This window comes from Coptis chinensis, chromosome 7, assembly GCF_015680905.1.
Source record: "Coptis chinensis isolate HL-2020 chromosome 7, ASM1568090v1, whole genome shotgun sequence".
In the NCBI taxonomy this organism is placed as follows: domain Eukaryota; kingdom Viridiplantae; phylum Streptophyta; class Magnoliopsida; order Ranunculales; family Ranunculaceae; genus Coptis; species Coptis chinensis.
Genome location: NC_141462.1, coordinates 51,457,320 through 51,529,408, shown reverse-complemented (window position 1 = coordinate 51,529,408; position 72,089 = coordinate 51,457,320). Strand labels below are relative to the sequence as shown.

Genomic DNA, 72,089 nt, shown 5'->3' with positions numbered 1-72,089 from the left:
AGGATAGGGTAGTCGATGAGAATGACTTCGGAGAATGAGAATGACTTCGGAGAATGAGGATGACATGGCATGTTTTGATGTCGATGCCTTGGAGAGGTGTACGTCGATGCACGCATGCATGGCTGGATCTATCGTGGCAGGCGTTCCCTCAATACTATTTGCGAAGACCTCCGGACTCGACAGGCTACTATGTATCATAACTTTGAGATTCGTACCTAGCGCGAGGATGAGCAGTGGGAACAGATGAGGGCTGAGCTGGAATCTCAACGCCAATTCCGCGCCGATATGCTTGCACGTTTCCCACCCCACGGGAGTTCTTCTGAAGATACAGCTGTGAGGCACGAGCGTCGTCGCCGGAAGACACAGGGAAATGACCCATCGGGAGCTCAGGAGCCACCTCTTGAGTGTGTACCCTCCGCTACCAGTAGCGACGTGTTTAAGGATTGTATAGATTGATATTTGATGTTGTTATTTATTATTGTTGTTATTTATTTTTAATGTAAGTTTTAAATTTCGTAGATTTGAATTTTGTAGTGAAATGTACTTTGAATGAAAAAATTGATATAATGTGGTTATTTTCATTGTACGTGGTTGTTTCATATTGATCCCACCTTCCCAAATTGTTTGGGGGTGGTATTATTTATTCCAGCATGATTTTTATATGACCCTCATTTTTAGAAGTTATTTCAGAGTTAGGGTGAGAATATTGCCGATATCTATGAATAAATATTGGGTAGGATGAAATCTCGATAAGTTAGGTAGTTTTATCCTAAATTCAACCTAAAAGATACTACGGTTGTTTTTAGAATCAAGAATATGAGTTGTTTCCGTTTTTGGGTTTGAAAATTTTAGTATTTCCGGAAATTGCCGTAAAAGCTTTTTGGCAACTTCCCGATTGGTTTTAGCAACTTAAAACCTATAAAAACTTCATTCATTCTACACTCACAACCCACACTACACCTAACTTCCATCTCTCACCTTTCACTCCCACGTTTCCCGTTGTTCTTCACCATTTTCACAAATCAGCACCTCGGAGCGCACCTGTGCCCTAGCCATTGTTAGAAATTTTACACTTAGCGCACCTGCCCCCAAGTTGAGCGCGACTCGCGCCCAAAACACTGTAAATCCAAAAACACCCGAGCGCACCTGAGCCCTGACCTCCGTAGACCATAAATTTCCAGTTTTCTGCGGGTTGCTCCCGGATCAGTTGCAGCTGTTCCAGAGGGTTGTTTTGAGATGACATCTCCTACAATAATACCGGAACAGTCTTTCGAAGATTTGTTCCAAAGCACTACTTATGGTGCTTGGTTTCGCGAGGTGATCACATACGTAGGTTGGGAACCGCTTATGGTAAGACCTGATGAACTTTATTCTCCAGCACTTGCATCTTATTTTTATGATAATTGCATTTTCTTTGAGAGACCGGATGGAGAACAAGTGTTCTCCATCAACATTAATGATGAACCAATGGAAATTACCCGGTTCTTGCTAGCATTTGTTCTTGGACTTGATATGCCTGCTGAAATACAAGACCCATGGTGCTATTGGGTAGATAATATGCATGTCTACACTAATTAGTTTTTGCATGAGTCGTATAGGGTAGGCATTTTCCGTATCGAGGACCAAGGGGAATATAACGTCACCTTTGGTAGCCTGTCCATGAACATAGGAACTGTTATGTTTTGGATCATGCTAAACATTTTAGGGGAATGGCGTTTTTCTTCTGTGAATGATGCCACTTGCAGCGTCTTCCTTGCTTTAGCCACGGGACGTATGTGCCATGACCATCCCAGAACCTTGATGTCTAGTTTAGCACGAGCCCATAGCATGAGGCATAAGTACCTTCTTATGCCTGTTCTAATTTCCCGTATTATGCTATGTTTCTTCCCTATTTTTTGTACATGTTTCACGGATTGGATTGCGGTCGACACTGTGAGACCCACCAATAGTATTATTCGATCTTTCCGTGCAATGACTTGGTAAGGGTGGAGGATACAACCTCATCAGGTTGAACCCTACACCCCGTCAGACCAAGTGGCACTTAATAGGTTAGCAATAATAGATGATAAATGGCGGAAAGCCTGGCAAATTATCATGGCATGGCAGGACGCGAAGGAACCTCACTTCTTTATAGAAGAAGAAGATGAGGAGGATGAAGAATAAAAGCGGGAGATAAGGTCAGTTTTTAATTCCAGTTAGTGTCTGCTTATGTCCCAAGCAATTTTATTCTTGTTAACCCCATAATGGGTGGAACTCTTACAAAGTTCAAGGCCGCTTCTTTTCTATATTAGTATGTATAACCCGGTTTTGCGGATGTTCCGCATTTCACGCGCGTTTCCATGGTATTTTTCCTACCCTATCTATTTAAATACTTTGAGGACAAAACATATTTCTTGTTTGGGGGTGGGCATAGAAACACGTGTAATTAAGGCATCTGTTAGGATATAGATATGTATAATATGCACTTGTTTTCTAGTAAAATTTCAAAAAAAAAAATCAAAAATATAAATAAAAAAGGTTATGCTATACACTTAGGAATATCGGTATTGTTCTTTCTCTATGCTCTTAATAATCTAGAAGTCTTATGTAGTGTTGCATTAGAATAGTCTTTAAAAACTTAGGTTAATATGTAGGTAATAATTCTTGCATCTATCTATAAATATATTACATGAGTATCTATGATTGTTAACAGTAAGTTTCTGAACTCTAAGCTAGAGTACTTATTCTACAAATCCTGTGAGAATATAGCCTAAAGCCTTATATGAGCGAAACATTTGAGAAATGACACAAGGGAGAAGTAAAATCCGGATAGAGAAATCACACGTCCACTTGCTTGATCACTAAACCATATCCTAAGCGAGAATTTAGGCCCTCTTTGGATCGATATAGCCAGAAATTCAAACCTATGAATTATTTTCTGCTAGTCGCCCCTCTGAGCCTTTCTTTAGCCTTTCATAAACCACAAATCCTTTACCCTATTACAAAAACAAAACAAAATTTAAAAAAAAAAAAAAAAAAAAAATCAACCTTCCCGATTTAGAATAAGTCTGAGAATAGAATGAGGAAGAAAGAAGAAGAGAAAAACCTGTGTAAACAAAAATTAGTTAGTTGCTTCAGAAAATAAAGAAAAGAAGTTTCCATCCAAAGAAAAGAAAAATAAAAATAAAAATAAAATAAAAACTCCAAAAAATAGAATAAAAGGAGTCAAAAGCCAAATAAAAAGAAAAAAAATATATGGCTAAGGATGGAAACAAAGTGTAGAAGCAAAAGTAAATAACAAGGGTTTCTCTAGTTACATAATATGAAGACTCTATTATCTCAGACTTGTCCTTTTTGAATATCCATTTCCTTCCTCCTTAAACCATCTCCTAATCCCCGCAACACCTAATAAAGACCTCTAGCTCAATTGGGAATAGGTTAGTGTGATAGTAAGTGGCAGATATGTTGATCGACTCCAGCTTCCTTGTGTGTCATTGAGATTGTAAGGTAAAGTGTGCCCATCACAAGACCGGAGTAGCTTAAACTTGAGTGGAAAAAATCGAGTGTTGTATCTTGACTATTATTGTGAGAACCTACTTAAGGACGCTTATTCGAAGTTTTAAAACGAACCTTTTTAATGCATTTCATAGTATTACTCATTGTATATATGTTTATTAAGTAGATGATCGCTTATTATGCATATATTAACTTAGGTTTCACTTGATATTTCAGATCGCGTACTAGTGAGATGTATAGATAATTGGGAGCATGAATAAGGAAACAATAGTTTTATTTCTTAGTCGTTGTAGTATAGATGAAGTTTGTGAGTACCTTCACTGGAAAACTTTCACGAGGCTAGAACTCGTCGACTAGGGAATTCCTAGTGGTTTAAGGCCTTATTGCATATGGTAAATGCAATCGCACTCAGCGAAACGAGAGTAGTTAGAACTCCATTTTTGGTCACTTATTCTAATTTCTCATATTTGCTTGAGGACAAGCAAAATGCTATTTGGGGGTGGTTTGATAAGAGCCCAAAATTGTAGTTTTAACCCCTTAACAATTATACTTTTAGACCAATTATGTGAGTAATAATTAAGAATTAATACTAATTACGTGTTTTTATGCGTTTCAGACTTCAAAGTTAATTATGTGCAGAAATGTGCCACTTTGATGAGATAAAGGAGCAATGGTTGGTTGCTAAGGATTTCTGTGATTAAAGGCCAAGATTCAAGAAGAGAAAGCCTTTGTAAAGCCTACTCAGACCTTGAAAAGTCAAAGTCCACGCGGGCAGAAACAGTGCACAAAGTCATTAGAACTTCCGAAGACCGTATCTTTGGACTCAGACCTTGGAATTGGGCCTACCTTATGTCAAAACGACCGGCTCAGGAAGAGCTTTCCAATGGTCCAAGATTTGGCCCAATTAGAGGAGTAGAAGTGAACTAAAACTCTGTTGAAGCCGAATCCAGCTGAAAAGCCCTTTTTGGACTGAAGAAATTTGGTTTTGGGCCCGATTTTCGGCCCAAAACATGGCTCCAAGCCTATGCACGATTTTGGATCTGATTTCCTCCTTATCAACAAAGAAGACTTAACTCTTAAGATATCTGGGAGCTTAGGATAGAAAGTAGCCATTAGAATAGCTTCTAGATCTAGTTTTAATGGTTTTTAATTAAGTTTAGTTTCATTTCATTTCTTGTTTTAGATTAAACCTTTAAAATATTGTTATTGCTTGATTAGATAAATAAAGTAGTTTATTATTGATCAAATTCGATTTTGTCATTTAAATTTGTTAGATCTAATTTCATTTTTTGTTTGTTATTCATTTCGTAGTTATTGATTTCAGGTTGGATTATTGTCTAGTTAAAATTCATAAAGTTAGAATTTTTATATTATGCCGTATTCAATTTCATATCGAAAATGATTGCATAATGATTCTCGGCTAACCCTCCATTAGAGGGGGTTGAGAAGCCTTGATGAAAGCTTGATTCCGATTATCGTAGAGTCGTCGTAATTTCTATTCCACTCTAGAAACGATTAATTCACTATGAGAATGGGTTTAATCGTTCACATGCTAGTTATGAATTGGTAGAACTGCCATGTGTAATTAGGGATTAGGAAGAACCAATTGTTCTGCGTAGCAGTTCAATTCGGATTACTACGATTCGTCGTTAGTAAGTTAAGTTGAGTTAAGGTGGAATCAATCCCCCCTAATTCCTTATCATAGAATCAACGCAGCATTCCGGAGTTAATTAGTCGTATCTTGTGGGTAGTTGCATCGTAGTTTATAATTCGTAAATATCTCATTAGACTTTAGTTAAGATTGATTAGACTTAGAAAACATTACATGTGAAAGAACTAGGAGTGGAACGAATCATCTACTCCACTATATCTCAATAGGATTGAGAGTAGAAATCTTTGATAAATTAGGCACGAAGTTAGTTCTAGTTTTACTAGCGGAAAGAGTTCTCGCGAGCTTTATTCATTGGTAAAATTAGCATTTTAAATTATATCAGAAGGCATCGTAGAACTTCTACTTGAAATGTGCGTTGTTGCTCCATAAAAGCATCCATGGCTTCCCAACACTCCGTATTGTTCTGGATGAGAGTCTCAATGTTATCCTGGATGTCCTGGTGACTATCACTAAGCAACTAAATATTCTGCTGCAGCTTCACTTGGTTACTAAGAACGGTACCCTGCCTAGTCTGAATAGACTCACATAGGTCATTTAGAGAACATTGGCCTGTACAAATTGTCTCATACTAAGTATGGAGAGTTCACAGGGCACGATGAAGTAACGAGATGAGGGCTACATCCATAGTAGCCCTTTCCAAAGCATTAGTATCAAAACACGTCATGTCGTCCTTATCGTCCTCTTCCGGTGCCGTCTCAAAACACCTAGCTTCTGGAAAATTCCAATCCCTCTTAATACATTCCCGATAGATACGTGCATTTTCATGCAACTTCAAATTAATCTTACCAGTCTTTGGAACACCTCCCCAATACATCATAACCTTTGTAATCAAAGTAGGGAAGGCTGCAATCGATTTACCAACTGCCTTAATCTCATTGAACAAAAATTCAAGGATGCAGAACCCATACCTCCTGTTCTGAAGGGTCCAAAGAACGTGCAGACATCACAAATTGATGTCACTGGCTTTCGTGGTGGCAATAACATTCCTACCAACCCACTAAGCCACAGCCAGCTAGTTTCTTCTCAGAGACGTCTGATGAACATAGTGCGAGTTCGGATTGTAAACTCCCTCCAAGACAATCTCCTTCATCAAAGGACCGATTCCACCAAGCAGAGATTCCTGCATTGTGAGTACAATGGGTCTTTGGTCAATGCCATTAATCTCAGAAAATACTGTTGTAGTCAATTCCCTCCGACTACCATTCACCTTAACAAAAACCCGACCACCATCAATCTCCCTCTTTTTATAAAAATCATACACCAAATCAGTGTGATAAAAATCCCCTGGAGAATACCACAATCCCTGCTACTTCCTAATAACCAATTCGGCACCATAAAAGGGGAAATTTTGGGTTTGAGTAAAAACTTGTTCCGGAATAATCTTTGGTGGTTGAGGAGCCATTGAGTTTTGGATTTTGAATTTGGGGTGAATCTAAGGTAGGGAAGAGTGAATTAAAACTCTATCGAAATTTGGAGTGAGTTTGGGTGGAGGTTAGGTCGCGGGGTTTTTTTTTTTTTTTTTGGTTGGTGTTCTTGGAGGCGGAGAAGGAGAAGAACTCACGAAGGGTTTTTCTCCCTCTCTCTTCTGTTTTTGGAAATCACATGCGAGTCACGTGAGTACGTGGCCCAAGCCCAAAACAAATTCTGAAATTCCCATCTTGTCCTATGCCTCGTAAAATTTAAAACTAAAATTCCCGATTCGTTAACGGTCCGATTTGGCGAATGAGATGTGAAAACGATCAGCAGAGAAAGTACAATCCAATGATCTATAGAAAACTCAAATCTAACCGTGGTTGACATATAAAAAGATGGGAAACGCCTCAAACCGCGTAAATGACATAAGTCATATGATCACAAGAAATCTAAATTCATAGATAGTGTCAACCCGAATCAAAATATGACTAAACGACATAAACAACAAGAATAGAAAGTTTATCGATCAAGAAAGGAAAGACCAAACACCCCGCCCCCAAACAAATTTTTGAAAACATAGTTTAAAAATTTTGTTTTAAAAATGTGGGTCTTTTAAAGTCAGATTCCCGAGACTTGCAAGATTACTGTTTATAGGGTTTTAATATTTTTTTACTTTTTATGAATAAGTTTAATATAAAGGAAAACAATAAAACAATAAAAAAATAAATCACTCCATAGAGAAACCTGACTCAAAAATCGAGACAACATGCAAGAGTGGAAAGCGTGAATTATGTTAAATGTGGACTTAGGATCCGGTACTTACAGCCACACACTCCAAAGGAGGGCCCGGTTATCTTAATGGTGCACTCACCAATATATGGAAATGAAAGGAAGTACACCAAACATCAAAGGTCAGTCCTCATAGACAGGGTCCTGTAAAAAGACCTCCTCCACATTTGGGGAAATTAACTCGTGAAAATGTTTTAATCGTTGGCCATTAAGTTGAAAGTTACTGTCGTCCTTGGGATTTACCAAGGTGATTGCCCCATAAGGGGTGACTTCAGTAACTAGAAAAGGACCAGACCAATGGGTTTTTAATTTTCCTGGGAAAATATGCAAATGGGAGTTGTAAAATGAAACCTTTTGACCAACAACAAACTCTTTACGCAAAATATGTTTATCATGAACATATTTCATGTTAGCTTTATAATCCTTTGCGAGATCATAAGAATCGCTACGAATTTATTCAAGCTCATTTAATTGTAATTTGCGCTTGACACCTGCCTCATCAATATTGAAGTTAAGGCTTTTTATAGCCCACAAAGCACGGTGCTCTAATTCAATGGGCAAGTGACAAGGTTTTCCAAACACAAGTATAAAGGGAGACATTCCTATAGGAGTTTTAAAAGTTGTCCAATATGTCCATAAGGTATCAGTTAGACGATTAGACCAATCTTTCCGATTAGGATTAACTGTCGTTTCTAATATTTTTTTAATTTCCCTATTAGAGACTTCTACTTGGCCACTAATCTGTCGATAATAAGGAGTAGCCAGGATGATAATGATGACATGTGAAGGTAGTCTTTTCTTGGTCGTCAGGATCAATAATGATCGAAAATAGCCAGAGTAGCCATCTAAAAAATAATAATAAGCATGACCAGCTAGACTTTCGAGCATCTGATCTATAAAAGGTAAAGGAAAGTGATCCTTTCGTGTCATGGCATTTAAGCGTCTGTAGTCAATACAGATCTTCCATTTCATAGGAACTCACATGGAAATATATTCACCCGCAGCATTAGGACTCACCCATTCGCTATCGGATATGAGATATATGATACCCGCATCAAGTAACCGTAAGACTTCTTCCCTGACCAGCTCTTTCATGGTATGGTTCAAGCGACGCTGAAGTTCACGTGAAGTCTTCGCATTATCTTCCAAATGTATGCGATGTGTGCATACACTAGGGTCGATCCCTTTAATGTCGTCTACGGACCAACTGATCATGGAACGATGTTCCCTAATTACCTTAATCAAACGTGCCTCTTCATCAGCAGATAACTGAGAAGATATGATCACCAGAAGACTACCATCCGGATCAACCTGGATATATTTCAACTCAGTAAGAAAAGGTTTAAGCACAAGGTGGGAGGAATGGGTAAAAAAGATTCTGAAGGGTCCTTGTTTTGAGTAGTGAAGACTTGTTTAGGTAAGAGGTCTTCAAACTCGGAAGATAGAGCTACAGAGGGATCTAAGATAGGAGTAGACTCGAAAAGGGCGTTGACTTCCTCTAAGAAGGAGTTATCGTCTAAGTCAGAACTACCGAAGGAAAGGAATTAGTGCATCTAATTTTCTGGAAATGTATTGTTGAAATAATCTTGAGCTAAACCTTCAATCATGCTAACTTCTCCATCGATAGTCGTATCGGGTAACTTTTGCATCATTTTGAAAACATTGACCTCAACAGAAAGATGGCCAAAGGACAGTTTATGAGCGCATTGGCAGTTGTCAAGAAAGGACGCCATAAAATGATAGGAACAGAGTCGTTAGCGACTTCTGTGTCTAGGACACATTTTCAACCACACCCTTAGGATACTTAAGAGAACGATCAGCTAATTGCAACATCATTTTAGTTGGCTGCATCTCTTGTAGACCTATTTGTTTATAAAGATAATAAGGGAGTAAGTAGTGCAGTCGTCGTGTGGGTATCCCCTAAGGTGCATTGTACAATAGGATGACCATGGTCCTTGTACTTAATGATTCCATTATGTTCAGATATAGTGGGAAACTGTTCAGTTAAAAAGGCGTCTTTTAGAATGTTCGTTTTCCACCTAGTAGTGCACAACTCTTTTAGAAACTTAGCATGTTATGGTAGTTTTTTAATAGCTTCAAGAAAATGTAGGTTTATCGTTAGATTTTTAAAAACTTTCCTAATCTCGTCAAAATTTGTATCCTTGTGTAACATGGCTAGTCTCTGGAGAAACAGTGGTGTCTCTCTATATTTAGCAGAAGGATCAATAGGAGATTTAACCTTGGCCACTTTCCTTTTGGGTTACAGTTTAACCGATACCTCTACAGGAGTAGGATCTTCAGTTTCTACTTCAGTATCTAGTAAATGTTCAGTTGTAATGACCACTGGTGGGTTAACAACGGGCATAGTTACAGTGTTATCAACCACTTTGCCAGAACGGAGAGTGGTGATGGCATTTAACTCACCTATGTTTATATTTTCATTACTAGAACTACCGGTTACTTCAAAGGCTATGTTTGGCGTTTTAGGATTAGGTATAGCTTGACCTGGAAACACACCTTTCGGTTGGGCTTTCTCTTAGTTAAATGTTGTATGTGGTGATTAATGGATTGTAAAATCTGATGGTTAGCTTGCATGTAGGCTTCAAAATGATCCGGTTATGAAGGTGTAGTGGCCACAAGTGGTGTGACTGGAACTATCTCACTTTGATTATTAATGGGTGGGTTGCGATAGTTGTTATTAACCAGAACGATACCTCTATTATGATTATAATTATTATAATTACCTTGTCCTTGTCCTTGTCCTTGTCTCGGTGGAGCTTGGTTGTAATTGTTCGCTGGCCTAACATTTTGATTATTAAACCCCGGAGGTGTAACTTGTTGATTATTTCTCCAACCGAAGTTGGGGTGTTGTCTCCAAGGTGCATTAGGTTCGCTATTAATGGAGCAAACATTATCCGGCTAAGCAGGTGGTTGTTCATAGAGGAGAGGACAATAGGAGTCAGTATGTTCAAGGCTGTAATAGAAATTACATGGAAGAGAGTTTATGTTCATGACAGGAGTAGGCTTATGTTGAATAGAAATGGCTTCTACCTTTTTTGTGAGAGATTCGATTAGAATTCTATGCTCAGGATCATATTTAACCTCAAACATACTGGCAGCCTTAACTGTGGAAGAAGAATTATTGGAGCGGGGGATGTCATTACCCCTCCCCCCCCCCAATTATTTTGACGCTTAAATTGATCTTCTAAAAACCTATAAGCCTCTGAGGCACCTTTACTAAGGAAACTACCCCCAGTCATTATATCAAAAACATCTTTATGGTGATGTAAAAGCCCTTTGAAAAAGGCACGAACAACCGTGTCTTTCTCAAGGTTATAATGTGGACACTCGATGAGAAGATCAGTGAAACGATTCCATGCCTCTAAAAAGGATTCATGAGGAGTCTGGCGAAAGAAATGAATCTTTTGAAGTATTTCATCTGTCTTCAGTGGTGGGTAAAACTGTTACATGAACAATTGAACGAGTTTGGCCCATGAGTCCACAGAATTAGGCGATTAGGCAGTTAACCAAGACGCTGCCTTATCTGCTAGGGCACTCCACGTCGTCATACAAATGCAGCTTGGACGACTTCATCAAATCATTAGGACCAAATTTGTCTAGAATTTTAAATCTCCCACGATCTGGACACATCTTTAGGAGCTAGTTCATCTACACACATCGAACCGAAAGGAAGTATCTCGACTCCACTACATCGAATGGAAGCCGATATCTTGACACGACCATGTGAAGATAGTCTCATAGTCTCATATTGCAAATTATACTACATGAAGTGTGGTATTCATAACTGCTTTCAACCAGCATATCATCATTCCAAAAATAAAATGAAGTCAAATTAACATACGCCATTTAAAAAGGGAAAGGAAACAAGCCAAGTATTTTATTTCATAAAATAACTCATAAGCTAATACAACTAGTCCATTCTTCAAACAAGCAGCTCTTGCAAATACAAAACAAAACAAGGGCTAACATAACTAAAACAAGACCAACTCTAGCCCTAAATCTAACGAAATCCACATACTTCATTCGAACCTCATGAAAAACCCAAGCATCCATAGTCAAATCCATAGCATCCTCAGTTGTAAGTGCCCAATTAATCTGATCAACATTTGTTAGCTTTTCGAGGGTCTTGCTTCTATTATGCTTTCCAGCAGTATGGTTCATCGGTTAGTAATATTTTAAAGTATTATGTGATGGCTTATAGTATCATATTCCTAAAATATATGAAACTCAAAGTATCATATTATTGAATATGTGGATTATAGTATCATACTATTGAAGTATTATGTAACTTAGAGCATCATATTATTGAATATTTGACAAAGAATATCATATTATTAAAGTATTATGCGATATATTCTTGAAATATATGAAACTAAGAGTATCATATTATAGAATATGTGATTTATAGTATCATACTATTGAAAGTATATGTAACTTAGAGTATTATATTATTGAATATGTGACTAAGAGTATCATATTATTGAAGTATTATGCGATATATTCCTGAAATATATGAAACTAAGAGTATCATATTATGGAATATGTGATTTATAGTACCATACTATTGAAGTATATGTAACTTAAAGTAGCATATAATTAAATATGTGAGAATAAGATGTGAAGTTCTTAAAGGGGTAAGCATAGCTGGTCTCCTGCTAACTGGAACAATGAGTAACTCTACCATCGATTTTCAGATTCTAAACCAACTGAACATCAAAAGAAGAGTGAGGCCATCGAGTAAAATCAGAAAAGTGTCATGGATTCCTCCTGATCTATGGATAAGGCCAACACAGATGGTTCGGCCTTAGGAAATCCTGGCAATGGAGGTGTGGGAATCATCTTCAGAAACAACAAGGCAGAAATTCTGGGTATCTTAGTTCAAGGCCTAGGGGTTACTACAAGTTATGAGGCAGAAAGCTTGGCAGTGGTTTTGGCTGCTGAAACGGCTGTGGAAAAAGGCTTGCACAAACTCTGGATAGAGAGTGACCCAAAGACCGTAGTCCTTGCATTCAAAGGAGGTGAAGTTCCATGGTGGCTGAGAGCAAGATGGTATAGAGCTTCAAAGCTTATCGACTGGAAAATTTCACATACACTCAGAGAAGCAAACTTTGGGGCGGATGCGGTAGCTAAACATGGATCGACTTTGAGTAAAGGAGTGTACTCTTGGAGTCCCAATAGACCCCCTTTCATTAAGTTATTAGAATGCCCTCACTAGACTTACTACAGATTTGATACCTAGAGTCTGTTGTGAATCCATCTTGTCAGAGTTGTATTCTTTATTAATTATTTTTAATAAAATATCCTACTTGCATGCAAAAAAAAAAAGAATATGTGACTAAGAGTATCATATTATTGAAGTATTATGTGATATATTCCTTAAATATATGAAACTAAGAGTATCATATTATGAATATGTGATTTATAGTATCATACTATTGAAGTATATGTAACATAGAGTATCATATTATTGAATATGTGACTAAGATTATCATATTACTGAAGTATATAATCCTGGGTTGTAGAGGACATGGTTTGAGTGCGACAAGCAAGAAACGGGGTTTCCTGATACTTTGCATGAAAGTTTTGCTTCTATAGAAGAAGGACAACGAGCATCGACTCTCTACAATAGTCAACGGTTTTGGAACCAGATGCATTGCATTCCATTTGGCGTACATTCCGACTATTGTGACGAGACAAACTATTCATAGGTCAATGGCAAGCTAATAATAAATTTTTATTTTTGTGTCCGCCTAACAGAAAATGGAAAGTTCCCATAGCGAGTTATGGGCTTAATTGAAGGTCATCGTTACCCCCCCACCCCACACACACACACACAAAGAAGAAAACATGGTCAACTCAATTTGACTTTTCTTTTTTGTGTATTTGTGGTGGTGGTGGTGGTGGTGGTGGTGGTAGGGAGACCCTAATTTCCCATCTAATGAGAGGGGGAATCCTAATTGGCTCATCTAGTAGGGGGTAATACTATTTTCCATACTAGTTAACCCTTGTTAACAAAGTAACAAAACAAGTCAACAAGTAATAGAGTCATCTCACAAAACCAGTCAACAACAACAACATACCGCATTATGGGTTATGGCGTGCAACTAAATTTTTCCTCTCACTAAAATCCGTTCAACTGGAGAACTCTTATCTCCATTTCTTTACTTTCGTAGTTTACTTTGATCTTCCACAATTCTAAGTATGGGGTTAGTTGATTTCTCTTTTGGCTCCTTTTCTTTTTCATATCTAGGTAAAATTTCTCAATTGAATGGTGTGTGATTTGGACAATTTGAATTGTAAATCACACACATTTGCTCTTTTGTTGATTTAAAAAGTGATACGCAGTAGTTAGATAGGTGTATCATGTTGAGCTTTTCTTAAATGTGAAATAAAGTTGACATTGAATTTCTCCAATGTCAAATGAACTTGACATTGAATTTTTCCAAAGTGGTATATGGTTTGAGCACCATAGTTGTTCGGTTCTGACCATTCGACTGTTCAAGCATTTATGTTTTTTTTTCTATTACCACTGTGATTACTTAGTAGAGTATGAAATCGAGTAAATATGCATTAAAAGTGCACTTGTTTCATGTAGCGATCCGATGGTGAATCACATCTCTGACGACGAAGAAGATTGGCTTCACAATGTATGTTTTGATAGTTTTACATATGAGGATAGTGATTTTGTGGATGTGACATCTATGGGAGAGGGTGAAAATATTGAAATTCATGAGAACAGTGATAGAGACAATGACAGGTGTGAAGCTAGTAGACTTTTCGAAGAAGACAAAGTAACATTCTATTCTATGTAGTTCAAGACCACTGAGGAGGCTTTCACAATTTACAATCAATATGCAAAGTTAGTTGGTTTTAGTGTTCGTAAAGATACTTATAGAATACGTACAAATGGTGTTCGTGTTAAGCGGAGATTTCTATGCTCAGTTGCTGGTAAACGAAATCTAAAGAGTGTCACACCCAGAAAATGCGACATCGAATCCAGAGAGTCGAAGCCCATCAGTAGGTTTAAATGTAAAGCCCGCTTTGAAGTTGGTTATGATTTTGAATCAAATTTGTAGGTTATGAAGGATTTTATTAGGGAACACACACATCCACTTGTATCATATCCGAGTTTGATGTTCTTAAGATCACATAGAAATGTAAATGAAGAAGATTTGAAATTTGCTACGAGCCTAGTTGATGTTAGTGTTCGTAAATGCAAAGTGATGGATGTTTTTGTACATAGGGCTAGAGGTTTCTCAAGTGTTGGTTTTTTGAAGAAAGACTTGTATAATCAAATGGGGCTTGATAGGAGAAATCGATGTATTGGTGGTGACGCCAACACATTGCTAAATTTCATGGATAACAAGGTGAAGGGAGATCCCTTATTTCATTATAAGTATAACTTAAATGAGAGTGGGCAGCTGGTTAGACTGTTTTGGGCAAATTTCACCTCACGTGCGGACTATAGTTGCTTTGGAGATGTATTGTTGTTTGATTCAACATACAAGAGCAACCAGTACATGATGCCGATTGTTGTGTTTGTTGGAGTGAACAACCATCGACAAACAGTAGTGTTTGGTTTTGCATTGTTGACAAGTGCGTGTGTGGAGTCTTACGAATAGGTATTGAAATCTTTTGTTGGCGCGATGTATGGCAAACACCCTAAGTCAGTGATCACTGATGGTAACCCGACGATATGCGAGGTTGTGAGATCTACTTTCCCAAATTCGAAACACCGCTTGTGCTCTTGGCATATTATGAAAAATTGCCTCAACAATATCAACATCGTTGGATTTTCAAAAGATTTTTGCGCTATTATGTTTATAAAGTGCTCATCTAATGAGTTCGAAGAAAGGTGGGAAACGCTCGTGAAGAAATTCCAAGTCAGTAATAGGAAATGGGTGAACCTGATATACCAGAAAAAAAATATGTGAGCAGAAGCATATCTCTATGGTAAGTTCTTTGCTGGTTGCAGAACCACCCAACGTTACGCGAGAGTATAAACTCTGTAATCCGGCTTCATGTGAAAGCTAGAATGCAGTTATTTGAGCTATTTGGAAAAATGGAAGTGATAGTTGCAAATATCCGGCACCGAGAGCATGAGAAAGAGGTGATGACAACAGTAACCAAACCAGTCATTCATACCCACTTGAACGAATATGCAAATCTGGCTGCATCTATCTATACTCGAGCTGCTTTTGGTTATTTTAAGAACCAATTAAATGAGGAAGTGATGTACACTGCAAATAGTAAAAAAGATGTGGGTGACAATATTCATGTGTACACCAAGAGTCGCCATTTTAACAGGCTGAAAAAGTCGATTGTGAGATACAATGTTGTATTGCAGGACGCTAGCTATTCATGTGGGCTATATGAGTCGCATGGATTTCTATGTAGACATATCATTTTAGTTTACAAACATGAGGACGTTCGTGTGATACATTAGGGCTGCTTTTTAAGGAGATGGACACAGGTTGCTAAATTGGTTGTTCCATTAGGTGATCCCAACTTTTCTGACTGAGCGGCCTCTGTTATACGTTTCAGTTATCTTACAACCAAATGTAATGAGATATGTTCATGGGCCTCCCAAACAGCCAAAAGCACATAAGCTTTCAAAGTTTTTTTAGGTTCTTTTTCTAGAAAGAATCTAACTCCATCTGCTTCTGAAGGCAGTCTACCAAAAAATCCAATAATCGTTGAGACTTCACCAGCTTATGAAGACAGCCCACATGTTCCTTTTGAGATGCCTTTTACTCCGCCTAAAACCACACATCGGCAATCGGTTAATGATCCCCTAAATGTAAAATCCAAAGGTCGACCGCAAAATCCTAGCAGATTTCAAGGTCACAATGAGACCAAAAAGAATAAGTGTGGCCATTGTGGTCAGACTGGTCACACAAAGCCCACATTCACACTTTTGCATCCGAAAGACGGAGGTAAATTTTATTTACCTTTGCGATATTTTCTTTGGTTTGCTCCCAACTTTCTAATGTCTATATTTCCAATTGTATTTTTTTATTAGTTGTTGATTCTACTTTATTTAGGCAACATTTTTCGTTGTGTTGCACTATTTTATAGGCCCAAGTATTAACTGCAACTATGTTGAACACATTGCTCGAGTTGCCGACGTACGGGAGGAAGATGACGAGTTGAACAGAGATACATGGTGTAAGTTGAAAGTTTGACGTTATGAATTTCATTTTTGTATAGACATGTGGATAACGTGCATTGATAAGAGTGTTCGTTTATATTTTAGTTACATCAAAAGATATTATTACAAGGTGTGTGAAGACATATAAGAACATGCATGCATGTGCATCTCACTTTTAGAGTGTTTTTTGAAATTTCCTCTTCAAGCACATGACATTTTATTTCTTGCATGTGTATTAGTAAGTAATGTTGTTTGTTTTGTGGGCGTAGTGAGATTGGATAAAGGAACACCAGGATCTCAAAGGTACAAGTGTAGCAACTGCCAATCTACGGAGCACACAAAGCATAGGTGTCCACATCCGCATAAACACAATGGTGAGCAAGGTACGACAAATTTTTTGGTTTCACACTTGTTTAACTTATATGGTGATGACATTATAGTGTAAACTTAGATTGTACTATTGGCGCAACTATTTATTGCCTATTTTTATTTTCTGTTGAACTTACAGGATTTTGTGGTGGTGATGTTCCTAGTGGTGAAGTTGGTCAGGTTCCTATTGGTGATGTTCCAGGTTATGATATTGGGTACAACACTCCAGAAAAATTCAATGTTGACAAGTTTTATAGTGAGGATGGGTGGGTGTTTTTCCACATGACAAATATTTGATGTAAGGGAAAGAGATGTGCAACTGAACAATGTAGAGTATTTGTGTTATTTGAAGCACTTGTTGCTAAGCTTCTCATAAGATTTAGCGATTATTTTGTTTTCAATAGTTAAAGCAATTATTACAACGGTCTTCATTTGTAACATTATCTAGCATCTGTGGTTTTATTTTGGCTTCATGAATCGGATAGATATTATGATTTTGTTTATTATAGTCCAAGAACTTCACTGATGTTGGAACCTGTCAGTGCATGAGTCATTTGATATGATAAAAGTTCTGCATAACACAGCTTATGTGGTATAATGTTTGGGGAGGGATACACCCACTCCAAATCTTGCCCACACACTCCTCCCCCATCTGAAGGTTCCAATTAAACACAACTAATGTTTTGGTTTCGACAACCCAGACAGGTCACACAAAAGCCTCAAAAATGATTTCGGCAGATCGTTTCCAGAGAGTTTTGGCCTTATCGACTGATGCAGACTGTAGGTATCCCTCCACGACTACTTCATACCATTGTCATATAGACCTGGACGACCCCAGAAAATCGTTTAGGTTTACACCCGAACGACCCAGCCATGTTGATCCAATATATTTTCCCAGACCCAGTCATGCCGATCATTTAGTTTGGGCCTAAAGCCCACAATGCGAATGTAAAACCCCCAATTTGTTCTTTTCTCTTTCTTTCTCTTAGCAGAACCAAACTTCCAATAACAAATTGAAATAAGAACTTGCAAATCCACTACAGAAGATGAAGAAGAAAACAACCAAGAGTAAAAAACCATCAACTACCAAATTAACACCTATAAAAGCACTGGATCATGAGAAGAAGAGAAAAAAATGAGGAAAATGTCAATTTTTAGTCAATGGGGAGGGGGAGAAAAAAGCAATGCCCGGGAGATAAGGTAATTATGGATTTTTAAGCTTGGGCATTTGAGTTTTTGAGTATTTACAGATTTTGATGAATGTCCATATTGAGTAGTTTGATGTGTAGTGTTGGGGTCCCAATCTTAATATGAATCATTTAGATTTTAGAGTACAATTCACGTTGAGGTAGCTCTAAGATTGTGTTGATTGGTCTTCTCAATGTATAATGAAATGAATATTGCATTGTCAATGAAGATGACATCAATCATGTCATTTATTGTATTTGAAGTGATGAGGAATATTGCGTTGTCAATCAAGATGAAATCAATTTGTTTGTGTAGTATTTGAAGTGATGTCGATCTCATTTGGCTTCACTTTTCAATGATGTGAAGCTCAGTTGGCATCACTTTTGCAATGATGTTACAAATTGATGATTTAACATACATTCCTTAAATCATAATGCTATTAAAGGTGTTTCCTATAGTTATTTGGACTTATTTTTTCATGCATAATCTACAGGAAACACAGTTAACAGCTAATAAGAAGAGGAAAAGGAAGTGGTAGTTCAAGGAGGGGATGAAGATAAGAAGAAAAAGAAGGAAGAGAAGGTAGTGGATGAAGATAAGAAAGAAATGAAATTTGTGCCTTTTCGCTCAAGCTTCTTGCTAATTTTTAATCTTGCCAATAAACTCCATGAGTCAAAAGCTGGTGTTGATTTCAATGATCTAATGGGTAGAACACCATTTGGTCACATTTTTAGAGTGTTTTTTGATGATTTGTTGGACAAACAAATGTTGGTAAAAAAAACAAGCATCATAGTGGATATTATTAAAACTTACAATGAAAGGGAAAAAGCATTTAAGTTAGGAGATGTGTTTATCAAATTAACAGCTGAAGATGTTTCTAGAGTGTTTGGTATGCAAATGAATGGGAGTCATGTGGCTACGAACGTTTGTGCAGACGAGTTGAGTAAAATAGGGTTTCTGACTCGTCACTTTGGCGGGGAAAAGAACTTGTCCAAGGAATTGATTGTAAATGCTATTTATAAATTGGTGAATTCATGGAATGGCAAGCAGGATGAAGAGGACTTCATCAAACTTGTTTCATTATACATGATCAACACTGTTCTCTTTCCAACACCATTAAGAACATAGTGGTGGTTTTTGAAGTACTTAGAGAGTGTCAAAATGATGAATGAAGTATCCTGGCCAAAAGTGATACATCAATACTTTATGTGTCGAATGAAAAAGTACTACTATGAACCTACAAAAGTGAAATCTTGTGCAGTTCTTCTTTTGGTAAGTTACAATCTCAATTCACTTTAGTTTGTTGATTGTCATTTTATAATTAATTTCATTTTTGACATGTTTACTAATTTTGCTTTTGGTTGCTCTTCATATCAGTACTGGTTGTGCGATCACGTCAATTTGGTTGAAGCAATGCCAAATAGACCTTGTGATTATGTACCTTCGTTCACAAGATGGAATATTGTAACACTCAGCAAAATGCTTCATACCCAGTCCTTGTCAAATTTAAGCGTGGACAAGGTGAGCAAATGTATTAGAATTTCAAGTTATTCCCTTCCCCCTATATGATGTCTTCTTCGAAATTTCGATGTTATCAAAATTTCATTCCAATTATGGAAGTATTTTCACTATCTGGAACTCTATTGCAATGTCAAGTTCATTTGACATTGATTTTTTATCACTTGTGAAGTTCAGCTTCTTTCCAATGTCAAATGAACTTGACATTGATTGTTTCCAATGTCAAATACATTTGACACTAGTGTGTTTCCAATGTAATTTTTGTCCAGACAAATATTTTCAATGTCAAATGAACTTTACATTGCATTCTTACTGTGTGAACTTATTATCGGTGTTTTCAGGTGACTGCCAAAATCAAATTTAAGGAAGTGGAGCTTGTTACATTGACAAGTGATAAGATTCCAACAGAAGAGGACTTAAGGGGAAGGTGTATTAAGTTTGAAGAAGAAAATCAAAGCCTACAGGCAGAGAATGAAACCTTGAAGGCCAAATTAAAAGAAAGAGAAAAAGAAATTGAAAGATGTTGGTGTAGAAGCTCTCAATTTATAAGTATGAAGAAGGATGAGGAGGAGGGTAAGAAGGAGAGCTAGGAGGATGCTAAAGAAGAGTCCAAGAGGGAGTCTGGGGTGGAAACTGAAAATGAGATGTCACCTTTTAGAGATAATGAACAAGAATGAGAGAGAGGGAAAACAGAGAGTGGTTATAGTAATATGTGTTGACAATTGTCCGACTACAACAAAGCTTGGTGAAAAGCTACTTTCAGTAGAATCTTCAGCAACGTTTCGATGTCTTGATTCTCAAAAACAGCTAGTGGTTGGGAGGTTTTTCAAGTCTACACGTGTAAAGTATGTAAAATCTAAGTGAATCTGAAAACCTTTTATGATGCCAAGTTCATTTGACTTTAAAGAAAGCGTAGTTGTATGTATTTGCAATGACAATTGAAATTGTCGTCACCAAGATGTATATGTTATTGTATTAACTTGTTTACGTAATGTATGTGTTTCATTGCAGCACCGTTGCTTTGGATGGAGACACAATTCAAGAAACAGTAAACAGCTGGAAGAATTGATGCTTAACAGATTTGTTAATGGCCAGGCAAGCTATGCACACATTTTTTTCTCATATATCATCGATAAAAATTAAATTGACTTACTTCTGGGATGCACTATGCAGGTATTAAATTGGTATCCTCGAGAGATAGAGAAGATAATTGATAGTGGTCGTAAGCCTCAGAAAAGAGCACTTAGCCATTACTTTGACACTATGACTTTCGTATGTTCGAAACCTAGGGTTATATAATACACAATGTTGCATACTATTGGTATATCTTATTCCTTATCTCATCATACTTATTATTAATATTTTTTTACAAACTGCTGTGATTTGTGCAAACACCTTGAGAAGGTTTTATTGATTGATCCACTGTATTAACTTCACAAAGATGTTCAAAATCTATTCTTTCCTATAAATAGTGGCAAAACAGTCAAACAAAATGGGGGATACCATTGGCCGCTCCTACATTATAACATGATGGATAACGTATGGACACACTTTGATTCAATGAACACAAGAAATCCCCTCACATCCATTCCCTATAGGAATGCCAGGAAAATAGTGAGTTACTAAACTTGAGTTTGTGCACTTGCATGTGAAACTGTTTTTTTGTCAATTTTAATTTGTACTTGTTAGAGTATTTGTAATATCTTCTATAAATCTTCTATAATGGCAACACAAATGGAATGTGTATGTACAATTTTAAATGAACACAATGCGCAGAAGAAAAGCAAGAAGCCCCTTGTAAAGGCTAACAATATGGAAATTGGAAAGTGCCCTCAACAACAACTAGATTCGTAAGTACTTCAAGCCTAGTTCTTTTGTGATAATGTTTGTCTAACACTAGAAATGTGACGCGAGATTTAATACTTCTTTTGTTTAATATTTAGGGTGGACTGCGGACTATATGTGTGCAAATTCATGGAGTGGAAGGCACGTTCCGTTGATGCCTTCCCGAAATTACAAGAAAACGCGATGGTTGTTTTCAAGGGGGAGTTAGTGTACAAATTATTAACAGATGAACCATACTCTTGGAAAGCAGAATAGATGCAAGATCCCCGAAAAGCTAACAACTGAGGATGATATGGATTTGATTGTGGATGCTTGGGTTTTTCATTAGGTTGGAATGAAGTATGTGGATTTCATTAGATTTAGGGCTCGAGTTGGTCTTGTTTCATTATGTTAGCCCTTGTTTTGTTATTGTATTTGCATGAGCTGCTTGTTTGAAGAATGGACTAGTTGTATTAGCTTATAATAAGATTTTTATGAAATAAAATACTTGCCTTGTTTCCTTTCCCTTTTTAAATGGCGTCTGTTAATTTGACTTCATTTTATTTTTGGAATGTTGATATGATGGTTGAAAGCAGTTCTGAATATCACACTTCATGTCGTAATTATTTGCAATATGAGACTATGTGACATTGTGAATTGACAATGACAAATTCGTTTAACATCGCAACCAGTAAAGATATCGGCTTCCATTCGATGCGGTGGAGTCGAGCTACTTCTTTTTGGTCCGATGTGTGCAGATGAATTTGGTCCTAACCATGTGCGCATATCATGAAAGATTTAAATTCCAGACGAATTTGCTCCTAACGATGTGTGCAGATCGTGAGAGATTCTAAATTCCAAAGGAATTTGCTCATAACGATGTCATGGAGTTGTCCAAGCTGCATGTGTATGATGTCACAGAGTTGTCCAAGCGGCATATGGACGATGTGAGAGACTTAAATTCTAGACGAATTTGGTCCTAACAATGTGTGCAGATCATGAGAGATTCTAAATTCCAGACGAATTTGCTCCTAACGATGTCACATAGTCATCCAAGCTGCATGTGTACGATGTCACAGAGTCGTCCAAATGGCATGTGGACGATGTGCGTAGATCGTGAGAGATTTAAAATTCCAGACAAATTTACTCCTAACAATGTGTGCAGATCGTGTGAGATTTAAAATTCCATATGAATTTGCTCCTAACAATGTGTGCAGATTGTGGGAGATTTAAACTTCCAGACGAATTGGCCCCTAATGATGACATGGAGTCAGCCAAGCTGCATATGGACGATTTCATGGAGTCGTTGAAGGGGCATGTGGACGATGTCAGAAGGTCGTTCAGGCAAGTGACATTGCAAAATCACAATGTGAAACTCATTTGACATCCCAACCAACTATCCATCCAGGCCTTTGGCATTGCCAATTTCATAATGTCAAAAACTCATTGAACATCCCAACCAACAAACCATGAATAAATCAGAGTTTAAAATCGTTCACAAGTCATGAATATGAAAGTTGGTAATCTGAGTAGTTAAATAATAGCATTGTATCCCATAAACAAACAAAACAAAGCATCACAAGTCAAGTTACATTATATATCTCACAAATGCAATTTTCCAAAAAAACAACACTACGATATTTCATTGTTGTGTTAAGGCTAATTACAAAATTTACAAAAAGCTTAAGTCTTCAAGTTTCAACGTCTCCAAACTATCGAGGCAACAAAAATTTTGTGCAAACTTCTTGAAGCATACGTTCTCCATATCATCTATGGGCGCAGTTTGTTTAGTTTCAACATTACCATTGAGACGGCAATATGTTGCCATGAATAAGGCATATCCTCCTGCAAGTTCATATACAAATCCGCGTGGTTAGTCAAAATGAAGATGTAAGGTAGCCAAACTATAGATAAGTAATTCGACGATGAGAAAGATACTAGAATGTGTGAGATAGTTACCTGTTCAAACCACTGTACCAACTTTTCCTCGTCCCAAAGCTCCATGAATTTCATCATGAACACCCCACAGTCGAAACTATAGAGATAAAGATCCCTAATTACTCTACTTTCTCATAAGATTGCACTAAACTAAAATTTGAAACTATAAGATGGCCATAAGATAAGTTATATACCCATTGTATTGTTGTGTCACATCTTGACATTTCTCAATAACCCAGTCTTTCACAGCACACTTTTTGGCATATTCATCTCCAATAACAGACAAAGTGAAGTGCATTTTGGTAACCTAAGAAAACACAAAACTCCGTTATAGTTTTAAAACATCAAACGTGGACTGTATATTCTCAAATGATCACGAAAGTAGACAAAACAAAACAAACCATAAACTTCATCGACTCCATCCCTCCATAAATGTTGGATGCACTACTTGCAAGAGAGTCCAATATCATAACTTTGCGAGCACTAGGATCTAAGACATATAGCCACCAGTGATTACCATCGACGACAGGCACAAACCACTACACAACCACAATCAAAAGTAGTTCAAGGTTGCACTTTCCAGTTAGGAATTGCCTTATAAAACCATGAGTCATTGTAGAATTATCTTACCCTTCGATATTCGCAGATATCATTGTCCAAGTGAATTGCACAAGCCGTGGAAGTTAGTTGCACCTCATTATTGCTTTTGTCCTACAAAAAACCAACATTGGATACTAAAAAGGTACATCTTATGAATAAAATTATGTTAGCCTTTTATTATAGCACAAAACAGCCTAACGCTTCATACCTTTCTCGCACCCATTAGCATTGGGTAGTAATAGTGCCTATTGTTGTTCCTAGGCATGATGTTTTGCTCTGCGTTTAAGTGCGCGCACCAAGCAAAGACAATCTACACCAAATATAACAAGTAGCAAGGTAAATTATTTTGTAATCCCAAAAAACATTAGTAGTTTCTAATTTCAGCACATCACAACGATTAAAAGATCGTAACATACAAAGCTAGATACTCTGCAGTTTCCAAGTAAGCATTTAAATGTGGATATGTTCTCCGACCATCGGTTGAAGTCCACAATAAAGTCCCTACACCAAAGAAAAGTAATTCAGTATGGGTTGGATGAAGTTCTACTGAAATAAAGAATGTACAAAAGCCAAGACCGTTTACCCGACTTTTCCAAAACGAGAGTATATATAGCGGAATACAGTTGCTTCCTCCCGTGTTAGCATTACATGAGGTTGTACCCACTCTACCTCCACATCTTTAAATGGATAATCTTCTTGCTCATTGTCCGATTCAATCTAGAAAGTGAATAAATTATAATCATAAGGTGCTATTAAGGTAAAAATACATTGGAAACTCACACAATTACCTCTTTTATTATCTTCCTCTTTGCAAATGGAGTGTCCGGTGAAGGGAAGAGATTGCATCTTCTCACAAGGGGAGGTGTCTTAAAGACATCTCTTTTGTAGGTCTCGACATTGATTATCTCAATGCCTTCGTCCACCTCTTTCACTATGGGTTTCTTCCATTCAGAAAACAGCCTAGTTAGTGTTGTAACACTTTCCTTCAGTTCAGCTAGCGCCGATTCGAAAGCCGATTTCATAAAATTCACATCCAGTTTCAAAAGCTCCAACTCCACTTGAAGCAAATTCACCTGTTCATAAATGTTGTAGTTTTTACTAGGTACTCAGTGGTGTTGTGCACAGTAGAAAACAAGTCCATATAAAACAGCTACCAATATAATATATGAATATCAAAACATATGTGCATGTGTTCAACACAAGTATCAAAGAAGCAAGCTAAACACAAACACACCAAGTATTCTAGTTCTAAAATAATTTTTATTAGTCCAAGCGAATTGCTTTTACCATTACAATTATGTGCTCAACACAATGTTCAAAGAAGCAAGCTAGACACAAACACACCAAGTCTTCTAGTTGTCAAACATGTGTGGACAACATGCCAATAATCAAAGAGGTTGTACAGACTATATAACTGTTAATGATTTCAACTTAGTAACAAATATGTAATTTGAGGTGATTTAATACTAATATGCAACAACATATGACATATGCAAATCTGATCCAAGTTAAGAATAAGAATAAGAATATTAAGCCATAAGAATATGCAACTCGGGTGGTTTTTTTACTTTTTAATAGTAGTATCTTGTAACATATGTTATATTCATAGATATGAACAACCATGAACACAAACCATGTAAAGTGAGCACTAAGTTTTGCGTTGATTCACAATCATTTTCACTTATTGTTTAAGCATTAGTAGTTTAGTCAACAAGTAAAGCAAATTTGTATAATTAAAACATGGTCTCCTTAATTACCTTTCCTTGTAAGAACTATGTTTGCTTAGGAACTATGAAGACCTTGAAAATGTTAGAGTGGTTTCTCTCTTAAAAACTAGCCCTTGTTTCTTTCTCTTAGTTTGTAATGAGAGCTTGAGAGTGGATAGAGAAATAGATGAGAGTGCTGGAGAGAAGTGGTTATTATAACAACAAGAGCATATTGATCCATATTGCTGATGTCGGCCTTGTTTGCTGAGGGAGTAATCATTACCAACACATAATGTATAGTAGTGTTAAACAGGGCAGAACAGAGAGAAAGTAAGGCGTGAAGAATAAAGTTGACTGAGCCCATGCATAGGCCCCAACACTAAACCAAATTCAAGGCTCCGTTCTCCTTATAAAAGCCCACTATAATTTCGAATTAATGTGTTAATTCACTTTTGTTATTGATACTGGTCTCCCGACCATAGTTAGCAATTCGGCGAATAATTTGTGAATAATTTGCGAATTTATCATTTAATTTGGAAAATGTTTAAAAAGTTTGTATTTTTCAATGAAACGGAATTATTCGTTAATTCGGCAAGGAATCATTACTTCTGGAATAATTAACTCGGCATTGATTCCATAGTTAGCAATTCGGCGAATAATGCGAATTTGCAAATTATTCGCGAATTTATTGTATTTTTACTATAAGTCTACTGTTGTTCAGTCTTTTGTGTGTATACGATGTCTAAATTGTAAACACGCTCAAACGCAATTCATTCAAGTACCTTACTCACATGCACGTTGCAAAACACTAAACCAAATTCAACACTATATCATAATCATGCTGTCTCTAACCTGTTTTGGGTTCATAGACAAACCCAAAACGGGTTAGGTCGACGATCCCTAACAACACGCACCTGTCAACACTAAATCATCTCATAAAACCACAAATTCTAATCGAAGCTTGAATTTTATTCGAATACTTTCTGTATCAAATTTTTTCCGCATTACGAATTGCTCACTATGCTCCCGGCACACGCGATGCGTGTATTTCTTTCACACTTGTTTGGTGTCCATTGTTTTTGAGATTCAAAACCTACTGCTTATAATAACTTCTTAATCATTTGTTCCAAAAAAAGTCTTTATGTATTTTTGGTATTTAGCATCTTTAAAATTAAATTAAGAGGAGCCTAAATTAAAATTTCAATTAGAACAACTAACTATTGAAGTAGGAGCCTTGAAGTAGTGAGTGTACTTGTAAGTTTTTATCAGTCTAGTGAACGTACTTTGGCATCCTTGTAAGTAATTTAATTGTGACTCAATGAACTTATTATTTTCTTTTCAATTGAGTGATTATGTCTGTAAAGGTTCGTATTAGTCACGACCTTACAACTCCAGGGAATTGGAGAAGATGGAGGTTTAGTGTTGACTTGACTGAGCTCGCGTTATGTACGAGCTGCCTACGTATCCAGTTCTCTGATAAACTGGAATCAAGTTTTATGTAGTTCCTCTTGATTGGCCCTTTGAATAGAAAATGGAGATTGATCGTGGAGAACAAATAATGCTCTTGGAGAGTGGAGAAGATGGAGAGTCGAGATGATCTCCTCCCCTTCTTCTGTTAGTTCCCTCATCATTTATAGCATGTGACATTTGGTCAATGTGGCTCTTGAATGAGCTTAAATATGAATGTTAATAAAGTACATGGCTGCTATTACATAATTGCTGTAATGATTGGCCTTCCGTCTTTGAGCGTTGCAAGACCTGGCTGCTGTTATAAAATACGTGTATTTTCCACAAGGACATCAACAATAGAATTTCATGAAATATGTCATTTGATTTCGAAATCTCAAAATTGATGTAATTTCACTAAATTATTATGGCTTGTAGTCTTGGTAAATCGGAGCACTAATTATGAGGCCAATGAGGCCACTCCCCACTCCCCACTTATTATGACTTCACTACTTTAGCTTTGACTCTGACTATAGGTTAGTTCAGCAGGTACGATGGCTTCTTACATGTGGCCACTCATACCACTCATACATTGGCTTCTGTATTGGTTTTGGGCTTTGATTGACTGCAGTAGGTAAAACACTGTTTGCCTCTAAAACCCTTTCTTTTTCTTTCTCTGCAAGAACCCTAAGCCCCAATAACTGAAACAAGGAACAAAGCCCTGAACAACAAATGCTCTCTCTTTCTCTCTCAGGTAGCACAATCATTTCTTGAATTCCTAATCTATTTTAATGGAGGTGTAATAGCAATACTAGCTAGAGTTGCTTGTTGAATTGTTAAGAAGCTCTTTAATTGTTTGTTGTTAAAGAAGAAAACAATGTGCTGATTTTTTTTTTTAATTATTAAAATTAAAATTAATTTAGAAATAGTGAACTTGTGTTGATTGAAACAAGGACCAAAAAACCCTAAATTATTGTCGCAAGAGAACCATGTGGTGTTGATTGACTCTTAATTATATGTAAATTGAATTTTTTACAAAACTATGCTACCTAGTTGGAAGACTTGTTTTCCTACCACATAACTATGGAGATAAGGGTTTGGAGGTTGTTGGATTATAGATGTATATGAGTGATTGGTATGTAATTACTGCCAAGTGCATTTAAAGTTATGTCTAGTCATATAATCACTTGCATATATGTAAAGTTATGTCCAGTCATATATGTAAACTGTAGATTAAGCATCATTTTTAGCTTCATTTAGAACTTGCTAAAAGCAGAAGTAGTTTTGGTAATTGCAAACTTAGAAGCCAAAGAGTCAGGAGTAAGATTGGTATTACCTATCCATATTCCATAATTCCGAATTGTAGATTTCACAGATCAACTTTTCTATAGCTTTTATTTTGAGAATTACGTTGATGAATTGCTCTATACCTAACAAAAATATCCAACTTCTTGTATCAAATAATTTCTCTTTTGGCCTATGTCTGGTTTGTTGGCACTTGGTATTTCATTGGTTTCACATAGAACAATGTCGTAGGAAAAAAGAGACTTGACCTTGAGTTCTATATTGGTATATTCAGTTTTCATAGAGTTAAAACTCTCAATACAGTTCATTAATTGTTAATGCTATAAAACTGTGGAATGGAATTCTTGAAAGAGACAAGAGTCTAGTAGTGAGGGAGAGATGTGGACATCGACATGTAGTGAGGGAGAGGTGGAGTTCACAAATTGCATATTGACATGTAGTGAGGGAGAGATGTGGACTTTCTTTATGTTTTATCCTTTTCATTTTGAGTTGTTGTTGGAAGCGAAACTTAAGTTTGATAGGGTTATATACTAAAAGCATTACTTTTGTATTAACTCTAATTCTTTATATTTTAAAAGAAAATCATATGGGCAAATGTTATGCATATTATATATGTTATTAGTTATATGCATGTGTCTAATACTTTATATTGTAGATGATATGGTGTGTGGTGACACACAGAACATCATATCATCAATACCTTATAAAATATAAGTAAACGTTCACAACCTAAATGGATTTGGACAAACCATTGGTATGGTTGTAATATAATCTGGTATTAGTCTATTTTGACTATAGGATTATACTAGTACACTTTGTGTGTATTGAACAGGACCAAGTGAGGTTGTTTCTCTTTATATTGACTATATAAGAGAACAAACACCTCTATTATTATGGATGTTTGTCCTCTTAATCCGGATATAATAACGGGCACTTATGTGCATTATACATTGCTTTAAATCATCAATGAGTGAGATTCATTTGTGAATCAACAAACTCGATGGATTGGATAATGACATTGTATGTAAGGTGTGCTGTTGATTATAGAAGGAATCCGTGACCCGCAGGAAGTCGGGTTGATGATGTCCCATTGAGGAGCTCAAAAAGATTGTCATGTAAACCCTGCAGGTGGATTTATTCTGATATGACAATAAGGTTGAGTGGTACTACTCAAGGACATAAGAAGTTGATTAATGTAGTTGTCAGTAACTTGACTTAATCAACGGACATTCGATATCTTAAACACGGGGAGATCCACAAACATATAATATGGAGCCCATAAACGCTGACACGTAATTTAGGATTAGGGCGGTAGTGCAACAATGGCCTTTAATGGAATAAGGCATTTGTTGACGGACTTGGGTCGTGTGTTCTGGGCGAACATGGGAAGCCCAAGCCCGTCAGGAGGCCAACCATAATTTTTCCTCATGGTCCCTATTGTAGCCTATAAAAACAAACCCTTCTCTCCTGGCCGAAATTCACTATTTATTGGTTGAAAAAGAGAGGCAAGAAAAGATAGATCCAAAATTAGTTCTAGCTTTGTGAGAAAGAAGGGGGTTGGTAAATCGTTGCCTACATAACGTCCAATCTATTGAAAGAAATACAACAGAAGATCAAGTGGTGGTTGCTAATTTCATAGCTATTGGATTCTCAGAGTTATCTTAGCCGATTCTAAAGGTAAATTTCTAACCAAACCGTGACACCCCTTATTCCGCTGTGCATGGGTGTTTCGCAGTTCGTAGTAAATCATTCGGCGAAACCATAACGGTTTCTACAAAGTTTTCTATGGATCAAGAGAAGCTTATAGCTATATTCAACAAGCTTATTTCTCCTGTTGACTTTGCAAAGTAAAAAAATGAGTGAAAATTATGTGTTCCAATTTCCCACCCCTTCTTTGCTTATATAGAGTTAGATATCTAACATATTCATTTTTAGAAATTACTAATCTTTGTTTGTATTCCATGTTTACCTCATGCAGACAAAGGCGAATTTTGATAAGGAGTGCCAAATCTATACACCGCCATTCACAGTTTTCTGGTGGAGACCAGGTCGCGATGCAAGGTACAAAAAAATGGAGATTTGTCAAAGGTGTTGTAAACTTAAAAATGTGTGCCAAGTTTGCCTCTTGGATATAGAGTATGGATGACCAGTACAGGTTCGAGACACTGCACTTGCTATCAATTCCAATGATTCCATTCTGAGGGAGTACTTTGCAGAGGAACATGATCGCAGGCTACAGCTGGCATTGACTACGAATCCTCATTCGGTAAAGCGCGCCCAAATGACACCATATATGTGCAGTTTTGATGTTCGAGGGGAATGCACAAGAGGTGTTGAATGCCCTTATCGGCTTGAAATGCCCATTACTGGGGAGTTATCTCATAAAAATATCAAGGATCATTACTATGGGTATGTGTGTTTGTTGGTTACCTGTTTTACTTCCAATTAATCTTATTTCAAGGTAATCGTTTTTACCTTGAAATAACGATGCTTAATCCCATAATCTAATGCCTGTTTACAGTATACACACGTATCTACAACTTTCGTGTTTTGTAAAAACCATACCCATAAATGGTTTTAAATTGAATAATATTTGAAATTTTTCTAAAAACTACTTTAAATACATCTCATAAATTATACGTACTTCCAAGTCTTGGTTTATGTTTGGTTTGATAGTTTAAGATAATTGTGCTTTGGATTTCTGTGAAGTTGATTTAAAAGTAGGCTCCCTTAAAAGTATTGTTGAAGAAAGCTAAGACTAAAAAGAAAAAGAGAAGAAATCAGAAAACAGGGCAGTTCGAAATTCTTTTCGACGGAATTGAACCAAAGCTCGGGGGCTCTATATCTATTGTAGGAGATGGGAATTTTCTATTTTAGGTGAGTAATCTGACTTTGTTATTATCATGTTTCTTGTATTCTTACGTTCTCATCGAACCATAGAATTTAAGGTTAAAAGGATTCTTGTAGTTCCAATTATATTTTAGATTATTTGACCTTCAGGAGTTCAGGTTCATTGATATATAGATTTATGAAATGGAGTTTTGAGAAGTATTAGGTAGAGTTCGGTTCTTAGGAATCTTGGATTTTTGTGTGCTGAAATTGAATGTTAAACGAATAGTGTAAGCTATACAAATTTTTTTATATCATCACTTCTTGGAGCATATGGTAGCTATGACATCTATTTATTTTGATACATTAAACTAAGGCTAAACTAATGATATATAGTTGATTTGTTTGCCGTTTCAATCATTTCTCATAGACACCAAATATTCTTTAACATATGACTAATCTAGTGATAGAGACTACCTTGACCTGTTTGATAATAATCTAGTAATAGAGACTACCAAATATAGTTGTATTAAAGAATGTAATGCAAATCAATATCTATAGTACAAGTTACTAGTATTCTTTGAGTGTTTCTAGTTATGGTTATGGGACAACCTATAGGTCGACTCATGGATTACGTGTTTTAGTTATTCATATTAGTTGGTAGAAAAAGTACTAGGTGACTAGTTACTCTATATTAATTTTCGAGTCGTAGTTTCACTATTGTAGACTTGCTAGAATTTTAAGAAAGCTTAGCGCTAGTCTGATTTCAAGCTCAATTTTGTTTAGTTAGAGCTTGAACTAGATTTTTATCAAAACATGAAAGAGTAAGATTTGGAAGTCTACTTTCTATTCCAATTGGCCTCATTATATTCTAAGGCTCGTGGAATTAATTATGGCATCTGGAAGTTTGGGTAAAAGCTTGTTCCATAGATATAGATAAATATCTGTCACAGTGATACATCACATTAGAAATGATTTAGCATCGTGACAAATATAATAAGTGAAAAATCTTAAACAGTGGTGGTCAATATTTCATTGTTAGTGCAGTCCCAAGCCAATAACCCATCGACAACCAAATCAATGTATGAAAATATTTGAAAAGGAAGTTATGATAGAGTTGGGGCAAAAAGGCAGTTTTCACCCTCGAACTTGTCAAGTTTTACCACTTACCCCCCTGAACTTCACTTCAGGCAATTTTAACCCTGGACTTGTAAAACGTATCCAGCTCCATTTTTCCAGTTCATTTCCGGCACCTGAAAAGTGATGTGGAATTATATTTTTTGATGTGACAAAATTAGAATTTGACACGTGGCAAAATTAGAAATTCCACGTCACTCCACGTCACTCTTCAGGTGCCAGAAATGTACCGGAAATATGAAGGTGGATACGTTTTACAAGTACAGGGTTAAAATTGCCTAAACTGAACTTTAGGGGGGTAAGTGGTAAAACTTGACAAGTTCGAGGGTGAAATATGCCAATTTGCCTAGAGTTGGCTATTCGGTGCATATTTAGTTATAATAATTTTTCTTCTCAAATAGAAAAAAAAAATCAATTTGAAAGGATAAATTATTATAACTGAACATCCACCGGAGGTAGCTAACTCTATCATGTCTAACTTTTCAATTATTTCCTTACGTTGTAGGTTAAGTTTGGGTAAAAGCTTGTTCCATAGATATAGATAAATATATGTCACAGTGATACATCACATTAGAAATGGTTTAACATCGTGACAAATGTAATAAGTGAAAAATCTTAAACAGTCAAATGTTAGACCAGGTCACAATGCAAGGTACAAAAAAAACAGAGAGTTGTTATTAGACGTGCTGTAAGCTTAAAAATGTGTGCCAAGTTTGCCTCTTGGATCTGCAATATGGATTACCAATACAGGTTCGCGACACTGCACTTGCTATCAATTCCAATGATTCCATTCCGAAGAGTGATGTAAACAGGGAGTACTTTGCAGAGGAACATGATCGCAGGGTATGTGGATACTGCTTTTCATCCTTTCTCTTATAGCATTTAGACTTTTAGTCTTCTAAATTTTGTTTGTAGTCTCTGTTACCTGGATACATTAAAGTTGGCTTGGCGTTCTTGTCTGAAATGTTATCTCAATGCCATGCTGGAGTCATATCGTGGTGTATCTGGGTAATGTGGGTATTAGCTGAAGCGATACATAGTAGGATGAGAAGCAGATTTATACTCGCAATAACATGTGTGTTTGCTAGGGAGTCTAGTCTAGCTGGTTTGGATACAAGGATATTAGCTCAAAGGGTATCCTTATTACTACTCATTGGTATCAAATTCTTAATTGACTAATGAATGGGACGTTTCAATTAACGCATGCACTTATATATATGCCTTAAGGTCTCAATTTTCCATATTACTGAACAAATGTAATTGGAGGTTTGGTTCTTGGTAGGACGAGGCCATTACTGAATTGGAAATTATGGTATTTACTTTCATGAGTTCTTAAAATGGAACTACAACTAGCTACTATGGTTCTTTGTTAACAGCCACTCACCACAAAATTTAGGTTTTGGATTTTGAACTCCTTACCTTTGAAAGCTGGCATTTTATTTATTTATTTTCTTAAAAAGAGTTTCAAGTTAGTCTCACATCAACTTCATGTCCTTAGTTTTAGATCCTTAAGCGGTATGCCAATATCAATGCTTAGTTAGTCAAACTATGTTTACTCTTGTTGTGGTGTTTCAATTTGGTTTTTCTCTTAAATGAGCTAGGCATTATCTGTTGACTCATTCGTTTTACATATTGTTTAATGACTAGTATTATTAATAAAAATATGACAGTGTCATTATAAATGGTTCACTCCACAGGTTTTCCTTTTCCTTTGGAGCTTATTAATTCAAATGATTATTTTACAGGCTAGAGTTGGCATTGACTACGAATCCTCATACGATAAAGCGTGCCCAAATGACACTATATTGAAACTTCAAAGAACAACACCATATTACAAAAGAAATATAGCACATGTGTGTAGTTTATATGTTCGAGGGGAATGCACAAGAGGTGTTGAATGCCCTTATCGGCATGAAATGCCCATTATTGGGGAGTTATCTCAGCAAATATCAAGGATCGTTAGTATGGGTATTTGTGTTTGTTGGTTACCTGTTTTACTTCCAATTAATCTTATTTCAAGGTAATCATTTTTGTAGTGTCAAAATACTAGTTTGCTGAAAATTAGGGTTTTTATTAAGTTTGAGCTATTTTTACTGCTAGTTAGGTTGACATTGAGACTTCGAGTTCTACACGAAAAAATAAGTTTACATATCCTAGTTTCTAAATAATCAAGTCACGTCTAATTTGGATAAATGTAGGAAAAACTATCGCATTAACAAGTTGGCTAGAAAATCTACCGTGTTATCCTTCTATGTGCATGAACTAGTTTTGGGAAATATGTCTAGTAATGAACAAAGAGTTTCTTAAACTTTTCTTGGGTGTTTTATATAGTGTTTGTAGCATACTTTTAGATGGTGGTTTTGTTTGGAACTGAAATGAATCTTAAGATAGTTTTTGAGCAATTTTGACTTATTGATTCACTGTGCATCACTAGGGATGAAACTCTATATATTAATGTGGGAGTATTTGGAACTTGTTGTACCTATTTTTTTTAGATGATCTAAGCCATTGGTTTCCTTATTTGTAAATATAATGAGATTTATACATATTGCTTTCGGATTCTCTTTATTGCTTGAGGAATTTTATGCTTGAATGTCATGGAGACTGTTTGGTTACAACTGAACCCTCTTTTGCTATTTTTGGGGGTTTCAAAAGAAAAAAAAAAAAAAAAAAAAAAAAAAAAAAAAAAAAAAAAAAAAAAAAAGACATACAAGAAAACGAGAAAGACACAAAAGAGAGCCTACAGCTTAACAGTGCTTGAGAGAAAAAGGGAGAAGAAGACAGCCACTTAACGCATCCTTAATGCGTAATCAATTTTCAAGTTCATTGGTTTATTTTTCCTACGTTTACTACCATTTTTGCTACTTCAAATTTCATGTGAGCCAACCATGTGTTTATTGATTGATTGGTAGCATTATATAGGCCTGCAACTTTTTTGAATGATGTGAATTCATTGGATTCTTGTTATAGGGTTTTCATATTCACAATTTCAAAACTGTTCTTGGTAATTTATGCATAGAAAACTTGGTTGATGTCCACGTCTACCTCATGCAGACAAAGGCAAATTTTTATAAGGAATGCAAAATCTGTACACGACCATTCACAGTGTTCAGGTGGAGACCAGGTCACGATGCAAGGTACAAAAAAATGGAGATTTATTAGATGTGTTGTAAGCTTAAAAATGTGTGCCAAGTTTGCCTCAATCGGTATTGACACTATATTGAAACTTCAAAGGACAACATCGTATCCTCATTCAGTAAAGCGCACCCAAATGACACTATATTGAAACTTCAAAGGACAACACCGTATTACAAAAGAAATATGTGCAAGCGGATCATTCGCTTTTGGTAGGGGATGGTGGTGTAAACATAATATGAGGAGTTGATTTCTATGGAATATAACATTTCTCCCTTGAACACTCATTCATGTTCTCTTCTCCGGATTTCTTTATTTGCATTTATAACTAGTGCCTGAATTGTTTAATACTTATATTTACAAGTAGGACCTTGGGGCTTTGTTTGGATTTTGTTTATGATTTGGTGTTGCTTTCATCTTTATAATGTGCAACTGATTCTAGAATTTGTTAGTTCGTACTTAGAGTGATTTGTTAGTCTACCTAGTTGCCACTACTGAATTTCATATTGTTAGCCTTTATGTTCAAGGATACTTTTGTGTTAAGTGGAGCTCTTGTTGGTTCATGTGGCACCCAATTACACAATTTAGTACTAGGTTTTGTTAATTGGACTAGTATGTTAAATGACTTAGAGCTTTTCCTTCCACTAAATCTTGCATTGAGGAGATCTGAATTAAATGTTGAATTAAATGAATGAGAAGTATACCTTGTTTTAATTTGTAGGTTATGATAGGTTTTATATTTATGAAATGTTGAAAATACTGAGGAGACTCTGTCGAAATTTTTTCCAGAAAAGTCATGCATCTTAGGTATAAAATTGTTTGAGATTTGGGGCGTGTTGTGTTTTGATTTATGAAATGTTGATTTCGACTTCCACAGTAACCAAAGCACACATCAAACTACTCAATATGGACATTCCTCTAAATAATCCAACTTCTAAGTAAACCGTGAGAAATAAAAATGAAATTACATACTACATGGAAAATCCATAAATTTTAAGAGCAAGAGGTGGGCATTCATCAAAATTCGTTCATAAATACTCAAAAATCTCCATCAAAATTTGTAAATACTCAAAAAACTCAAATGCCCCAGCTTAAAAATCCATAATGACCTTCTCTACCGGGCATTGCTTTTTTCTCCCTCTCCCCATTGACTGAAAATTAACATTTTCCTCGTTTTTTCTCTTCTCTCTATCCATTGGTTTTGTAAGTGTTGATTTCGTAGTTGATGGTTTTTTACTCTCAGTTGTTTTTTGTTTTTTGTTTTTTGTTTTTTTTTTTTTTCTGTAGTGGATTTGCAGGTTCTATAATTTTAGGTTGTTGGAAGTTTGGTTTTGCTATTAAAGCCATTTAAATTTGTCAGAAGTTGATAGAGAAGCCTAGAGAAAGAAGAAAGAAAAGAACAAAAGAACAAATTGGGAATGGGTTTAACATTCGAATTGTGGGCTTTAGGCCCAAACTCTATTTTAACACCCTGTGTGTGCGATATGCAACATAAACTCAACGTTAGGCCCAAAACTAAACTAAACTAAATTCAAACGCCAAATCAAACCCATCTCTTCTCCATCAAACCGTTATTCTTTCAAATCTCTCCAAACCAATTTCTGTTGTCCAAACCATTTTCTTTTTCTTTCTTGCTTAAACAAATGCTCTTGTCCAAACCATTTTCATGCTTCAGCAAACCAATTTTCTTGTCCGGTCAAAATAGGAGTACAATAATGAGGTAACTTAAGAGTTAACTTATTTTGCTCTAAAATAGAACAAATTGGAAGTAAGTCTGGTTGAAGCCATTTCACTCGAGCTCTCGAGTAGCATTTCTCTCCTTCTGGTCGACGCTTCAGTAAGTGAGTATTTTTCTTTCAATGTGCAATGTGTGTAAATTATAGACAAAAGATGTTAGATAATGTAAATGTGGAAATTGTTTCCATAGTCTGTATTTATAATGGATAGAAATTTGGGTTTGTATATAGTAAATAGTTGAGATGATATGATTTTTTGGTATATTAAAACTGCAATAAAGGATTGAGTTTGTTTTATGTATTAGTAGCAGTTTTGTTTTTCAAGTTTTGTTTGAGTTCTCTGTATTGGATTGTTGGTTGAATGAAGAATATTGTAAAGTTTGTATGAAATGTACGTAAATTATATTAAGTTAGTATAGAGTGTAGGTGAAGTGTTGTCATCTTTGTGCTGCATTGTTGCTTGTAATTTGCTATACTAATTTGACATTATAGATTGTGTTTCGTTGCTCGATATTGTGTTTCAATAGTCATTGCTCAATGTCATTTTGTTTTGTCGATAAAGCTTGTTTTCATATTATTAGATTGAAACTTTTGATTACTAATACTTGTTATTTATTACTATTTTTTGTAGCAATAATGGGTCCTCGATCACAGAATGTGAAGAATGTAGCAAAAAGCATCTTCACAGGAGCTAAGAAATTAATTAGTGGCGAGAGTAGTAGTTTGGGTAACCCTCTTGAGAAAAAAAGAGAAAGGGAACCTTGGCATCCATTCATAAAGGGGAGCAAAAAGTGGATGATCCTGATCTGATTAATATAGGTGTAGGTGATTTAGAGGTAGTAGAAAAAAATAAAAGAATAAAGGGCCGGCCGGGGAAAGAAAAAAGGGCTCCTATTGTAGATGAGGATGTAGATTTATATGTATATTTAGATAAGGATATAAATTTAGATAACGATGTGGATGTAGATGTAAATATGACGGAGAATGTATATGGTGGTGATAGTGAAGGGGAAGATGGTGATGGTGATGGTGATGGTGATGGTGATGGTGATGAGGAAGGGGAAGAGGAGGATGGTGAATAAGAGGGTAACGACGATGATGTCAAAGATAGGGAACAATCGGGTGACGAGGGTGAGGAGGATGACGATTCGGAAGAGGATGATGATACAAAGGAAGCGGTGGAGGAAACAGTGCAAACATCGGTGCAAGTACGTCCAATTCAAAATATTGTCAGAAAATCGAAGAAAGACAAGGAGTACCAAGTAGGCGTATATGGTGGTGGGCCTTATAGAGAGCGTGGACGTGATTATGAGCAACTTTTGTATGACTATACAGTGCACGAGGCTCGCGATGTTTGGGAGGGGTAGATAATATTAATATCATATAGTATGCACTTAGTACTTTAATTTGTTTTTTTACCAAACCTTCTCATCATTGACTCTTTGTTGTCTTAGAAAGAGCGCGGAGCTTTGAAGTGTGGTCAGCATCTAAGCAAGTTAAATCAATGGAATATGAAGTCAGAATTTAAAAAGTCTCCTAGATTTGAAAACGAGCTTAGAAGGACGGGCTTGTATGATCTCGTGATGGGAGTATACGAGCACCAGGATTCTGTGTTGGTCTATCCGTTTGTAGAAAGGTGGCAACCGGAGACCAACACATTTCATATGTCATTCGAGGAGATGACTATCACTTTGGATGATGTCTCTCAAATCCTAGGAGTCTCAATAAGAGGAAAAGTCGTGAAAGGCGACATTAATTTGAAGTTGGAACAGACTGAGAAACTGCTGAACCATGCTCTTGATATATCTATGGGAGCGATTAAGGCAGAGTTGCAAGCCAGCCACTTCATATCAAAAGTAAGGTTAGAATTTCTGAGGCATCACATGGCCGGGAAGGTGCATGGCAGTGATATTATAGCAAAAGGGAAACCTGTGAAGAAGGCATCGACTTTGAAGAAGGCCCAACGTGCTGTCAGAGGTTATTTGTTATTCTTCTTTGGATGTACTCTCTTCCCCGACAAGTCTGGGACTGTAGTGCCTATTTGTTATTTAAGGTTGCTGTTGAAGTTTAGCGAGATCAAAGACTATGCGTGGGGTGCAGCAATACTTACATATTTGTACTGCGGTCTTGGGGCTCCCATAGGTGCCAAAGTGAAAGGCATTATAGGCTATTTCACTCTCCTACAGGTAAATCTTTAGTATTTTTGTTTATATTTTCAATGTTAACCCTTTATCTATTTATTAGTATTTTAATTGTGTGTGTATATAAATCTAGGCGTGGATCTACGAGTACTTCCTGCACTTCAGGCCAATCCCAAACCTGGAGTATGAGTTGGCACAGCCTCGATGTCGTAGGCACTCTCAGTTACCGCTCTGCACTATGCTAACACAAAACATGCATTATAGTGTTATCGAAAGTTTCTTGATGATACAAATTGTCAAATGGTAAGTATATGAATTTGTTTAATATTTTATTGATTAATTGATCGTTTGAGTATGTCATTAATGGTTGATTTTCTCATATGACAGGTTGAATGGTGGCCCTACAACAATGTCAGAGCCACATGCTTGGTGGATGAGATTGCATATTTTGGGAGATTTATATGCTTTCTTGGTGTCGTGGAGCTTTACTCTGTTTGTAGGGTGGTGCGTCAGTTGGGTCACGTCCAGTTTATACCCGCCAATCCTCAACACCCAATTGAAGTGACGAGAACTACTTGCGGACGCAGATACAAGGTGAAATGGAATCTTGCTTCGGTATATTGGACCACATGGGAGAATCACATGATCCAACACCAAAATCGAGGACCTCCGGCTACTTATCCATGGGAGTGTCAGTGGGGCTACATGGAATGGTATGAAAAGAATACTCACATTCGAATGATAAATCCCGAGCTTCCTATACATTTCTCCCTACATACACTTCCTAGTTCCAGTACTCAGCTGGTGAGTTTTGTCATTTCATAATTGTAGTTCCGCTCTTGAAACTGTAAATACTAAATGGCACCTCATACTAAATTGCTTTTGCAATCTTTTTTTGACAGAGCAACGTCCTCGATGAAACTACTCTCATGATAGAGAGAGGTTTGCAATTGGGTGGGCCTGCGATTCCCGAGGAATCAAGGACTGAATTCCGCAATGCAGAAAACTTGACCCAGTGCAAGTTTATTGGTGGGCATTACCGTTGTGATTGTGTCTAATGGATATGAAGATGATTTTTTGGGATATCGATTAGGGTTTTGTATATGGATTAGGCTTTGGTATATGGATTAAGCTTTATTGTATAATTTCATGGTTTTGGTTTTGGTGGAAATTTGATGTATACGAATGTATGGAATTTAAAGTTTATGAATTTGGAATTTGAATTTGAATTTGAATTTGAATTTGAAGTTTGGAATTTGAAGTTTATGAATTTGGAATTTTAATTTGAAGTTTGGAATTTGGAATTTGAAGTTTACGAATGTATATGAATTTGATTTTGGAATTTGGTTATGTGCGTTTGAATATGAATATGAATTTAGTTTGGATATGAAAAGAAGAACAAAATTATAAAAAATTTGCTTGGATTTTGGTCTAGATGACCCAGCCAAGTCGCCCAAAAGCATCCCCAACGATCTCACCAGATCGTTCACAGAGCTTTTAAGGCTAATCAATCTCTTCAGACCACGAGGTATCTATAATGACCTATTCAGACCGCTCGAATATAGAACTGAACGACCTCACCAGATCATGGAGATGTACACATAAACGACCCAAACATACCGTTCGAATAAATTTTATCATACACATATGGCCTTAACGATTTGTGCAAATTGCTTGGGAATACAATGCACGATCCACACAAGTCGTTCAGACATTTGTAGACATTTTGAATTTTGGGCCTTGAATTTTAATTATGAAATTTTTAGTAAAATTTGAAATTAAGATAGCTAGATAGAACAAACAATTTCCATGAGACTTCGGTACTAAATTTGTTAACCCTAAACCCTAAACGATTTGTTGATTCACATTTGTGAAAGTGATTAAAACCTATGAAGCACGGACACTCCTCTAAGGGCAACGTATCCGTGTCGGACACGTATCCGACACCAACACTCCTCGATACGCCTCCGACACGTGTCGGATCCTCGATTTGGAGTGTCGGATTTATTAATTAATTTATAGAATTTCTGACACTCCATGGACACACAGGGGACACTTCTACATTTTACTGTAATTAATTTTAAAAGAGTGATTAAAATACTTAAAAATAGCATCTAAAAAAATGGATATTATAAAGTTTATAAAGTAGTTCATACAGATCGAAAGTTCTTACAAAGCACTTTTACTTAAAATGCATTCAATAAAAAACATGAATTACTCAAATAGAGTGATCGGTCATAAATTCAAAAAAGCCAAAACATAAAATGAAAAAAAAAAAAATATATATATATATATATATATATATATACTAGAACGGGGACGGGGTTTCTAGTTTATTACCTATTGATTCCCATATGGTCAGGATTATAAATGGATAAATTATTTTTATTTTCACTGGAGACTAGGAATCGATGGGCTTTCCATAGGATCTATTTTACTCACGGGATTCATCACTACTTTAGCCACTTTAGCGGCTTGGCCAGTTACTCGAGATTCAAAATTGTTCTATTTCCTAATGTTAGCAATGTACAGCGGTCAAATAGGATCATTTTCTTCTCGGGATATTTTACTTTTTATCATGTGGGAGTTAGAATTAATTCCTGTCTACCTACTTCTATCCATGTGGGGAGGGAAGAAACGTTTGTACTCTGCTACAAAATTTATTTTGTACACACAATCAGGTTCTATTTTTTTCTTAATGGGAGTTCTAGGTATGGGTTTATATGGTTCCAACGAGCCAACATTAAATTTTGAAACATCAGCCAATCAATCGTATCCTGCGGCATTAGAAATAATATTATATTTTGGATTTCTTATTGCTTATGCTGTAAAATTACCGATTATACCCCTGCATACATGGTTACCGATACCCATGGAGAAGCACATTACAGTACATGTATGCTTTTAGCGGAATCTTATTAAAAATGGGAGCATATGGATTGGTTCGATCAATATGGAATTATTACCCCATGCTCATTCTATATTTTCTCCCCGGTTGATGATAGTAGGCTAATTCAAATAATCTATGCAGCTTCAACATCTCCCGGTCACAAGAATTTAAAAAAGAGAATTGCCTATTCCTCCAGATCTCATATGGGTTTCATAATTATAGGAATTGGTTCCATAACTGATCTGAGGACTCAACGGAGCCATTTTACAAATGATCTCTCATGGATTTATTGGTCTTTGCACTTTTTTTGGCGGCGGAACGAGTTACGATAGAATATGTCTTGTTTATCTCGAAGAAATGGGAGGAATAGCTATCCCAATTCCAAAAAATATTTACAATGTTCAGCAGCTTCTCGATGGCTTCTCTTGCATTGCTGGAATGAGTGGCTTTGTTGCAGAATTGGTAGTTTTTTTTGGACTCATTACGAGCCAAAAATTTCTTTTAATGCCAAAAATACTAATTACTTTTGTAACGGCAATTGGAATGATATTAACTCCTATTTATTCATTATCTATGTTACGTCCGGATGTTCTATGGATACAAGCAATTTTATGATTCAAATTTAAATTTTTGGATTCGGACCACGAACTGCTTTTGTTTCAATCTGTATCTTTATACCCGTAATAGGTCTTGGCATTTATCCGGATTTCGTTCTATCACTATCAATTGACAAGGTAGAGGCTATTATATCTAATTACTTTTATAGATAGTTTTCATCACTAAGACATATAAAAAGATAAAAATATATAATTTTTTTTAGCTCGTTGTACAATGAAACCTAAACTTAATAAGTATTCTTTTTCCTTCTTTACTTCTTAAAATTGAAAAAAAAAAATGATTAATGAATTGTAATTCGATACTTTTGTAGTTTTGAGAACCATTTGAATCAAGTAGTGGTTCAAATGGTTCTCAAAAACTCATACAAACTTTTGTTAGATATGCTATTACTATGTAAAAATGTAATATTTAATGTATTCGTAAGGTCTTTTATTCAATTAGATGTTAATGCGAATGAACCATAACTATGTAGCCCTATTCCTAATAGATTTACTCCAAAATAGCATATCCAAATTATAAAAAATCCCATAGAGGACACAATTGCAGAATTGGAGCCTTGCAAATTTTCAGTTGTTCTAGTATGTAAATAAATTGCTTAATATGGTCCAAGTAATAAATGCCCAAGTTTCCTTTGGGTCCCAATTCCAATAGGATCCCCATGCCTCATTAGCCCATACTGCTCCCGAAAGAATACCTATGGTTAAAAATATAAACCGAGACTAATGACACGAGAACTCCAACAATCCAATTGTTGAATTAATTGGTACTTGTGATAGTTTCTAAACGAGATAAAACAATTGTTTCAGAAAACATTGCTTATTTCATTCACGTATTGCAGTTAAGCCAAAGTAAAAGGCCCGTAGTTAAATGATTGTTTTATATTTACCAAAGATTTCTATATTTTTTGAAATGTAATAACTAGAAGAGCCACCGATAATAATAATGATCCACACGTAAGAGCTGCATAGCTTAATACCATCATACTTACGTGCATCATTAACCACCAATGTGATTGTAGAGCAGGTACTAATATTGTGGATTGATGCATTTTACTTAAAAGACCAAGTAGCAAATCCTTGGGTAAAAATAGCACTTGGCGCAGTTATGGCATTTAAATTATTTTTGTGGTTTCTAAAATAGGGAACCATATGAATAATGGAGAAACTCCATGAAAGGAACATTAATGATTCATATAAATTACTTAAGGGTAAATGTCCTGAATAAATCCAACGAATAACTAATAATCCTGTTATACATAAAAAGTAGCTACCATTCCTTTTTCCGGCCGAATCATATACAGCCTATGATTTTAGTAGACTAATAAGTTCATCAAATAAATGGTAATTAGAATTGAAACAATCGACAAAGAAATGTGAGTTAATATATGTTCTAAAGTAAAAGTATCATAAAAAATCCTAAAAAAAGGATGTCCTCCAACAATGGAATATAAACCCGAAATTTTATTCTATACATTATAAGAGTTATTCTAGTATTTCTTTTTACTTTTTTTTTTTTTTTAGATGCCGCCACTTTCGGACTCGAACCGAGATGCTCTAGCACTGCTTCCTAAGAGCAGCGTGTCTACCGATTTCACCATAGCGGCTTGCTCGAAATCATAATAGCCCATCCACCTTCAATCGTCGATATTGAGGGAGGAGATTCAATGCAATATCTTGAGGAACATTAATAAATATCACTCAAATTCCTATTTGAACGTTCAGTAATCCTTACCTTAATTGTAGTGGGGGGGGGCGGTTTTTGTTTTAACAATGCAATGTCCTTTCGTAAGGGTTAAGCTCTTCTGGAATTGAATTGACGAGTTGTAACTAGACAATTCCGTTCTAAACACATGCCTAGAACTTAAAATTTTTTTATACCCCATTCTTATTTTTTGATTATTTATTCATTTTATCATTTATCTGATTTTATGAATTCGAAATTGAAAAAAAAAAAGCTTATTATGAAAAGCGAATCGATGGGGAAAATAATAATCCCCATCTCACAAATAAAACACACAAAAAAAGAAGGATTAAACTTTGTTCGTCAGGAGAAAGAGCAATGTAATCAGAATCAATCCCAAGTTTATTGACATTTGCTTCTCCACCAGGTTTAGACCTCGTTTGGGTAATAATCTAAAAAGCTTAGAAGGAGAAAGTTGTTTTAGACTACGTGGCGAGTTCTAATAGCTGGATAGAGAGTTTGAATTTTGCTCAAACTCCTTCCCTACAGAATTTTTCAAAAATTTGATTCCTGCTTTTGGATAAGTCGTTGGATATAGCTTCCCGTTAAGAGCTTCTCCTAAAGAATTTGCCTTGATTAGTTCGATTACATCCATCATCTTCCTCCAACTTGGTTTCAATTGTGTTCTTTCTCCTTTCTAGTTCTGGTTTCTAGTTTTGGGAGAATGAACAATAAGAAACTTCTTCACCAAGTTATTCCAGTTTTGACCTTTAGTATGAGTGGTTGATAATCCTGCGCATATGAAATTTGGGTGCACCCTGCGCACCCTGTACGTGCTCTTAAAAAATAACTCACATATATCAACTAATGCATATCTCTTTAAATTACATGAACAAGAATAATTAGTACACATGTGAGAAGGTTGCATTGCATGGCAATTTAGGGGGTTGCATAGAATCCTGTATTGGCAAAGGAGCAAAAGAGGTGGTATACTACTGCTGTTTTACATGTTATGTCAAACTAAAACCATCATGAATAAGATGCAAGTGTACGTTTAGCCTAGCTAGCAATTCTTGGAGAACAACTAGTAACGTGCCAAACATGCTAATTAAAACCCTTACACCACCAGCACACTACCACCTAGTGGATCAACAAGATACCTCCTACAACACCTACACACACCACGCTTACACCACCAACACACACCTACACCACCAACATAGTACACCACACATATACCACCAATACACTACACCACACATATACCACCAGCACAAATACCTTTGCACCACACACCACATCAACACACCTCACACATCCTAGCACCTACACCACACACCACATCACCAAAGCACATAATAATTTAATTTAATTTAAACATTCATACCATACCATGCATGTATAACAACATTCAAGCATAAATAACTTCACTTGGCAAGACAATCAATGCTCAAAAGGAAATGGTCTCTAAAACAAGCATTTCAAATTTATTCTAAGCTTGGCACCCCAAATAACACAACAATACATAGTCAATTTTGTGTTAGGGTGCCAAAAAGTGCTAAATAAAATGGAATTGGATCCTGATCGATTCGAACCATCAACTTCTCAATTATTTAAGCGCTCTGCCATTTTGAGCTTATGGATCCATTGTATCTCATATATGCATTAACAAATTACTATAGGAAACAATGAATACCCCAGTTCTTGTTTGACAACAACAACAACAAAATTCGAAAGAAACTCACACAGACTTGCACCACTTACCAAAGACCTAGCGGCCTGCAAGCGAGTGCACCACTTGCCGCCAGCGGCAACACCACTTATCGACAAAGCACCCGCAACAATAGCGATGCGGCGCTTGTCGGTAGCATACCACAGCAGAGCAGCACTTGCCAATAGCAACAACACCCACACACTTGCACAACACACACACACACACACCTACACACACACACACACACACACACACACACACACACACACACACACACACACACACACACGCGAAATGTAACATACCCACATTACCAAAGAAGGTAAAGAAAGACATCCAAATCACCAAAACATTAAGAAACCACCAAGAACTTTACAAAGAACATATCTGAGCAAATCCCATTGCATGAAAACACTTGATCTTCGAAACCCAAACCTTAAAACAACAAAATCAACATACCCATTGCACCAAAATGAAGGTCAAGCAAGCTACTAGAGCATCATTGTATCTCTACTCTTCAACACACTAATTTCACTTAAATGGCAAGATTTGAAGCTCTATTAATCTTTGAGGAACAAAGAACAGGATGAGTAGAGAAAGAATGGAGTTAAACAAAGAACATGCATCCTAGAATTAATTCCTAAAACTACATAGAGAAAATCACCTACAGCAAGACGAAAGCTCTACATAGCAAACAAGACAAATTAGTAAAGAGATCAACAAAAAAATTAAAAACTAAACATGATTCACACAACACAGAGATTCAAACAATCATTAGACACAAGAAGCCTTTCCAAGTCTACATCCTAGATAAGTGGAAACACAAATAAATCATAAACTGCTCAACTATTAGATATGACAAGGATTGTTTACATTTTTCAACCCTGGGGTATAGAATCGTCACCATCCCTATATAAGACAAAGAACTTGTGCACTAACACTAGATACTTACTACTGGAAATAGTAGTACACACGCAAACATTAGCATAAGAATTTGGAATATGATTTGTAAAGGGAAATTAGAACAAGTAGGTGAGCGATGAAAGCCCTTACAGTGTGGCCAATTAAGACCACTCCCTAAAAAACATTGCGATTTGCAACTCAGGACACAACATCCAACGCTTAATCATGAAAATATGAGCATGTCACTAGCAGAAGTGAACATATATGAAATTAAAACCTATATAAAGTAATGTATTTGTTCCCAGAACTCAAAAGTATTATCACCAAGTACCAAACATTCTATAACAAAGAATTCTCTCTTCTTTAACATCCAACATATTCCACAAATGCAATACACAATTAAATAGCCTAGACCCAAAACACCTCATTCTTCAACAAAATTAAACAAATACAGGATTCATCCTACCATTAATAATCATAAAGTCAAAATCAAACAATCAATGATAACTCACCTTGATTAGAACGAATAAAGAGACGAACGAAATCCCAAAATCTAGTTTCAAATACAAAATCCAAGTTAACCTATTGAAATCAATTTTTTTTAAAGCCCCCCTTTTTTTTAATTAAACTGAAAAAATATTAGGTTGAATTGCTCACTTGTGTTGTTGGAGAAAAAGATCAAATATAGAAGTACTGATTGATTTGCCAGATTAGTGTTGAAGTGGGATAATCACGACTTGTTTTGCCAGCGGGAAAAATCGGTTATCAAGCAGTCCTAAGTCTTTTGAAACTTTTTCACCCGGTTATTCCGATTTTTCCCTTCAAAATGTGTGATTGAAAATCCTGCACATACTAAATTTAGGTGCACCCTGCACACCCTAGATGAGCCCAAAAGAAAAAACCTAACACTTCTAATTAAAAATGGGAATCACACTTCTAAATTAAAACGGGATCCCTCCTCCAATTAAAAAGTGGGAATTACTCTCCTATTTATAATGAGAATTCATCTCCTATTGAAAAAGAAAAATCTAGCACTTCTAATTAAAACAAGAATCATTCTTCTATTAAAAACAAGAATCACACTTGTAAATTAAAACGGGATCCCTTCTCCAATTAAAAAATGGAAATCATTCTCCTATTATAATAGGAATTCTTTTCTTATTGAAAAAAGAAAAATCTAACACTTCTAATTAAAACAGGAATCATTCTCCTATTAAAAACAGAAATCACACTTCTAAATTAAAACGGGGTCCCTCATCAAATTAAAAAATGGGTTTTTAAAATTGAATTAAAATACTTTGTTGAGAAATTAAAATGGCCACAAGGGGTATTTGTCTAGCTCTCTTAAAATTCTACGTCATCAACTCCTATTAAAACAAGAATTTCTCTCCTATTGAAAAGAAAAATTATAGCACTTCTAATCAAAACGGGAATTATTCTCCTATTATAATGGGAATTCCTCTTCTATTGAAAAAGAAAAATCTAGCACTTCTAATTAAAATAGGAATCCTTCTCCTATTAAATCAAAAATGGGAATCATACTTCTAAATTAAAATGGGATCCCTCATCCAATTAAAAGACAGGTTTTTAAAACTTAATTAAAATAATTTGTTGAGAATTTAAAATGGGTTTTAAAGACTTGATTAAAACAATTTGTTAGAAAATTAAAATGGGTTAGCGACGAAAACAAGAATCACGATTTGTTAGAAAATTTCTATTTGTATAGTTATGATTGTTGAACAAGTTTTTAAAAGAGTCGGTGCATCTGCACGGGTCTACTTTCTTTCTAGTATATATATATAATACAAGAAATTGGGCTAGAGAGTTTCATTTATAAAAAAAAAAAAAGCCCGACCAATACTTTTTTTGGGTTTTAATACCTCCTGCACTGTTTTTATCCGCGTAAGTGTTTTTTTCTAGAAAATCTTTAGAATCTAAGCTTTTGACTTGAGACCAGTCTGCCACCTATTATTTTTTAATATAATTTATTCCCTTTTTCACCCTTCCAAAATAACTACCTGTAGATAAGATAACTACCAGAATAAGATCGAATAAGATAACTATATGTAGATAAGATAACTACCAGAACAAGACGAGTGGATTTTATGTTTGAATAGAATTTAGATTTATAAGGAGTAAAGCTAGTGTGCGCAAGAGAGATAGTGGTGTATTGAATCTAAGCCACTACTGGTGTATTGCTCCATAAAGTACTGTCGAAGGCCATACAATGTGAGAGGCGTAGCAATTTGTAAGTTTTTACACCATATGCATTTAAAATGTAAATTATGTTATTATAAGTAAATTATCTCGACTATTTATTTAAAAATGTTGAGTTCAAATAATTTAATTATCGAGTTAAAATGTATTAAATCAAGTGTATTTTAATATTTATAAAATTTTAAGAGATTATGGAGGAGGAAATCTCGTTATTTCCAGTAGTTGCAAATAAATAAAGAGGGCATTCTTGTCCATAACTTCCAAAAGTGGGTTGACATGTGTCGAATTTTGGTTTTGGTCAAACTTGGATGTAAAAACTAAAAATATTATGCCTCTGGTTTTTTGGAGTCCAACAATTCTCAACGGACTCCCTTAAACCAATTTTCTTATATATATATATATATTAGAATTAAACCGATTTGGATAGAACACCACACTAACTTAACATGTAGATTGAATCATTGAGAGAATGAGATAGAGAGAATTCTTATTCATTGAGGTAAAACTGAATGGGAAGAGGTTACCTTTATATACAATTAGGTAACCTCCTTTCTAAGATAAAGGATTAACAGGATAAATAGTAAGATAGAGGATGATCAGGATAAACACCAAGATAGAAGATTATCAGGATAAATATCAAGATAGAGGATTATCAGGATAACACATATCAATGGTGGGCATCCATATAAGCCCACGCATTTCATAACACTCCCCCTTGGATGTCCACCATTCTTGTGGAAATTATGGTGGATGCATCTTTTGTAGTATTCTTCTAGATGCTCTATAACTATCCAATGGCAGTTGCCTCATTAAAACCTTGCTAAGGAAAACCCAGTGGAAAAAAACCAAAGCGAAGGAAAAATACTACAACATTACTCAGAATCATTGTGACTTGCTTAATACTGCCTCATTAAAACCTTTACTAGGAAAACCCAGTGGGATAAAACCTAGATAAGGGAAAAGAGTACAGTGCATATGTTCTGGGATACATTCTTCAGGATGCTCCCCCTGATAAAGACAAGTCTTTATATGGCTTGGTGGTGAAATCTGCGCATGCCGATCCCATATACAAGCTTTTGAAATGTATGCTTCGGTAGTGATTTAGTGAAGAGATCAGCAAGGTTGTCGTTGGAACAAACTTGCTCGACCTTAATTTGCTTCTTCTTCTGAAGTTGATGAGTGTAAAAGAATTTTGGCGCAATATGTCTTGTTCTGTCTCCTTTTATAAATCCTTATTGAATCTGGGCTATACAAGCTGCATTATCCTCATAAATAATGCTGGGAACACCTGTTATAGAAGGTAATTGACAAGAACTATGAATAGGCCCAATTAATAACCTTAGCCATACACATTCATGACTAGCTTCATGAAGAGCTAAAATTTTAGAGTGGTTAGAGGAAGTTGCCACTAAAGTTTGTTTAGTGGAATGCCAACAAATGGTAGCATTACCACTAAGAAATACATAACCTGTTTGGGAGCGACACTTGTGAGGATCTGACAGAAATCCTGAATCTGCATATCCCACAAACTTGGAACCTCCAGAATCCTTTGAGTGAAACAAACCTAAATCTGTGGTTCCACATAGATATCTTAAGACATGTTTTATGCCGTTCCAATGTCTTTTAGTAGGTATTGAGCTATACATGGCTAACAAATTTACAGAAAAAGAAATGTCCGGTCTAGTGCATTGTGCTAGATACATTAATGCACCAATTGCATTCAAGTATGGTACTTCAGGACCCAATACTTCTTCATTTTCTTCTTTGGGGCGATATGGGTCTTTTTCTGTATTCAATGACCGAACGACCATTGGGGTACTTAATGGATGTGCCTTGTCCATATGAAAATGTTTCAAAACATTCTCGGTGTAATTAGTCTGGTGGACTAATACACCACTAGAACTTCTCTCGATCTGCAAGCCGAGACAAAATCTTGTTTCCCCAAGGTCTTTCATCTCAAATTCCTTCTTTAGGTATTGAGCAGTTATCTCGAGCTCTTTCGGAGTTCCAATCAAATTTATGTCATCCACATAAACGGCTAGTATTGCAAATCCATTTAAGGATTTCTTTATAAAGACACATGGGCAAATTGTATTGTTTGCATACCCTTCCTTAGACAAATATTCACTAAGACGATTGTACCACAATCTTCCGGATTGTTTCAAACCATACAATGATCGTCTTAGTTTAATTGAGTACGTACTCCTTGATTTTGCTTCAGGCAAACCAAATCCTTCAGGGATTTTCATGTAAATATCTTTGTCTATGTCCCCATACAAGTAGGCAGTCACTACATCCATGAATCTCATATCTAAGCTTTCGAAAACTGCTAAACTTATTAGATATCTGAAAGTTGTAGTGTCCATAATAAGAGAGTATGTTTCTTCATAATCAATCCCAGGTTTCTGCAGAAAACCTTGTGCCACAAGACATGCCTTATATCGAGAAATTTCATTTTTCTCGTTTCGTTTTCAAACAAACACCCATTTGTAACCTACAGGGTTAACACCTTCTAGGGTTTGTACTATAGGTCCAAATACACCACGTTTATTAAGAGACTCTAATTCTACCTTGATGGCAACTTCCTACTTTGGCCAATCAGATCTTTGTTGACATTCTTTTATATTACATGGTTCAGTTTTGTCATTTCCCTTGGATATTTCAGTAGTTACCGTATATGTAAATACGTCATTGATGGTCATATCCTTTCTGTCCCACACTTCTCCCGAATACACATGGAATATTGAGGTCTCATCATTTCCTGGTACCAGTTCCTCTTCAGGGGTTGGGTTTCCATAGTTAATTCGTTCATAACCTCTACCGGGGTTTTAGATGAAGTGGGTATTTCGTGCATAACCTCTTCTGGAGTGTTTTGCACAACTTCTTCTAGAGTATTATTGGGGCATAATTTTTCAGTGGACCTCCTCTTCCAGGGAGGCAAGTCTTTGGATCCTATAGGTCTGCCACGCTTCTGGCGTGCAATAGATTCATTTGCAGCTATATTCAAATTTTGTCCAACGGGGACATTAATCTTAGCAGGTGTATTTATAGTTGGAACATGTGACCTAGTCATTTTTTCTGCATCATTGAATGCATCAGGCAATTTATTTGCAATTTCTTGTAGATGTAATATTCTCCTAACCTCATATTCACACTGAGGAGTTCTGGGATCTAGATGAGATAGAGTGGGAGTATTCCACTTCAATTCTCGTCGTTCTTCTGAAACGGGTTGTCCTGCTAGGACAAGGCATTCTTCAAGAACTTTCTTATCTCCTCCTAACGGCGGGAATACTGTCTCATCAAAATGGCAATCTGCAAAGTGTGCAGTAAACACATCTCCAGTCATTGGTTCTAGATACCGAATAATATAGGGCGAGTCAAAACCAACATAAATCCCCAACCTTCGTTGGGGGCCCATCTTAGTGCGCTGAGGTGGTGGGATGGGAACTTGAACTGCACATCCAAACTTACGCAAGTATGAGATATTCGGTGGATTACTTGTGACAAGTTGTGTAGGAGAAAATTTGTGATAGGTTGTAGGCCTAATCCTTGTTAACATTGATGCATGCAATATAGCATGTCCTCAAGCACTAACTAGTAATCTAGATTGCATAAGTAGTGGTCTTGCTATAAGTTGAAGGCGCTTAATGAGAGATTCAGCCAAACCATTCTGTGTGTGCACATGTGGAACAGGATGCTCAACATCTATCCCTATGGATGACCAATAGTTATCAAAAACTTATTGAGAAGTAAACTCAGCAACATTATCAAGCCTTATAGACTTAATAGATTGGTCAGGAAAATAAGCTCTAAGTTTAATGATTTGGGCCAATAGACGAGCAAAAACCATATTTCTACAAGAAAAAAGGCTAACATATGTCCAACGTGTGGAAGCATCAATGAGGACCATGAAATACCGAAACGGTCCACTGTGAGGATTTATAGGGCCACAAATGTCACCTTGTATCCGTTGAAGGAAAGTTGGTGATTCTAAAGTTATCTTAGTGAAAGGTCTCGTGATGAGTTTACCTTGTGAACACGGTACACACAAAAATCCATTTGAAAAAATTAACTGATGGTTTGCTAAAAAATGCCCGTTAGAATTATCTATTATTTTCTTTAACATATTCATCCCAGGGTGCCCTAACCTATCATGAGTTAACGATTTAGTATCACTAAGTTTTAGACTTAGTTTGAGTTTCTGACCATATTTGAGCTTCTGGCTCATGACAGAGTGTGATTCCACATATAATATTTTAGTATAGTATAATCTCGAGGAGAAAGCACGTAGTTTTTCAAGTGTAAGCTTCTGGCTTCCCACACTAGTGATGATGCATAAATATTCATTGTTTTCTTCACTTATGGTTTCCATATGGTACCCATTCATTCTGATGTCTTTAAAGCTAAGTAAGTTTCTTCTGGAACTACTTGAAAACAATGCTTCTTTAATGAATATATGAGTACCATTTGGTAACATAATATCGGCTTTTCCGGAGCCTTCAATGATTTGTACCGGTCCCGCTATGGTGGATACATTTTGTGGATTAAAAACCAACTCTGAGAAAAGCTTCTAGTTTTTCAGTATTGTGTGTGTTGTGGAACTGTCGACTAGATATAAGTTATTATCACAATCATGCATTCCACGATCCATACCTTTATAGAGAAAACCATAGAATAAAATAAATTAATATAATTAGAGAATCACAGAATAATAACTAATACTTTTTAATTCCAACTCAAACTAATATAGAAAAAAAAAAAAATAGTTACCATTACCTAATGAGGAAAAATCAAACTTAAAAACAAGATAGACCACCTAAAAATTTACAAGGGAAATCAAAGATTATGATGCAAGTGAAAGAGTAAGTCGGGGCCCTGTTTTACTTGTTTCAATTTTCACGAATATTATAAGGTTCAGTCTTACGTAACTCAAGTCTTGATACAATTGTTAATGTGAATATCTTAGAACACACAGATAAACATAGTTGTTACTTCTTAATCACTTCGATTACTCTAACATAGCAGTTGTAGATAGAATTGGAATTGGCTAGAAGGTAAACAAACAAAGTTAAGCATAATGGTACTAATCCCCGATTCATTTAGGAACCCCTTTCTAGGAGCATTACGTGGACTATTGATTAAAAAAAATTGCATACAAATACATGCACCTGGTACATGCCTTGAAGAGCGTGTTTAATATTTTTTTTTCCAATACTTAGAGAGCTAAGACATCAGAGGAACGAAGTAACTGCTTCCACAGAATAATATTTTTTCTCACAACACCCAAAATAGTGGTTAGCTCTCGATCAATTAATAACAAAATAAAGAAGAACCTCTTATATTAAATTATCGGAATCCGGCGCTAAAGACTACCGATAATAGCACCTTCGTCTACTGTTTTACTCGACTCGGTGAAACAAAACAGTGTAAACATGCACTTACAGTAACAAACCAGAGAAAAACGTTAACAGTAAAGTTAAATTCTAATATCTCTTAATAATAGTAACAGTAACAGTGATGCTAATATCTCTTAATAACATACCCGTGACTTAAAACTCATTCTTTTGTAGTAAAGTTAAATTCGACAATAACGAATTTAATACCAAAATACTAATTTAAATTCAATAGTATCGATTACGATTCATAATAACAAGTTAAACACATACCATTAATCGTAAGTAAAACACATACATTTAATCCAAAGCTAGAGACTATCGTGCTGATAACGTGTTAGAATTAAACCGATTTGGAGAGAACACCGTACCACACTAACTTAACATGTAGATTGAATCATTGTGAGAATGAGATAGAGAGAATTCTTATTCATTGAGGTAAAACTGAATAGGATGAGGTTACCTTTATATACAACTAGGTAGTCTCCTTTCTAAGATAAAGGATTAACAGGATAAATAGTAAGATAGAGGATGAACAGTATAAATACCAAGATAGAAGATTATCAGGATAAATACCAAGATAGAAGATTATCAGGATAACACATATCAATGGTGGGCATCCATATAAGCCCACGGATTTCATAACAATATATATATAACTAATCGAAAAAGCCAAAATCGAAACCCCAGGGATGTCAACCTAGCATACGGGCCGGCTAGGTCCAAAATCGAAACAGCCATCAGACATCCAAAATCTAACCGTTGGATTTTATAAAATCCAAATCATAAACCTTAAGCACGATATAATCTAATCTTACGAAGGGTTTTATGTCTCCTCTCCTTCTCTCTCCAATTTTGCTCCATTGAGCTGCAATTCTCTCACGCTAAGGAAATCTCCTCGTCTCCTTTAACAGGTTCGTTCCTCGATTTCTTCTCATCTCTTCTTGTATATATCGGTTTTAGAGATCTGTAAATCAAAACACCGAAATTCATGACTCTAGTTGTTCATGACTTGTTTGGAGTTTATCGAATTCATCGAGAAATTTATCTCGCCATAGCTAGGTATGTGCATTACAGAAAATTGAAATTTAATTTAGGTTGCTATGATTGTATCCATCTTACTATACAAGAGAGATAAATTTTGAATGATCTCTTGTATTTCAATTGGAAAGAGAGGTTGTTCCCAAAAATATGCGTCCCTTGATTTTGAATTTGATAGATGGAGAATCTCTTCGTCATAAATTCATGACTCTAGTTGTTCCACAAAAATTCATGAGTAGGCCAATGTCTGAAGAATGGACATTTTAGATGGCTGATAAGTGAGAGGGCAGAACTTTGACATATTGACTTGTAGCAAACTAGAGTTCCATCTTGTGTTCTGAACCAAAGTGTCATTCAAATTTGTAGTGCCAGTACCCAAAAACGCCGGTCGTGGAGGATCATAATAGACAGAAGTCCACCCTTTTGTATTCAAGAGCATCCCTGTGAGGAAATCTTCTACTAAAGAATGGTACAGAAAATCTATCTGTTTTTGAAAGAAAAAAATAAGTCTAAAATTAAATAATGTTAGTTAATTTGTTCCCTTGTTTCAAATATGGAAGAAGTACGTACCATAGATATATGGTTTGTTATGGGAGTATGGGACTTGCCTGTTGACCCCATTGGGAGTATGGGGCAGTTTGTTTGATGCATCTTCATTTTCAATGATATTGTGATGCCCTATGAAGCACGGATACTTCTATATGGGTGAAGTATCCGTGTCCGATACGTATCCGACACGGATACGCCTCGGATACGTGTCGGATACGCAATTTGGAGTATCTGATTTTTTAATTAATTTTTTATTTTCCGATACGTGGGGGATACGCGGGGGATACGTGGCGGATCTGCTGAATAGTAATCTCACAAAATTTTTTGGAACTTCAACAAAAAAAAAAAAAAAAAAAAGTGAAATAAAATCCAAGATAAGAAGAGATGCAAGAGAATAAAGATGAAGTGAATTAAGATGTAGAAAATGACTTAGTTGAAGTTGGACAACTTGATTGACAAATCCATTGTATTAATTTGAACTTTTTTGTTGGCATTTACTTGCAGTGTTATACACTTATACAAAGTTGCTGCTTAATGTGTTTGAATTGGTCATTTTATGAAGTAGAATTGCCATTTTAATTTGAATTTGGTGAAATATATATATATATATATATATATATATATATATATATATATATATATATATATATATATATATATATATATATTATTCAAACGTATCCATGACGTATCCGTATCCTATATTTTTGAAAAATGTCGTGTCCGCGTATCCGTGTCGCGTATCCGTATCCGTGCTTCCTAGGTGATGCCTACTGTCTCCGCTTATCGATGCTATGAGTTCATTGGAAGTGCCAAAATATTTTTTGGCTAACCACTTTTTCGCTTGTAAGAGATTTATATCTATAGAACAGATAAAAAAAAATTTAGTACAACTACTCTGCTCACTGCTTGAAAAAAACTTTTCGTTTTTCACACAATTACCTTCTTCTACAGAATTTTTATATAATGCCTCCCTTTTAAGAAAAGAAAAAAGCCAGTCCCACACAGAAATGACCCCATTAGGCCATTCAAACCATAGCACCATACCTGAAATGAAACCAAGCAAATTGCTTTCATAATGTTACTTATTAACATTGGTGCAGTAGTCATAAATCATATTAAGACTTCAATTTTAAACATACATTGAATAATGTTCTTATTTGGCTGTTGTAGATATCATTTTCACTGATGTTATGAAAGTAATGAGGAAATTGAACAAAAGCCAGTTCTTTAGAAATCACAGGATCAAGGATGAAACACATTGCTTGTCGAGCTGATCGACATCAGGTCATTGCAGTTCATATCACAATCTAAGACTAGCAGATAAGGGGCATTGCTTATTAAGCCCGGATACTTTCGATTTGGAAAAAAATGGAAATCTTAGTGTTTGAATATACGAGTTTTATAACCTTGGGGTAATAACAAAGGGGATTTACGGAGGAGCCCGCATGAATATGGACTATGAGGGCCAACGGGGATCGGGGTTTGGTACACACTACTATAAGAGTTTGGTGGAAGGGAAGGGAATTCTACATGTTGATCGGCCAGTTGATAGCCGTGAAGCAACTATAAGGCGGGTTCAAACCTACTCATCATATGGACCACTTTGTTCAGCCAGGACTTTGCTCAAGCTTTTGAGCCTTCGAGTCCTTACAAGTTCACTGGGTCAGATCAGACTCAATTGCTATATGGTTTCCTCTAAAGGGCTATGAGAAGACGAATTTCTGCTTCGAAGTTTATGTCTATACTTTTAGTTCTTTTGTTTTGCTTTCCAAGTATGAGATGTAGAAGAAATTTTGATGTATTCTTTGTTCAGTTAGTTTCAGCAGGAAAACTCATTCTACACTGTTTCCATACAACCGGGACCAGGTTTTTTGTTCTTTAGAGATTTGCAATAAGATTGGAACTAAGTTGGCACACTTGGTTTAAGACATCAGAATTTGTGTGCATGATACATCAAGCTCTAGAACCAATGAGTCACTATCTAGCATTTACAAGATAACTGTCGTAAAAAAACATAATATTGCAATTAACGCCTAAGTAATAACTTGCATTCACTTTCTGTTATCCAGCACCTAAACTTTAAAGTGTTAGTTATCATAAGATAGGTAGAAATGTTATGCCAACATTAAAAGTCGCATAAATTATATTTATCTTGTCACAAAAAAAGAAGGCCACTTAAATGTTAGGGACCTAAATGTTATACACGAAATTCCTTCTATGCAGTAAACATAATTTTCACCCCCTCGGGGCCTTCCGATCGCTTTTGTATCTGCACGACAAGATAGTAGCAACTTATACAGTTACACCTATCAGAGCGAGCAAAATTTGATGGCATTTGCAATGTACATACACGGTAGTCTTCTCCCTCACCTGCCTGAAGTGCTTTTGGTAGTCTTCTTCCTCCCCTTCCAACCTATGCGTCAACATCTCAATTGCAAACTTCCTCTCAATAAGAGGGTCTTTACGGTTTACATCTTCAGTCCTCCCCAGGTCCATCACATCAGGTGGTGTCCTGCGCTCCATGTACTTTTGGTACCAATCCTCATATGCTTGGGTCTTTTTTGCTAATTTTTTCTTGGTATCTTGCTTCACATTGAATCTTCAGTTTCACTTCATCCTGCTGATGCAGCATCACATTTCTTCTTCATTGGCCCACTTTTTCCCTACAATAAGCGTACAAATACTGCGTATAGGATCATATCAGTGGGTCGTAGAATACTGGTAACCATAAGATTCCATCTTCTACCCCAAAAATCTTGTAAAGAGGTCGATAAGTATGGGTCATCAAACTGTGGCTCGATCTCGAATCCCAGTATGACCCAAGCAGGGGCTGCACTCATGGCTAATACAATATCCATAGCAAAGTATATATGGCAACAATAAAGGGCTAGGATCAAATTTTGATGAATATATTGTCTATAGTCATATATTTTGATCACCAAAGCTAGAAGTAAGACCTTTATAGCATAGTTTAAAGGTGATCTTTGTCTTTTATCTTGATGGGAAGACAAGCTATAAAAATGAAACTAAGGAGAGACATAGTTGGATCAGATGATTGTGATAAAGCACCTTGATTGAATGCAAAGAGAATGAGCTTAAAATTGCAAAGCCAAGTTATGAAAAATGAGGTAATTGCAACTAAATGCACAGATGACAGATTTAATGGGAGAACGGTGAATAAAAAGATTATAGGAAGTAGAAAAACAAGTCTAAATGCTCCTTCTGGGATCTTTCTAACTATCAAGTAACACAAGTTTAGAGATGCAAAAATTGTTATCCATACCTTGACTAAGCTCTTGATCTCATTCTCTCCCTCCATTTTCTCCCTTTTCTTCTCTCTTTTCGCCCTTTACTCTTGCTTTGTGGTCATCTGAAAGTCTACGCTACTTAATATATCATTTGAAGGGATCTATTCTACTGCCTATGTGGTCATTTGTAAAGTACTTATTAGCTACTCAATATTGCAATCTCTACCTCTTTAAATGCAATCTGTCTCATAAATGCAATCTCTACTAAATATTGCAATATCTCTGTCTCATAATAAAAATGATCTTACTTCAAGTCTTTCAACTTACCTAAAGAACATCGATTCCAAATTTAAATCGCAGATTCATGTTCTTACTTAGTATGGAAATCGTACAAGAAGTGGAATATTTTATAACTAAAAAAGACCCGACAACTGTTTCTCACTTTTGCTTATTTATTCCTCCTGAAAAAGAAAGCCAGTCTGAGAATCAGAGATCTAACAATAGAAACAGAAATGATTATCACAGTACACTGAGACCCTTGTCGCTTATCGCTTATCACTTATTAGAGAAGCACAATGGCGTCGCCGGTAATTTAATATTCATATTCATTACCTCTATAATAATATGGAGCATAGCTTACAATTAGGTTTCGCTTAATTGAGAGGAGAGCGGTAGGTGACAGTGTGACACTGTCAACTTTGATTATCAGCCATCTAAAATGTCTATTCTTCAGACATTGGCCTACTCATGAATTTTTGTGGAACAACTAGAGTGATGAATTTATGACAAAGAGATTCTCCATCTATCAAATTCAAAATCAAGGGACGCATATTTTTGGGAACAACCTCTCTTTCCAATTGAAATACAAGAGAGCATTCAAAATTTATCTCTCTCTTGTATTGTAAGATGGATACAATCATAGCAACCTAAATTAAATTTCAATTTTCTGTAATGCACATACCTAGCTATGGCGAGATAAATTTCTCGATGAATTTGATAAACTCCAAACGAGTCATGAACAACTAGAGTCATGAATTTCGGTGTTTTGATTTACAGATCTCTAAAACCGATATATACAAGAAGAGATGAGAAGAAATCGAGGAAAGAACCTGTTAAAGGAGACGAGGAGATTTCCTCAACCAAGAGAGAATTGCGCACTCAATGGAGCAAATTGGAGAGAGAAGGAGAGGAGACAGAAAACCCTTCGTAATATTAGATTATATCGTGCTTAAGGTTTCTAATTTGGATTTTATAAAATTCAACGTAAAATCCAATGGTTAGATTTTGGCTGTCTGATGGTTGTTTCGATTTTGGCTTTTATATATATATATAGGGGCTGGCTAACTTGACAGCTTAAAATGACAGCCCATCTTAACAGCTCATCACGTCCATTCGATTATACCCGATCCAACGTCCAGATCTTGCACTAATTTCACAAAGCAAATATGAGAGGGTACAATAGTCATTTTATTTTCTTTCACAAATTAGATTAGAAAATTGGATAAAAACTGACGCCTCTTTCTTCTTCCTCATCCTCTTTCTCTCTCCTCACTACAGGGACACCCACCACCAAGTTTTCAGAGAAACCCACTACCATGTTTTTTCATGAAAACTCTGCCTGGAAACTCAATGGAACCGGTTAACCCACAATCAAATCTTAAGAATCAAAAGGAAAATATAATTAAAGTTGAATCCTTGAAACCCAACTCAATCAAGTTTGAAGAACTCATTTGAAAATTGATTACCTCCTGCTCAACAATAGAATCAAAGAGATACAAAAACTCACCAAGATTCTCAATTCAACTCAACCATCCATATCTTTAATTCCTTCCAATGGTTTACATAAAAAAATGTGTCATAACTATATAAGGTATTTCTTTATCAATGATTCAATGGAAGTCAAATAATTCACTTCAATAGATAACCGATCACCCACTTCATATTTATGAGGATAACTCCAAGGTAAATTAAACCCATCTCCAAATTGAAGAATTATACACAAATCAATACCCAACTATGAAATTTTATGCAGAGATGGCTTTTGTTAGGAGGAAGAAGAATGGGGTCGTGGATTTTTTGTGGATCTATTTTTTTTTTTTTTTTTTTTTTTGTGAATAGAAAGTCAAATGACCATTGTACCCTCTCTTATTTGGGGTATGAACAATCACTGTTCATACCCCAATATGAGCTATGAACACTCATTGTTCATATGAACATTCATTGTTCATACATATTTGGGGTATGAACAATCAATGTTCATACCTCACTATATAAGCCTGTACAACACTATATATAGAGAAAGTTTATATCACGACAATGTATAAGCTTGCACGTGTGGAAGACTACCAAAATGGTTAGATCTAATCTCGATCGCCCGATCTAAAATAAATGAGATGATCTAATCTCAACCGTTTACCAAAACAAAAATAAAGATGATATTATTATCGGGAAAAATCACTCCTCTCACTTTTTGCAAAACAAGGGGTATCTCAAATTAACCATTCTTTGTTCATACCACAGTCATGAGCTATGAACCTTTTTTGTTCATATCACAATTGAACTATGAGCGGTGAGTGTTCATAGTCCATCTTGCGTATTATAAACAATCAATGTTCATAGTCATGAGCTATGAATATTCTTTGTGCATACTACAATTGGACTATGAACAATGATTGTTCATAGTAATGCATAAATATGGACTATGAACACTCATTGTTCATAGCTATGTTCATAGTTCATAGCTATGGACAATGAGTGTTCATAGCTACCGAACTATGAACAATCACTGTTCATAGTCCAATTGTGATATGAACAAAGAATGTTTATAGCCCATAATATGATTAACTCTTAATATCACTGTTCATAGTCCAATTGTGGTAACTCTTAATATGATTAACTCAAAACCAAAACTGAAAACTTTAATACAAACTACCAGCCTTTATATAGGCTGAAATACCCTAATTTCCACAAAACTCAAAATTTTCCAAAAATGGAAAGTTTTGGGATAACCATATATTAAGAAACTACTAATCAAAATAGAATTAACCCAATTGACCAAATCGAAAACGGAATCTCCTATCAAAAGATATAGCAAAAACAAAACTTTCCTAAAACGGCAAAAACATGATTTTGACGGCCTAAATGATGGATTTAGGGACCGAGAGGGTGGTGCCCACAACAAAGCTGTGGGTTATGCTTATTTTGACATTTCCAATCAAATATGGGCACGTCCATGTCTTTCCGACTTTGTTACCCGCTTTTCCAGTTCATTGACGTATGTCAACTTCATTGACATACACATCATATGCCAACTTCATTGACATCATTGGCAAACTGTATTGCATCAACTATGAACACTGAATGTTCATAGTCTAACAAGAGTATGAACATTCAATGTTCATAATCCACTAGGAGTATGAACACTGAATGTTCATAGTCCAACAAGAGTATGAACATTAAGTGTTCATTGTTGATTTTGCGATTTCTTCATTGGGTTCATAAACAATGGGAATTGGTGGCACTTCGTTACATTTTCTTTTTCGGGTTTGGGTGCTTAATCCTCCTCGTGTACGTATATGGTCTTTTGTTTATGTCAGAACTTGCAGGTCCTGTAAGTGAGGTCCTCTCTCTCTCTTACTTTTTGTTTGGTGACATTTTTGTATCTTTGATACATTTAATAAAATTCTCCTTTCCAAAAAAAAAAAAAAACAGATAAGACCTAGGAAATAATCTACCCAGTATAGCAATAATTAAATAAGAAAACGATGAATGTTGTATCTCTAAGAACAACATAAACTTTCAAGGGAATATTAAATGAAGCACTTTTAGGCGTTTAACTAATATTCATATTATTGTATGTTTGGAGAATTAGAGCATTGCTTAGAAGTTTCGTTCCGCTAAACTTTGTGCTATATTTAGCATTTGTTTTATACAATTTGGAATAGATGACGGCATTCAGGTCATATAATCTCTGCTACACCAGAGAATTATTCCACTAAGTTGCTCAGTTTCCTAGCATATGTAGTAGAGAAACAAGAATTGATGTTTCCTTCTTTGAATTACTTTTTTGGGAACATGCATTACAAAATTATATATAACTCACCTGAGCATCAAGAAATGTACAAGCAGCCTCAAGTGCAACCTCAAGAGCTCTAAACTCAAAAGGCAAATAATCCGGGGACGACGAATTCCCAAACACATTATCAAAACTCCCTCTAGTTCTTTTCGTGATAACATCATTACCGCCATCAGATTGCCAAACTTCCCCAACACCAAATTTATGTCCATTTCCCTATATACTGCACATATCTAATGATCATCAATACTTCATCTGGTGTCCTTACCAAGTAGTATTTACGATATATTCCTAGTCTGTTATCATAAGCTATTGGCCTACCTTCTTCTCCAACTGGTGTATCATCGTTTTTTGAAAGTATAAAACTGGTACAAAGCTGTGTGGTGGTACCAATGATTTGAATTGGACCATTATTAGGACATTCAAGATCGTAAACTTCAAAAGTCCCCCAATGTAAAAGAGCATAAATCTTGTTTTATAGCAAATTAAACTTGTACTATTATATTAGAACAAGTTTCAAACATAGTCCATTCACTCCATTCCTCATCACTCAATTTGCTAAAATATAAAGCATTCACTCCCACAAAAGTTACGAAAACCACATAATCATCACTACAATTTGAACTTGAGGATACCATAACCTTGTTTACACATGTTGCAATATCATCCGAAAAGTGATGGTAATGAAATTTGGCCTCTGTCGGTAGTTCCATAGATAAATATAAGCCGAAATACTATCCAATAATATCACTAGTCCATTAAAAGATCCAAAACACATTGTTGGTCGAATATATGGCGGATGAAATTTGTATGAATTATCGGTAGGAGAGAAACTGTATAAATTACCTATATCACTGAATACATTATACTCATTGAAAGCCAGTAGCATTATGCGCGGACAAAAGTAACGACCTTTCTCAATATCTATGAACATTATCAAAACTCCCTCTAGTTCTTTTCGTGATGACTATGAACATAAATTGTTCATTGCTCATGACTATGAACATTGATTGTTCATAGTCCATACTGTACTATGAACAATCAATGTTCATAGTCATGAGCTATGAACATTCTTTGTTTTTGAAGAATGATGGATTTTTGAAGGCCTAAATGATTTTGAAGGCCTAAATGATGGATTTAGGGACCGAGAGGGTGGTGCCCACAACAAAGCTGTGGGTTATGCTTATTTTGACATTTCCAATCAAATATGGGCACGTCCATGTCTTTCCGACTTTGTTACCCCCTTTTCCAGTTCATTGACGTATGTCAACTTCATTGACATACACATCATATGCCAACTTCATTGACATCATTGGCAAACTGTATTGCATCAACTATGAACACTGAATGTTCATAGTCTAACAAGAGTATGAACATTCAATGTTCATAGTCCACTAGGAGTATGAACACGGAATGTTCATAGTCCAACAAGAGTATGAACATTAAGTGTTCATTGTTGATTTTCGCGATTTCTTCATTGGGTTCATAAACAATGGGAATTGGTGGCACCGTTACATTTTTCTTTTTTCGGGTTTGGGTGCTTAATCCTCCTGCGTGTTCGTGGAGGCATGTTTAAAATGACGGTCCTTCCACACTGTAAGCTCCCAAAAAACTGGATAGTCAATTTAAAATTCAAACAATTCAAAAAATTGGAACGAAGTGCCACCACGAACACGAATGATGTCAATTTTTTGAATTGTTTGAATTTTTTGAATTGTTTGAATTGTTTGAATTGCTAATTAGAAATCATTGGTGTTTTTTTTCTAATTGTAAGAATTATAAAACTATCCAATTTTTTGGGAGCTTACACCAATGATTTCTACAACCTAGGATCAGCTACCTCATGCCATTTTTCTAGTATCAATTATCCGACATAAAAAAAAACCGAAATCATTGGTGTAAGCTCCCAAAAAATTGGATAGTTTTATAATTCTTACAATTAGAAAAAAAAACACCCAAAAAAACAAGACAGTAAGAACATAACCAACGGTCCTTCCACACTCAACAAGCATGTCATTCCACACTCTTGTTTTTTAATTTTTCTGGACAATTTTTGGAGTCGTGCTTAGCAATCTTATTACAAGATTTACACATTCTTCTTGGATTCTCTAAGGCTTCCTCCACCCAGGCCTTTCATTCTCTCCGTTTTCTTCTTCCTCCCCTTCGTTTGAGAAATGTTGGGATTTAAAACCAAGAGCTGAAAAGAAGATTTAAGAGTTAAAATCAAATAAGATTTTTATCATTACAAAGATAAAAAAAAACAAACTAAATAAATTACCTGTGAGGTATCAACTATAGGCTCTTCAACTGGAGGTGCTTCATTATTCATTGCATCCGTTTTGTTGATAGTTTCCTTAAGCTCTGAAACTCCAATAGACATTTCACTCATCTTCTGAATAAAATATGCATATGTCTCAACACTAGTTGATGCATCATAAGCCAATTGAGTAGCAACCTTGATACAATGGGCAACTCTTAATGGCTCATGGTCTTCATGACCGGCCACTAGTCTACCATCAAACACCGCTCTGTATGTGTTTGCCTTTTGCGTCCACCGTTTCAAAATAAAATGATCTGGAATCTCTTCGATGTCATAACGCTGAAAAAGCTTTAAAATGTGAGCACAAAGTAATCCTTGAACTGAAAATTCTTACATTCACATCCTCTCCAAAGTTCCTCTATTAAAAGTCACTTTCCAAATTGAAGTTTGCTTAATGTCTCTTGTCTTCACCGTATAAATTCCTGTTCCATGTATGTCTATCTCTTCTCCAACAATTCTATACTTCATCTTAGCCTTTTCTAAATGTTTCTTGAATTTATTGAAAGCACTAATGGTATAAACTTTACCTGCATGCTTGAGGAGGAAAGCATCCTTAGCCACAATCACGAGAAGTATGTTGATGCGGTAATCGATTCCCTTTCATTCCCTCGGGCTATCGATTCCAAAGACCTCTCATTACCATGGACAAATTCCATAAGTGTAGTCGAAACTAACGAATTGATCATAATGAGAATTCATTGATTCACTTCAGCCCGGTCGTATGCATACCAAAAAAAAATATCATTGTGATAAGCGGAACCCAAGGCGTCGCGGTTTTATATATTTACAACAACCAAGTATTTTCGGTCAAGTTATACTTCAACGATGAGTGCAGACCACCACTTTCAAAATCAACAATCCTATATGACTTCCAAATAATATATGTAAGCTCAACACAAAGCATCGATCCTATGGTAAACAAATGACAACTTCTCTGAAAAATTTCTGCATAATGTGCCAAAGACAAAAACGATGTCGAATAGTAGGGAAAACTCTTCTAACTGCTGCTTTGCGATCATCGCTAAATCTTGGTCGGTTAAGTATTGAAGTTGGTGGGCGACCACCCATAGCTGCAAGCCATGTCCTAAACAACCACACAAATGTCTCTTACGTCTCATCAAGTAGCGGGGCACAACCAAACCGAATGGACTGCATGTGGTGGTTGACTCCAGTAAAAGGGGCAAACGGCATACCGTAAACATTAGTTCTATATGTTGTATCAAAAGATATGACATCCCCAAAGTACTCATATTGGACCGCGGGACCTTCCATCAACCCAAAAGAAATTTACTACTACACCTTTTGTATCTAATTGAGCGGCATAGTAGAACCGAGGATTTTCAGCACTCTTACGCCTAAAATAGTGAAGCCGCGGCTGTTGCATCATTATCTTTAGGCATTTTTCTCGTCAAACCATAATGGTGGTTCCAACAATGCTTTCTCCGAAACCCAATCTCATCCCCATGGAAAATGTCTGCCACTTTCCCTACAGGTATACCGTTGTCATGAAAAACCTCTGTCAAACTCTTTGCAGCTTCAGGCATATTTTTGTTACCTTTCATATATTGTCTCTTTGATGGAGTGACGAAACCATGGCTATGGCGATTTTCAGCCAAACTCACATCATATATATCTTCAAGTTTTCTTTTTGTAACTCGCATTCTAGCTTGGCAACCACATCTAATAGTCGAAGTACTTCTCGAAGCTACACCTTCAATTTCTTCTTTCTTGTTATGGACCCCTCGTGAGCAAACCAATAGACAACTAGAAGGCAATTCCACACCCGTTTGTTTTTATCGTAGTCCGAACACGAATCTCAAATCCCTCCCCGTTTACCAAACTCTCGTAGTAAGTCTTTGCTTCATCAACACTATTAAATTTCATACCTAAGTGTGGAGCAACTAATTTATTAACGTCATTACTTTGAGAATCGGACAACAAGAAGAAGTGCCAACAAAAGCTCTAACATTTTCTTCCATTTCTAGCAAAAAAGAAACAGAAAAATATCAAATGGCCTTAAAATAGATATTAATGACTCCCATATATTAAATTGACAATTTTAACGTCTATTCTAATTAGCAAAAAACGATTATGGTATAAAAGAGGGCTATAGAGCAATTCTTCGAGAACAAACAACTAAGAATTCTAATTCGAAAAGAAAGCACTTAAGTTCAAAATGACAATATCAAAGCAAAGAATATTAACTTCTTACAAATCGGAAAAACCAAAAGAATGATAAAATAAGATTAACTTACCTTGGTTTACAGAGATGGCTAATTCCAAAAAAATAGTATAGTGATTTTTTGTGAAAAAGAAAGATAATGGGCTCCAATTGAATAGTCGGGTGATCTTTTGTGAAGAAGAAACCGGCGAGGGTTTATCTGTAGAGAGTGAGTGAGGAAGAGAGAGGAAGAAGAAGTCTCAGAGTGTTTTGTTGGGTTTTTTGTTTTTTTTATGAATAGAAAATCAAAATGACCATTATACCCACCCTGAATTCTTTGTTTGATAAGGAATAGTTCTTGGACGTTGGATGGGTTGTGATCAAACGGGGACGGACGAGTGTCAAGATAAGTCATCAATTGAGTTCCAAGGTAGCCACCCCATATATATATATATATATATATATATATATATATATATATATATATATATATATATATATATATATATCGGGCTAGGTTTCTGACCCGAAAATCTAATATCAACATTACAGCCGAAACTCACCATTGGATCACCCAATCTAAATTAGAAATCAAAGTCACAAATATTGCCTTAACTAAATAGAATAGGGATATTTCGGTAAATTACTTTCTTTCTCTCCCAATTTTCATTTCTATTTTGCGATCAAAACCCTTACATTCTCGCTCTCTCTCTCTAAAAACCAAAAAATTTCATTTTAACTATCAAAAATCAAAATCAAATCGAACCCAAAACAAACGCCTCTCCTCCAACAAACTATTCTATTTCACGTACCCAAATTTGAAATCAAAAGATCCCAAAACCCTCTATTTTCGATTTTCAACACCCAAATTTGAAGAACCCATTTTCGATTTGTGGACCTCATCTTCAAATCCTTGTGTGCACACCCATTTTCATGCAAGAACTGGACCCCTTTCACAACTTCTCTCAAAATCGTACAAACCTCAATTTCCGTTAACCCATATTTCAACTTTGATGCAAGATTGTTGAAAGACCCACTGTTCATTAGGGGCATAACTACCCAATAGGTATCTTCAATGATTTTGATATGTAGATGAGGAACAATGTTGGGGTGTGGTGGTAAGTCTTCAATCGAGTAGAAAGTTAAAGCAGTTTGGCTTAGGTCAAGAATCTTGATAGCAAGGTCAGCAGCATTTTGGTATTTTAATTTGGTTTAGTGTACTTCTGATGTCACATTGCCACAGCTGAGTTTCTTTTCAATGATGTACGAAGTTCGTAACCTGGGATCAAAGTTGTTTGCCATGGTTGGCTTTCAAGTTTCAAGAAAGTGTGGTGAGGAAGAAAAATCAAGAAACAGGAGAGAGAAGAGGAAAGGACGAGAAAACCAAACTTTGAATTGTGTTTTCGATGTTGTAGCGGGCTCGGTTCAATTGTTGTTTTAGAGATGAACTTAAACGATACAAACACGTGCGCTTCTTCTAAGTTCAAGCAATGGTCACCTTTTTTGGTTTTGGATGCACAGAATCTTAAAGGTTTTTGGAAGTTGAATGTCCAACAAGAGTATGAATATTCAGTGTTCATAGTCCGCTAGGAGTATGAACACTGAATGTTCATAGTCCAACAAGAGTATGAACATTCAGTGTTCATGTTCATAGTCCACTAGGAGTATGAACAGTGAATGTTCATAGTCCAACAAGAGTATGAACATTCAATGTTCATAGTTGATGCAGTATAGTTTGCCAATGCGTATGTCAATGAAGTTGGCATATGATGCGTATGTCAATGAAGTTGGCATACGTCAATGAACTGGAAAAGCGGGTAACAAAGTCGGAAAGACATGGACGTGGCCATATTTGATTGGAAACGTCAAAATAAGAATAACCCACAGCTTTGTTGTGGGCACCACCCTCTCGGGCCCTAAATCCATCATTTAGGCCTTCAAAATCACGTTTTTGTTGTTTTAGGAAAGCTTTGTTTTTGCTATATCTTTTGATAGGAGAGTCCGTTTTCGATTTGGTCAGTTGGGTTAGTTCTATTTTGATTAGTAGTTTCTTAATATGTGGTTATCCCAAAACTTTCCATTTTTGGAAAATTTCGAGTTTTGTGGTAATTGGACTATGAACAATGAATGTTCATACTCTTGAACAGTCATATTAAGAAAACTACTCGAAATACCCTAATTACCACAAAACTCAAAATTTTCCAAAAATGGAAAGTTTTGGGATAACCACATATTAAGAAACTATTAATCAAAATAGAACTAACCCAACTGACCAAATCGAAAACCGACTCTCCTATCAAAAGATATAGCAAAAACAAAACTTTCCTAAAATGGCAAAAACGTGATTTTGAAGGCCTAAACGATGGATTTAAGGCCCGAGAGGGTGGTGCCCATAGCAAAGTTGTGGGTTATGCTTATTTTGACGTTTCCAATCAAATATGGCCGCGTCCATGTCTTTCCGACTTTGTTACCCATTTTTCCAGTTAATTGACGTATACCAACTTCATTGACATACGCATCATATGCCAACTTCATTGACATATGCATTGGCAAACTATACTGCATCAACTATGAACATTGAATGTTCATACTCTTGTTGGACTATGAACATGAACACTGAATGTTCATACTCTTGTTGGACTATGAACAACGATGAACACTGAATGTTTATAGTCCAACAAGAGTATGAACATTCAGTGTTCATAGTCCACTAAGAGTATGAACACTGAATGTTCATGGGTCAATTTGAGATACCCCCCTGTTATCTCTTCCACCTCATTACCTTCACATACTACTTCAAACACTTCACCATCCCCAATTGAAAATCTATTAAGAGGCACAACAACAAATTCCACAAATAAATTCAAAAACCCAGTATCATCAACATCAGAATCCTTCACAAACATCATACAATCACTGTCATTCTTTATACTTAGTCTATCCCCATTTAAGCAATATATTGGGTCACCACCAATCTCAAGTTCATAATGAAATGGGTTCGGGACAAGCGTAAGAATCAATGCATTCAATTGAACCAAGCACAAATTTTTTGCATCAACATTAAAAATTCAATAATCATACCCATTAATATAATCTTCAATAGTAGTCACTATAGTTAATGAATTTCCCCCCATGGTGCACCCTCATTTGTATCTTGGGTAATGGAGTTTCAACAATTCAATTCAACTCAAAGATCTAGTTTATCATTTCCCATCTCAATCATAATTAAAACAAACATCCACATCACAAGTTCAAAAGAAAACAAGATATGTATACTATGAACGAAAACTATTTCTATCTACTCTCTTAATAATCATTATCCTTAACTCTTCTTGCATCAGTATCCTTAACTCTGACAGAACTCAAAACTCTGACAGACTTCAGCTTGTATCAGTATCCTTAATAATAGACCATGAAAACGCAATCAATAACCAAAAATACTTACATTTCACATATTACGTATTCTTTTTCTCTGGACAATTTCTCGAGTCATAGCTAGCAATCTTTCCACAGTTTCTACATATTCTTCCTGGATTGTTTAGGGCTATCTCCCTAGGGGATTTAAATCTCTCTGCATTCTTTTTTCTCCCTTTTGTTTGAGAAATGTTAGGATTCAAAATCAATATATGAAATAAAGATTTGAAAGTCAAAATGAAATAAATATTAATATCAAATTAAACATTAAACCTATATCAAATTAAACATTAAAATCAATTAACCTGTGAGGTATCAATCGAAGGTTCTTCAACTGGAGGCTCTTCATTATCTGCGACTCCTTTGGAAGTTTCATTCAACATTGAAACTCTAATAGCCATTTCACCCATCTTTTCTATAAAATATGAATAAACCTGAACAGTATTCCCT

At 35.9% G+C, this 72,089-nt stretch overlaps 3 pseudogenes; 2 read left to right on the top strand and 1 right to left on the bottom strand.

Annotated features, from left to right (window-relative positions):
* The first annotated feature begins 30,220 nt into the window (after window positions 1-30,220).
* LOC147487849 (zinc finger CCCH domain-containing protein 4-like) lies at window positions 30,221-38,639 on the top strand (annotated as a pseudogene).
* Window positions 38,640-38,783: 144 nt separating this feature from the next.
* Window positions 38,784-43,215, top strand: LOC147487848 (uncharacterized; annotated as a pseudogene).
* Window positions 43,216-59,052: 15,837 nt separating this feature from the next.
* On the bottom strand, window positions 59,053-59,846 carry LOC147487847 (putative long-chain-alcohol O-fatty-acyltransferase 5 pseudogene; annotated as a pseudogene).
* Between the last annotated feature and the right edge of the window lie 12,243 nt (window positions 59,847-72,089).